Source organism: Coloeus monedula, assembly GCF_965178545.1.
Source record: "Coloeus monedula genome assembly, chromosome: 18".
Classification (NCBI taxonomy): domain Eukaryota; kingdom Metazoa; phylum Chordata; class Aves; order Passeriformes; family Corvidae; genus Coloeus; species Coloeus monedula.
In genome coordinates this window covers 5,632,890-5,696,782 of record NC_138798.1, presented here as the reverse complement: position 1 = coordinate 5,696,782, position 63,893 = coordinate 5,632,890, and the positions used below count along the sequence as shown (strand labels likewise).

The 63,893-nt window shown below is 50.3% G+C and overlaps 1 protein-coding gene across 1 annotated transcript; it reads left to right on the top strand.

The window, feature by feature from the left end:
- Positions 1–6,238: 6,238 nt before the first annotated feature.
- On the top strand, positions 6,239–40,409 carry MN1 (MN1 proto-oncogene, transcriptional regulator). Its single transcript, XM_082293491.1, has 2 exons — positions 6,239–9,792; positions 36,070–40,409. Exons 1-2 carry the CDS (start codon positions 6,363–6,365, stop codon positions 36,255–36,257), a joined length of 3,618 nt encoding a protein of 1,205 aa, XP_082149617.1. The 5' UTR covers positions 6,239–6,362; the 3' UTR covers positions 36,258–40,409.
- Positions 40,410–63,893: the final 23,484 nt, after the last annotated feature.

Sequence of the window (63,893 nt, the reverse complement as noted above, 5' to 3'; positions counted from 1 at the left end):
CCGAGGCTGCGAGTACAATGTGAGTCGTCTGCAACCCGGATTAAATCAGGCCCTTTGTACAGATGCTGAGGGGCCGTGATGGTGGAGGAGCGATGGTTATGGGCAGCAGGAGATCGTTAACCCTTTGTGCCTCTGGCGGGGAGATGGGAGGTTTGGGGGAGGCTGTCGGCGAGGGGCAGGGGCAGCTGTGGGGAGCAGGCAATAGTGCCAGAGTAATTCCTGCTGGAAAGCAAATAATTCCTTAAGTGGGGCAGGTGAATTTATGCTGCTGGACCTGGTGCTTGCTGCCTTGGCATGCCTCTTCACTACAGTGTGTGGGCAGGGGCACTTGATTTAAATTGGAAAAGTCAGGACTGTGAGCCAAGGTTCACCAGTGGCCTGGGAACACACGTCGTGCTGTTAAGCCTTATGAAGTAACATGATAAATAATAAACACAGGAGCAGCTTTACTTGCCTGGTGGCTTTGAGTTCTGGGCCCCACAGAGCATCCTTGTCACCCCAGGATGTGCAGTGTGTTCTGCAGCAGAGCCAGGAGATCAGGGGCTGTACACAGGGAACCAGAGTATCCCCCAGCCCTGGCGGCCGGAATGGGATGGATGGCAGCGGTCAGCAGGGGACAGTGGAACACGGGGGATGCTCGGACACACAGCCCTGGGGGAGGTTCTCCAGGAGAAGCCAACCTGGTGCCCAGTAGGTGACATCCTGTGAACCAGGGACCTCCAAACCCGCATCCAGTGGCCCCACTGTGCTCAGCACTGTCCTGACAGGGAGGCAAGGGGAGGACAGGACTGCGGCGTGTGGCATCCCAGGGGATGGCAGGATGAGAAGAAGCACCAGGGTGAGTGCTCCCGTGAAGCTAATGCTTAGGGGAAATTTAAGTCATCAGGACTTTATAAAACACCCTCTGGCTCTCTCCTTTCACAGTAATTCAATTTATAAGATGATGAAAAATGAATTAACTTTGGTGGTTTGCTGGCATCACCCACAGTGAGCCAGACTTTCCAGATGCTCAAAGATTGTTCCTGCTCCACCACGCTTACATAAATTCCCACCTGGTTCAAGTTTAGGAAAACAGCAGAACAAAGTTGGTCACACAAACTCCACCATAAAACACAGAGGAGAGTTAAACACCGATTAGCCATACAGAGAGGGGCCAGTTTTTATTTGTTTCACTGAGCTATTTTAGGAAACATAAAACTTTTACTGTTCCTGTAGCCAAACTAATTCACTACTTCTATTTCTGTTGTGCTGTGTGTATATATATATATATATATATATAATTTCTCTTTTTGTAATATCCCCTTCCCAATGGAATGTCTGATCCTACATGTGTGATTTAGAGATGGGAATTTGAAGGGGAAAAATAAAAGCCCAAGCAGTGGACTGTGCTATGGAGAGGAAAAATTGCTTTAGGATTCCTGTGCTTTTACTAATGTACACTCTCAGTGTTGTATGATTTTAGCAATATCTTGGTTTTTCATCATCCAAATTGTATGTTCAACCAAAATGTATTTTGGTGTTCATTATATGTACACCAAAGTGCCCCATGTTCTGCAAATGTTTTCACCTAAGTGGCATAAATGGGACCCAATATACTAAATTGGTGAAAAAAAGCTGTTTGCAGCAATGGAGAACTCTACCAATATTGTGAAAATATCATGATCCATACTGAGGTACCTGTAAACCCAAACAGGAAAAATACACAGCTTAAGGTTGCAGCCATGTAAAGGAACTAAACCAGCTGACCAACCTTGTAGAAGAACCCAACATGAAAATCCCTGTGAAGGGAAAAATTCTGAAATTGCTCTCGATCCCTATGGGAAACGACTGAGGTGGTTTTAGTCCTTTAACTCTGTTTATTCAGCTATGCATTTTTAAAAATGGGAAGCAGTAAAGTGTCTGAAGGAATTTGGTTCGGTCTTTCCAGAAACCACATTGTTGGTAAAACTAAGCATGAAATCTTTACACCAGCAAGGTGAACTTCCCAGAAACTGAATGCAAATCAGGTCTCACAGATGAAATTGTCTTTAATCTCAATTACTAACCATGTCACCTGCAGACACTCAAGCAGCGAAGGCCAAGGAGTGACAGAGGTTGGATCGCTCGAAGTCCCTACATGTTGCCTTTTAGCCGGTGCCTCCCAGCTCAGCAGCTGTGCTGGCAGCAAGTCCTGGGAGCCTGTGAGGCACCATGTGCCACAGCCTCTGCCCACAGCCTTCAGCCTGCTCTGGGCACAGCCCGAACCATGCTGGGCTCTGGGACCTGCCCAGAGCAGAGCCCTTCCACACCCAAAAGTCCTTCTGTTCTCGGGAGCTCAAGCAGATGCACACAGACTGACAGGATCCCCTGTGGAGCAACACCTTCCCTCGGGAGCTGGCTCTGTGTTCCCTGCACTCAGAAGCTCATCTAATGATTTTACACATTTGCCTCCTGCGTCCATTCCACCACCATGTTCGCTGTAGTTTGAGAGAGAGGAGATGCAATAGTTTCCCTAAACTGTTCCAGGCAGAAGTGCTGAAAACTTTCCTGAAAATGACAGCTGCCAGATTTGGAGACCTATTTTTCAAAATATTCCAATTCCTTTCACCAAATATCCCTGCTAGGAAGAGAAATCCCTGCCAAGAGAAACCCATCAGCTCTTTTGCAAAGTGGCTGTTGGGAGCCTCTGCTCCTGGGACAGGGCCCGTCACGGGGGCTGCTGTGTGACACGGAGCAGGCGCTGGTGGCACCACGGAGGACAGGGGGAGTGACTCCAACCGAGGTACCTGAGGCTGCACTAATGGCAGGGCACCTTTGGAGAGCTGGGAGTGCAAACACCGCAGAGAAGTGAGCTGAGGTTCCCTCCATGTCAGGGTTTAAGAGGCTCTTGCTAAGGGCTGGCTGAGCTAAAGTGTCTTGAGCATATGGGCTTATTTTGTGCAGTTTCTGTGGTGGTTTCTTCGTTAGATTTTCGGTGGTAATGAGCCCACACAGTAGATTGCTGCAGGGAGAAAAAATCATTCTGAATAGGTTTGCTGAATAATTATGAACTGAGCTGAACTCTTACATTTGCTTACTAATTGTATGGTCCATGATGTTTTATGTATGATGCATTCATTTTGTTAAAAAGGAATTTTTTTTTCTTTTTTTTTGCTGAGCAGCAACTTTTCTCAGTGCAAGTTAAACTGACACAGTGGAAAGAGCTGGATTTAAGTCTAATGAATTGATGTTGTTTGAATTATTTTTTTTTAAACATCAGTCCTACTATTTGGTTTTCAGAGCTTGCAATATGAAACCCAAAATTGTGCTATTGTCTGGAGAGTTGAAATAAATGAACCCCCTCAACTTTGGATTTGGCAGGCACAATTACCATTGTTAATTTAGAAAATAATCCCCAGCAGCTACAACTATTTAAATAATGCCTTTCCTTGCTTTCCCCATGATGACCAAAATCCCAAGACTGAAAGTAAAAATACGTTTTATAAAACACACTTTTCACTGCTTGGTCTGATTGAGGGAGGCTTCCTTCTCCTTGCCTGGGGGCTGCGACCCTTTGTGACGCAGGTGACCTGGCAGTGCTGGCCACAGCCCAGGGCCACGCTCCCACCAGCGCTCCCAGCCCCGTGCCGGACAGTGGGAGCTGTGGGAGCTGTGGGGGAGGTTGGCAGCCGTGGGTGAACTTAGCCCAGAGCACACCTCAGTTAGAAACAGGGGCTGAGCCACCTTCCACAAGCACACCACGGGCCGGCAGAACTCTGCAGCTGGTGTCCGACCTTGCCATTCCAAGCATCTCACTGTTCTTACTGTCAGAATACTTAGGCTGAGATTATTTCCATGTTTGCCATTGTCCACTTATAGACACCATCTGGCTCCCACCAAAGTCCACAGAAGGAGTGGTGCTGGGCGAGCTGGGCCAAGCCATGGGTGGGCATCTGATGTCCCTCTCCAGCTGCGAGGCTGCGGTGGCTCTGGAGGGAGCGGGGCTGAGCCCTGGTGCGGCGCACGGACACTCGAGACCCCGGGCGCAGCCCGGGGCGTGACATCGCCACTGGGCTCAGGGCCGTTCTGCGCCCACGGTGAAGAGCGGCCCGGGAGGGAGTGGCGGTATCCCGGTGCGGTGGGCTGCCCGCCCAGGGCCCCCAGAAAAGCGGCAGGACGGGCCGGGGAAGGGAGTGGCGGCGGTGCCGGTGCCCCAAGAGGAATCCGGGCAGCCGCTCCCGGCGACTCCGCCCGACGTCCCCCGCACCCGACCCTGTCCTCCCGCGCGGAGAATGCTCGGGGGTCTCGGCCCGCGCCGTCCGGCCGGACTGCCCGCAGCCGGGGCGGAACGGGGGCACGGACCGTGGGGCGGAGCGGGGGCTCTCCGACCGCCGCCCGGGCGGATCGGGGGCGGGGGCTCGGAGCGGGGCTCGGAGCGGGGCACGGAGCGAGGCTCGGAGCGCGGCTCGGAGCGGGGCAGGGAGCGGGGCACGGAGCGGGGCTCGGAGCGGGGCACGGAGCGGGGCTCACTGGCCGTCGGGGTCACGGAGCGGGGCTCGGAGCGGGGCACGGAGCGGGGCAGGGAGCGGGCACGGAGCGGGGCTCGGAGCGGGGCAGGGAGCGGGGTCACGGAGCGGGGCTCGGAGCGGGGCTCGGAGCGGGGCACGGAGCGGGGGTCGCTGGCAGTCGGGGTCACGGAGCGGGGCTCGGAGCGGGGGTCGCTGGCAGTCGGGGTCACGGAGCGGGGCTCGGAGCAGGGCAAGGAGCGGGGTCACGGAGCGGGGCTCGGAGCGGAGCTCGGAGCGGGGCTCGCTGGCCGGCGGAGGCGCGACAGGGGCGGGTGGGCGCCAGGGGGCGCTGTGTCCGTTCGGAAGAGCCGCTCCGACGGCGCGCACGCAGGCGCAGAGGGGCCGCGACGGCCGCGGCGCTGGGGGGAGCCTCGGGCGCGGGGCCGCCTCTGCCCCGGGGCCGCGGCGGGTGCGGGGCCGGGGTGCGGATCCCCGGTGCATGTCCCCCGTCGGTGCAGCCGTGGGTCCGGGCCGGCGCCCGTATGCAGGGACGCAGCGCTGAGGCCGGCGGCTCCGTCTCTCACTCAGTCCCTCCCTCCGTTGCCGCCGTTCCCGTAGCGAGGGGCGAGACATCCCCTTCGTTCCTTTGTGCCGCGGCCGCGCCGCGCGTGCTTCGTTTTCCACCCCGGTGCCCGCCCCGCAGCTCGAGCCCCGGGTCTCCCTCCTCCCCCCTTGTCACTTCGCTAAGTAATAATTTCCACGTCCAATTCCATTTCTTCGCCAGTTCTGAAATCTCCAGGCCATCAGCAAGGAGGATAGTTCACATGAAAACTAATTACACAAAATCAATATTTAATCACAGCGCAGCATCCTGATCCTGCAGAAAAAAATCCCGTTAAAACTCTCCTGCCATATACAAACAGTCCTCAGCCGCTTATTTATAGATCTCATTTTTTTTGGTGGGAGCAATATTCATTACTATTTCTTTAAACTATCGACATGTGCATCCGCGAGCACCTGAAGCACCGTGTCCCGCCGGCGGTCTGTGGGCCCCCGGGCCTGGTGGGTGTTTGTCCCTCCGGGGGAACGGGGTTGTGACTCCCCCCGCTGCCGCAGCGCCCGCTCCCCGCGCGGCTCCGTGCGGTGCCCGGCTCGGGGTGGGCCGGCGGGGCCGCTGCTGCTCCCGACTCGGGGTTGCCGGGCGGGTTTCGCCCCTGCGGGCAGTACGGCCGGTGGCTCCCCACACCCGCCACTTGGTCCCAGCTCCAGTGCCCCCAGCCCCACTCCTGGGCCCCGCTCCCGGACCCCGAGACTCCGCGCACCTCCCCGTCCGCCCGCGCTCCGTGCGCCGCGGGAGCAGCGGCGCCGCCGGGCACGGGGGGCGGTGCAGGGCGCGGTGCGGGCGGGGCGCGGGGCCGGCGGCGGAGCCACCTTAACGGCAGCCCCGCCCCGGACCGCGGCGCTCATTGGCGCAGCCCCGATGGCTGAAATTCATCGCTGAAATGCAAAACTTGTTGCTGCTCCGCCAGCGCTGGGTGAGAGCGCGGCAGCGCGCGGGGAGCGCGGCGCAGCCCTCGCAGCGCCCGCCCGGCCCCGCGCCCCGGCCCCGCCGCCGCCGGAGCGCTGCGAGCCGCGGGAGCGCACGGCTGGCCGGCGATGCGGCGCGCAGCTCCCGGGCGCCGGAGCCTGTGAGCGGCGGCGCGCCGCCCCGTCGGCTCTCGGGCAGCAGCGAGCGGCGAGCGGCGGGGTGAGCGCGGGCGAGCGGCCGGTGCCAGCGGCGCGGCAGGATGTGAGCGGGGGCGGCCGAGTGGCGCGGAGCGGAGCAGCGGGGAGCGGCGGGCAGCGGGACGGCGGAGAGGCGCGGAGCAGCCATGCCCTGCTGAGGAGCCGCGCAGGATGTTCGGGCTGGAGCAGTTCGAGCCGCAGAACAGCGGCCGGAGCGGCGGGCAGGCGGAGCGGGGCTTCGGCCAGCCCGGACTGAGCATGAGCGCGCACTTCAAGGCGCCGGCCTTCCCCGGCGGCGGCCCAGCGCCGGCGGACCCGGCCCTGGGAGCGCTGGGCGAGCCGCCCCTCCTGGGCATGAACATGAGCCTGGCCGGGGACGCCTACGGCTTCCCGGGCCGCGGCCCCGCCGAGCTGCACGGTGGCGGCATGCAGCCGCCGGTGCACGGCTTCTTCGGCGGACAGCAGCCGCACGGCGGCCCCGGCGGCGCCCCCCACCCGCACCAGCACCCCCCGCACTTCGGTGGCGGCTTCGGGCCCGACCCCGGTGCCTCCTGCGTGCACGGCGGGCGCCTTCTGGGCTACAGCGGCGCTCTGGGCGGGCAGACGGCGTTCGCCGACGGCTACGAGCACATGGCCGAGGGCCAGGGCGGCGAGGGCTTCGGGCAGCAGCGCCCCGGGACCTTGCCCGATTTCCAGCACCACGGCGCCGGCGCCGCCAGCCACGCCGTGCCGGCCCCCTGCCTGCCCCTCGACCAGTCCCCCAACCGCGCTGCCTCCTTCCACGGGCTGCCGGCGGCCGGCTCCTCCGAGCCCCACGGCCTGGAGCCGCGGCGGCTGCCGGCGCAGGGCGGCGTGGACTCGCTGGAATACAATTACCCTGGCGACGGCCCTGCCAGCCACTTCGAGCTGCCCGTCTTCTCCCCGTCGGAGCCTGAGGGGCAGCTGCCGCACTACGGCGGCGGGCGGCAGGTGCCGGCGGGCGGCAGCTTCGCGGGGGCGCCCGCCCTGCCCCGGGCGCCGGGCATGGCCGTGGCCAAGGCGCACCCGCCGCAGCAGCACGGCGTCTTCTTCGAGCGCTTCGGGGGGGCGCGGAAGATGTCGGCCAGTCTGGAGCCGGGGGCCAACGCCAGGCACCCGCTGATGCAGCAGCAGCAGCCGCCGCCACCACCACAACCACCGCAGCAGCCGCCGGGCTTGCTGGCCAGACAGAACTCCTGCCCGCCAGCCATCCCTAGGCAACAGCAAACAGAAGCCAACGCTCCCAACTCCAACCTGCAGGACAATGGGCCCATAATGCAGAACCAGCATGCACAGTTTGAATACCCTATTCACAGACTGGAGAACAGGAATATGCATCCCTACACCGACCCCGTGTTTAATATGCAGCACCCTCCTCCGCAACAGCCACCAAATCAAAGACTGCAGCACTTCGATGCCCCCTACGTGAGCGTCGCCAAGAGGCCGCGGTTTGACTTCCCCAGCACTCCTGGCGTCGAGCGCTGCGCCTCCTGGGGCGGCGGCATGCACGGCCCGGCCATGGAGAGTCACCTTTCCCCGACGGCCTACCCTGGCCTGCCGGGCGAGTTCACCCCGCCGGCACCTGAGGCCTTTGGGGGCCCGTTGCCACACGGCGGCCCTGAGCACCCGGCACTGGCGCAGCGCCAGAACGCGGCCCTGGTGATGAAGCAGATGGCCTCGCGAAGCCAGCAGCGCCTGCGGCCGCCCAGTCTGCAGCAGCTGGGGCATCATGGTGAGGTGGGCGCACCCGGTGGCCTGCCCCCGCCAGCCTTCGAGCGGGAGGCTGGTGGCGGCCGCAGCTTCGATCCACCGGCGCCGCACCTGGCCCCTGACAGTGCCTGGTTCGCAGGACCACCGCCACCTGGGGAGCTGCTGCCGAGGCGCTTGGCAGCGCCCGGGCTGCCGGCTGAGGCAGCCCCCCACGAGCTGGGCCTGCAACCGGGTGGCCCTGCCGTGCTCTTCCGGCCGGGCGGCACTGGGCTGGGGTTGCAGGAACCCTTGCGGATGGCAGGCGAGGGGCCAGCACAGGCCCTGCCATCTCCCGGCGTCCACCCGCCCTTCACACCCACAATGGGTGGCCTCTCGCAGCTGCAGTCACCAGGCAGCGGTGTGGCACTGCCCAGTGCCCCTGCTGAGCGCCGTGGCCCCGCCGACTTCGCTGCTCAGCCTGGCTTTCCCTTTGCGGCGGCAGCGCGGCAGCCGGCGGCCCACGGGGCTGCACCTGCCCTCAGCGCCTCGCCAGGGGCCTACCCACCACCCCCGTCCGAGTTCCCCCCGCCACCCCCACCACGGCCCACTGCCAGTAAGCTGGGTGCCCTCTCGCTGGGCTCCTTCAGCAAGGCGGCCAGCAAGGACAATGTATTCGGGCAGAGCTGCCTGGCTGCCCTCTCCACTGCCTGCCAAAACATGATCGCGAGCCTGGGTGCTCCCAACCTCAACGTCACCTTCAACAAGAAGAGCCCGGCCGAGGCCAAGCGCAAGCTCAGCCAGGCCGAGCCCGACCCGCCACCTGCTGCCCCGGACTACTTCCCAGCAGGGCCACCAGTAGGCGGGGGTGGCACTGGCAAAGCGGCGGGTACTGCCCCACTGCTGCCCGCGGAGAGCAGCCTCTCACCCGGCTATGCGCTGGAGCCAGTGGCCGGGGGTGAGGGGAAGGCGGGTGGCGGGCGGGGTCGGGGTCGCCGGAAACGGGACAGTGGGCACGTCAGCCCTGGCACGTTTTTTGAGAAGTTCTCAGCTGCGGAGGGTGGGGGAGCCGGTGTCAGCCCAGGGCAGCCGGCAGTGCCGGTGGCGGCGGGGGGCCCACCGGGGGCTGCGGGCGCTGAGCGCGGTGGAGGCACCCCTCATGACAAGCCCCTGACCTCACCGTCCTGGGGCAAGGGCAGTGAACTGTTGCTGGCGGAGCAGCCAGACCTGATGTCCTCCCTGGACAGCGGCATCCAGAGCGTGACCAAGTCAGATGGCAGCTCCCCGCACGTGGACTTTCCCGACGAGGTCAGCACCAGCTATGGCAACGAGGACGAGGTGTCCTCCAGCTCTGACAATGCCACCTCCAAGCCCACCCGTAGCCCGCTGCTGGGTGGTTCGCCCAAGCTGCCCCGTGGGGAGCACGCACTTCTCAACGGACAGAAGCCCCTGGCCCTTGGCCTTCTCAGTACGTCTACCTCGACCCCCGACAGCTATGGGCTCAGCACCACGGCGGGCGCTCACCCTGGCACGCCAAGCATGGAGCAGGTGCGGACCCCCACAAGCACCTCGGCCCAGGATGAGATCCACCCCCTGGAGATCCTGCAGGCACAGATCCAGCTCCAGCGGCAGCAGTTCAGCATCTCGGAAGACCAGCCCTTGGGGTTGAAGAGCAAGAAGGGGGAGTGTGCGGGGCAGAATGGGGACAGCGACCTGGGCAGCTGCTGCTCGGAGGGTGTCAAGGGCACCATGAGCACCATCGACCTGGACTCCCTGATGGCGGAGCACAACTCCACCTGGTACCTGCCTGGAGAGAAGGCCCTGATGGAGGGACAGGAGGAGGACAAGCCCATGGCGCCCTGGGAGAAGCCCAAGCCCCCGAACCCCAGCAAAGAAGGTATCAGTTGTCCCACATGGGTGCTGGCACAGGGGCAGGGGTGTTTGTGGGCTGCTCAGGGGAGGGGATGTGGTGGGGCTGCAGCCCTGGTACTCTGGGCACACACTGGCTCTGCTCCCACTCCACTCTTGGTGGGTGCCAGGTGCCTTCCCAGTCTGGGCTGGGGCTGCAGGATGCTGGGTGACTCTGCTGGGAGAACCAGTGTCAGGGACAAAGTGCCTGCTGCCTGACTGGTCTAGGTGACAACTGCCCCATGGCATCTCTGCTGCCAGCCCTGTCCCCATCATGCCTCCTAGGGAATGGGCAAGTAGGGATGCTGAGCAGAGGGGGCTCCAGTGAGCCCCAGCTGAGCTCCTGGGCCTGGGGTGCTGCAAAGGGGACTGGGGTGCTGAGGAGGGGGCTCCTGTGGAGTCCCACCAAGCACAGGGTGCTGAGGAAGGGGCTCCCACAGAGCCTGGTGTCAGCTGAACCTTCCAGCCACTTTCCCAAAACTGTGACTGAGGGTTTTCCTAAACCACAAAAATGTGAGGCTGGTGGTAGTGCTGCCCCTTCAGGTCCAGGTGCCCCCTGCTTGCATTTGGAGCCCACAGCAGCGTGATACTGAACTGAACGGCTTGTAACAAATTATTTCTCATTTAACTGAAAGGCAATTTAAAATAAGGCTCTGGGTCTGTTAGTGTAAAACTTGCTTAGTTGACAGATGTTTAATTTCGACATTAGTTGTCATTTTTGATCCTTCCTTGTGTCCAGAGGGCATCATAATTCCCCAGGCTCAGGAAAAAAAATATTTTAATGGAAAAACCTCTATTATAAAAGCTGTTTAAGATAAGGATGATTATAGATTCAGTTGGTTTCTATTTTATCTTATCAAATCCCTATTTTGCAACCTGCCTGGCTGTATGTGTGATTGTTACAATGGGTGCACATGCTGTACCTGCTATCTGAGGGCAGGCGGGCGGGTTTTGGTGTGCTAGAAATACATGCGTGCAGTTTACACAATATAAACTCATTATTTGTGCCTAGGAAAGGTAGTACTTTGGTACTGCAGTGTAGTTTGAAATTGTTTTCATTACCTCTGGTAGTACAGACTGACTTTTTACAGCCCTCCACATTTAGTAATTTTGCTAAGAAAGTTGTTGGTGAAATTAGAAGGGAGCTGGTTTGGAAACTGGGCTGTTTCCTAACCCGGTTCTGGTTGGCTTTGCAGCTTTGGCTTTCTGAAGCGTGAATCCTAGCCCCCACGGTTTGTCTCTTTGTTCATGTTTAATGCCCAGCGCAGGAGACTCTCATTTCGAGCAGAGTGTTTAGCATGCACGGCAGACCCGAGGAAGCCCATCAGCATTCTCCATGCTTCACCCAGGCAAGGACATAAATTGGTTTGTTTGGGGCCCTTCTTTTCCATTTTTAAATGGAGTTGCACACAGCATCCTTCCTAGCCCCTTCTCTTTTATTGTTTCTTGTACACAACATCTAGATCTGACTGGATCAATAGCTAGTTAGCACAAATCACAGTTCCTGTCACTTCTGCCTTGGCAGGCTCAAGCACATATATACGTTCTCTCACACCACACGCACCCCGTTACGTGTGCACTTTCACACACACACACACACACACACACACAGACACAGATCTCACACCGTGCTGTGTTTAGAAATCGATTTTAAAAGAATAACTTATTCTACAGATCTTGACTTCCTGGATGAAAAAAGAAATCTTGAGCAGTGATTTAATTCTGAACAGCACATTTATTAAAAATGTAATTTGGCTTAAAATGATCTATATTTTGTGTGTGTGTGTGATACGGAGCGATGTTTCTGCAGCGTCTTTTAACAGCACTCCTCCAGTCACTTTGATCACAGCTATTCTTAGTAACAGCTAGTGAAAGAAGTAATTGCTTTCTGGTCGCGATAACCACAATGTTGGTGTTAAAACAGTTCATCACTTGGAAGGAAAACCATTTAATCAGTGTTCCTATATAAGGATATGTTTTAGTATTTCAGAGGCTTAACATAAAATAGCAAACCAGTTCCACAACAATGCAGAGGTGCTCGGGTTGGTTCATGCTTTAGTCACTTGAGGGATTTGAATGAGCTGGTTCCTCAGATGAGGAAATTTATACAGACTCACAGAGAATTTACTTAAACTGTTGTTGGAGATGATAAAGATACAATAGGTGAGACTAAACAGGCTGTTCACCTCGCTCAGTAGAAATAATGTAACTTTACATTGCCATACTCCTGAGTGTGTGAAACTGTGTTTAAGAAAAGGCTTTCTTTAGACATGGGCTGAGATTTTAAACCTCCTCAGTCGGCTGGGATCTGCACTGTGGTGTTTGTTCCTGCAGTAACCCAGTGTCGGGGTGGATGCGCAGGCTCCAGACAGCGCTCCTCCGAATTCAGGCAGTTCCTCGGCGTGCGGAACGCCGTGCTGGAAGGTGGGCGCCGTTTTGGGGCTGGGCAGTGTCCATGAGAGCAGCATTAGACCCAGGGTCCTCCCCAGAGCAGTCATTGTTGGGGGCTTCTGATTTACACCTGCCGTGAGAGGGCAGGCGGTGGGGGATTTATTCCCATTGTGGCACTGCTGCGATTAGCACCGGCGGCTCCTCAGGTGCCAGGGAGGCGGAGGAAGGGGTGGTGGGTGTCGGGGGGCAGTTTCCCCTCGGTGCAGTGCTGGGCACTCTGTCCACTGCCTGCCACTCTCAGCCAGTGCAGCAGAGGGTCCGGCTTCAGTGCTGGCCATGAAGGAAAGAGCAGGCTCCCGAAAACACAGCAGGATCAGGAACTTCTCAAATACTCTGTTAATGCGCAGGTTATGGGGGAAACAGCTTGAGTTGTTTTAATGGCTGCTCAGATTCCTTGGAGCTCACCTTTTTTCCCATAACGGCATTAAAATGATTTGCTTATCTCTGGCAGTTGTGTGAGCTGTGGGTCTGGAGGTTGCTGAGAGCAGACATTGGTGCTGCCGGTGCCCCTGCGAGGTGTGACACCTCCGACGCTGGCCTGCCGCGAGCTCTGTGCGTGCGTTCACGTTTCGTTTCGGAATGTAGTATTAGTAACGCTGCCTGGATGTGGCTCTGCCCTGAAATGTGTTTTCTGTAAGGAGTTTTCTCTGATGCATCATTTCTTGTACCAACATGTTTTATGTGAAGTAGCTGGTAGGTTTGGGGTTTTTTTCCTCCGAAAGTGCTTTCTAGAATTTCATGTTTTCCTCTGCCTAGCAGCTTGAGCTGGGAGTAAGAGATAAATAACACTGAGTCTAGAGGGGTTGTCTTGACTTCCAACACCACAGCTCTAGCTGACAAAGAATAACCAGATCAAATTCACTTAAAAATATAGGGCTGGTTTAATGGGGTTTTGCTTTTCCTGGTTTGACTGAACCAGAACAACTTCCCCTTCAGTGAAATGTGTATTAGTATTCTTTAGAAACCCAGTAATTAAGTGCTGGTGGGGTTTTGGTTTTAGTTTTTAATTGAAATTTTGAAGGTCCCATACTGCAGATGTCAGGTGAAGACATCAGAACGTACCTAGAACTGTGCAGGTGTTGATTGGAAAGAATGGGAATATATTCCGCTGCTCGGTGGCTGTTGGGCTCGTCGGTCCGGGCTGACGGGCACGTGCCACACGGCACCATTAGCCTTCATCTGTGAGTTTTTGTTAATATTTCATCGCTACACCGAACCCGTCACTGGAATGAGCCCACAGGCCAACCCTCTTGCTGGAGCAGCGCGTAACATCTGTGAATTACTAGAAATACATTAACAAAGGTCAAATTTGGTCCAGATGCGGCCGAGAGCCTTTGTTTTCTTTCCCTTTCCAGTGCATTCTGCTGCATGCTTTATTTTAAATACTGCCTACTTCTTTTAGAGGCTTTACCAAGGCACTGGGTTTGTTTACTGGGACCGAGTTTGTCAGACCTCTCGTGAGGTTTTTCAGGCACTGAACCCTCACTGCAAGCAATGTGCTGTGAGCGGCTGTGTTGTAGCGAGCGCTGTGGAAACGAGTTCAGCGGCAAAGCTCAGCGCCCTTTGCAGCGAGGGGCCTGTGATTCCCGATGCTGCTTTGTTTGCCTCACTGGGATGCTGAAACTTACACAATTTTAACAATTCAGTGAAAAAAGAAGCTACTGCCTTTATCTTGAAGTTACACGATAAACTCCACGTACATCAAACGCACATCTTTATTAAATCATCTGAATTAGCAAGCAGAGCGATGAGGGAAGAACGCTCCCGCTGCTTATCCTGGGGGAGAGTTTGGTGTGCATTAGGTTTGGATTTAATATGATGCTTTAAACTTTTCTAACCTGTTAAAAAAAAATTAATTGGAAGGGTTGCCCCTGCTTGGCCTCATGTGAATGACAGAAATTCTCTATTGTTTACCTTGACTGCCTATAATTTTTAATACTTTCTACTAGAAAATGGTCCTGTTTAGAAATGTTTTCCTTTGTTTTATAAACATTCTGTAGCAGTGTGCTTGTTGACCTTTATGGCAAATATTAGAGAAAGCAAGGGACAAAATTTTCAGTAGTATTTCCTCTTGCTGTGATACACTAAAATATTAAGTGCAGGAAGTGTGTAAATTTATTGTCATTTCAGTAACAACTGTGGCCACTGTTTGCCTTTGCATCCACCGTCTGTCTGGCTATTAATTTTTGGTCTCTAGATTTACCTATTCTCATTTCAGTGGGCAATCTGGCTATGTTTGAATTAATGCAGATTACCTATCTGGTTTGCATCCCCGTGCTTCCTTGCCCCAAAGTCTGTTATTTTCTGATGGCCCGTTCAGTTGCAAGGTGAGTTTTAACGGGGTTGTTTTGCACACACTTGGTGCGAGGATGCGCGTGACAGACTTCGAGGGAGATGTTTCTTGAAATTGGTGTGTGAATGTGCTTCAGATCTTTCTGTATAATGTAAAAGGAAATGAATTACACTTAGTATTTATATATGAGCTTGGATGACAGCATAGATTTATTTTGATCGGTGATGTATTACACCGTGTCTGCTCTTAATTTTTAAGGTACAATACCTGTTTTTTTTACCAGTGACCTAGTGGAATGCTCGACCATAAAACTGCAAATAATATTTTGATAAAAAACGTTATTAATTAGCAATATCTTCAGATACAGTTTGTTGTTACTTGTGTAGAACAAAGAGTAAGGCATCAAACAAAAATCTAACCTAAAACGATATAGTCTGCTTTTATTTGAACCAGCTGACTCCCAGCCTCAGTAGTGTTCTATACCAGGGAGAAGTTTTGGTACAGTAAAATGCCTTTATGTGGCCATATAAAATTTTAGTACTAGACAAATTACTGTACATTTTCAGTCAGTGGTTTCTCATGTATTTCTGTTAAATCTGAGCATGAGGAGAGTCTCCCCAGAAAGTGCAGAGCCAGCTCTAAAATGAATCTTCAGGTGGCCTAACGTGTATGCTTTGTTAACGCTAAATTTACTGAAATACCAGAAAGAGTTTAGTGGCATAATTTCTCAAGCACATTGAGAATATTGAAAGAGGCCAGTCAAATTATAGGCAGAGGCTCATTCCCTGGTTTTTCTCTGGTAGGGAATAGATTGTCCTTTGCGTGTTTCGGACTGGAGCGTGTTGGATGCAGGCAGTGTGGGTGGTGGGCGTCAGGCGCTGGTACCCATCTCGCCATCGCGCCGTGGCACCGGCCGGCATCCGCCTCCCTGTCCAGCTGGTCCAGCTTTTCCATTGAAAAATCTACATCCTTGAGAAGAACAATGTTTGCACCTGTAAACACATGATTAAGGTTTGCAGGACGTGTTTAAGATTGGTGTGTTGTTTATTTTTAAATACGAAGTGATTCTTGTTTCATTTTTTTGAGGGGCGTTTTTAAACGAGAGCCTCTGTTAGTGAGGACTGTTAAGAACATGGCTGGCTGTGCACCAGATCTTGGGTAAGGGGCACGGGGAACCTCAAGGAAATTAAATAGGTGAAGCTGTGGAGTCACCCAGGAAATTCAAGGTCTACCCTCACCTTCCTGGTCTTGGTTAGATTTCTCAGCTTTTAAAATGTAATTCCGAATTTTTGCTGTTCTGTAGATAAACCCAGTTTACACACAGTGATTAGATGACTGGCTTATATAAAAATACTGCAGTTCTTTGTAGTTTGCTGCTTTTCCTTTGCCAGATGCTTTTGTGTTGATGCAGTTTAAAACATTCTGAGTTATTAGTGACCTTTTAATACAAGGGATTTGGGGTTTTTTTTACAAATTTAAATATATTTTATGGATTATGTGCCAATGTTCCAAAGTCAAATGCCTTCTAAATTTAAAGCTGAGAATTGAACAGCTGGAGGTCTAATCCATTAATTTTTACAAGCTGACTTTCTTAATACTTCAAAGAGAACATCTTAGATGATATTGCTTCGCTGTTCCCTTCCTCAGCACCCCTTCTTCTCCTGTCCCCTCCAGTGCCCTCTCCTCTAAGGCTTCATGTTCCGCTCATCTCCTGGCAAATGACAAAAGCATCTGGATGGGGGGGAATGCATTTTCCTTAGTTGATGTAATAAGTTTTAAGACTCAATGGTCTAGAAATGTGGCTTTCTTAGTGTTGCACCTTTTATCCATACTAATGCAAAAATACGTGGTCACCACTGTTCTGTGTTTCTTTCCTGTACGTGGGTTATTTTTTGCAGCAGCGCAGGCGTTGTCATAGGAGTATTTGTGCTCCGTGCTTGTGCCCTTTCAAGACACCTGACTCACACGTAGGGCACATCCCTCTCCGTAGGACTGGGTCTGATTCATGCTGGCCATTTGGAAGTAAGGTTTTTCCAAGTTTTGCCTTGCCCGTTTGGGCAGGAACTGCTCTGGCACCGCCGACGGTGCGGCTCCCTGGGATGCACGTGCGCATCCGTCACGGGCAGCTCCCGAGCAGGAGCCGAGCCTCGGCTGCAGGCTGAGGTGCTGCCTGGATGCTGCAGCAGGGCACTTCGTGTCTGTTTGTTTTCAATTCCAGCAAATCTATTTGTGCCTGCTCAGTGTTTTAACGTAACACCACCAAGCATGACGCTGGGCGGTCTACATTTTTTATTAGCTTTTAACATTTGTCTAAAAAAAGCTTTTTTTGGTTTGGTAAGCAGAAATCTGGTTACGTTTAAGTGCTGCTTTGATAGATTTTTTACATCAAAATAAATACAGTTTATTTGAGTTTAAACACAGACAACACGTGTGGGAGCTCAAAGGGCTCCACTAGCTCTGACTGTGAGCAGTGTGAGGGACGTGCCACAACCCTGCTCCCGCAGCCAGTTTGTGTGAACTTTGGGATATTTATCTTTTTTTATCCCCCCCTGTGTTTGGAGCATTTAAAATACAAAATGAGGAACTTCAGTTTTTTTTCCTTTTAGCTCTCCTACTTTCAGTTCTGACTGCTGGGGTTTTAGGACTTTAGGATCCCCTTGATCCCAGCAAAGCCTGTGATCGGTCAGTAGTTGGAAGACAGCAGGGTTTCTTTGTGGTAAAATATATGTTTTCAGAGTTAAGTCTGCATTTAATTAATTTTGTGAATTAGTATTCACAAAATACTCGAAAGCATTCTGTTGCTAATAGAAAGATCATCCTGAGGCTGGGGAAGCACAGTTAATTGAAAAAGCAGCCATTTGTAAAGTGAAGAAAATTTTAAAACATTTCATACCCTAATTAAGAATGTACTCCTGAGTTAAAATTGAGAATATTAATTTGATGTGTGAAGCAAATACCCTACAAAGCCCTGGAAAGAGTCATATCCTTCCTTCCTCCTTAATCCTCTCCCAAAATGCAGTTTAAGAAGAAAGGCATGACTTTTTTCTTTTTTTTTCACGTAGCCTGAAACCATTTTGCTAGAAAGATGTAAATTGATCTATTAACATAGGAAATGGAGGTTGGGCTGGGGTTATTATCTGGTCAGAATTTTAGGATCTCTTTCCTAGAAAAATTTTCCACTAATTTTTTTTTGGGGGGGAGGGTGTGGGTATAATATTCCTCTATAATGGCATTTAAAAGCCTTTTGGTCTCAGGTGAGAGCAGTCAGGAGAGGCAGAGGATGCTTTCGGTGGGGGTGTCTGAGGCACAGCTGCGCTTCACTGCGAGCAGTGCCGGTCCCCAGGGAATGGGGCTGAGCCTTCCCTCCCATGCACTGCTGGAGGTGAGGCTGCCAGTGGGCTGGCTGCTGGAAACGGGCAGGGAGCAAGTGTGTCTGCAGAGTGTTCTGCTCCTGGCTGGATGGCTCGGTCAGTCAAGGCATCACCATCATACTTACAGAGATTGGGGTCTACGTGTGATTTAGAGCGCAGCGGAGTCCATATTCAGGTCCCACTCTAGGATTATTTTTATTTAAGATCATATTTATTGCACCATAAATTGCCACGGCGCTTTAGAAACCTGGGACATGTTCCCACTGCTAAAGATTTACTGTCCAAATGAGATAAAACAGGCGTTGTTGGGCAAGGCAGCGGGCGGTTCCCCGCCAGAACACGGTGTGGTGCCACCAGGGCTTGGGCAGAGGATGCTGGAGAGGTGCACAGTGGAACTGGAGGGACCCTGGGGCACTTGGGGACCCAGCAGAGGCTGGCACGCCGGCGCTGAACGGTGCTGGGTTGGGCGTGCGGTGGTTCGGAAGTGTGCGTGGGCAGGGAATGAAGGGCTGAGAGATCTCATCCCACCTGGTGATCTCATTTCTGCGTGGATTCCTTCTTCGGTGGGGATGGCGCGGCTCTGCTGCCCTCTCTGGGGCAGCGTTTCTCCTCTGGTGGAAAAAAAACCCCACCAAACCCCAGTTATGGGCACTTCTGATTTGTGTGTGAGTGAATTTCTAAATAAGTTTGTCCGTCTTAGCAACAGGAAATGAGACCTAAATGTTGCAGAAGTAGTTTGATGCAAGGTGGGTTTTCACCACCTCCAGATGCCTGGGGTTGGAAGCATCAGCAAGGGTGGGCTTCTCCTCCCTGCTCCTCTGGGCAATGGGAGAGGAGGACCCAGACCTCAGGTCTGAGCTGCCCGGTAGGTCACAACCACCTGGTGTGACTTATTCCTGGAGTGCTACTGAGCTGATAATTAGAAAAAGGGTGTCTCTTAGACCTGCCAGGCAGCCAGTTAACTGTTTGCATCTAGTTTTACAGGTATTTTTGGTCTGACTCAATTGTTTTAATTTTTATTGGTGCCAAATACTAGGCTGAAAAATGTTTTTTGTCGAGTCTGAAGAGTAACACAAAATTTCAGACCAAATACAGTTTTAAAAGCAAGAAGATAATAAATGGGCCTATTGATTGTATTGTACAAAAGAAAAAAAAGGGAGTTCCCCAGTAATTGTAATAAAAGCTACCACAATCCATGAGACAATAATTCTGAAACCCTTTAAAAATAGTATTATTATTCGAAGTGCAAAGCAGCTGGTATTTTATGATGGAACAGATTTTATTGTTGCTGGATATAGGGTCAAGCGCTTGCAGCACATTTTTGATTTAAACAAACCAAAAACACAAATGCTTTTTTTGAAGATAAAATCAGTATGATTTATTTCTTTTTTTCCTGGATGCTATAGTTCCCTTCTCTACCTCTAAATATAGGCACGGGCTGTTCTTTCTGTGAAAGAACTGGGAGAAACCACATGCAGCCCAGCTCCCTGTGCTTTCCCTACCATGCCATGGTTCTGGAGGCAGAGGGAAAACAAGGGCTGTCCCAAGTACAATTCAAATCTTAAATGAATTACTTTGAAATAGGCAGATCACAAAAAAAGGAAGAATAGCAAAACATTCCTTCATTCTGGCTTATTATTATTATGATTATTATTATGATGATGGAAATTTCATCCCATCATTTGCCAATTCCTTGTGCTGTTGGCAGGGTGGGTGTGAGGGTGATGGCTGGAAAATGTGCAGGGGGACGGGGCAGTGTCAGGGAAAGCTCAAGGGCAGCCCCAGTGATTTGGGTGAGCTTTGCTTTTAAATTCTGTGCGTCAAAGTCGCGTTGTATGTTACATGACAAAGTGGTTTGTCCTGTGGATAAATCCAGTTCACGTACTATGTCCTGATGTTACTTATTTTAGCTGAGGTGTGAACGGGAAGGGCAGAAGGGAATTTGCTGCTTGCCAGTGCTCCGGGCCCCTCGGGCAGGCGACCACGGTCCTGGCTCTGCCAGGGCTCCTGCTGGTGCAGGGGCACAGGAGTCCAGCTACTGCGGACCAACAAACACCACTTTGGAAATGTGAGGTTTTAACAACACAGTGAAGTCTTACTCCAAATAAATTTCCAGATCCTCTAGTGTTTTGTGTAGTTTTCCTCGAGTGGCTGATGCCAATGGGGCCGCAATGTTTCTCTTATGGAAAAGAACAGATAAAAAATCTCTTCTTTGAGCCAGACACGTGTGAGCCTCAGAGCTGGGAACGTGCATTGGGAGATTGTGATACAATTACGGTTTATGTCTACCTATTAAGCATAATGAAGGGTTGGTTGCTGGCCTTAAATTTGGAAAGAGCTTACTGTAGAGCTTAAACCAGAAGTAGATTCCTGTAATTACTGCTTTGCCGTGCGGAGTGTGGTGAGGAAGAAGGAATAAAAACTGTTCATTGTCCAATTGTATTTCCATAACTGCTGCACTTTTAAATGTCTGTTTTGAAAGATAAAATTTTTTGTTATACTAATTTTCTGAAGTAAGCTAATAAAAGTCAATGCAGGGGGAAAAAAAAAAAAAGAGGTGAAGAATGTCAAATGAACAATGCTTAGAAAACACGGAGCTTCAGCTTCTTCAGTGAGCCCTGCTGCGGTGCTTGGAAAGTCAGTGGCTTTGTTTGTTAAACACAAGGCCGCTGTGCTGTTGCGGTTTGGGTTCGCTTGAATCTGAGATCCTTGATGATGAAATGAAGAATTTTAAAAACTTTGAATTTTATGTTTGCTTTTCTTTGTACTAGATTAGGCAAACGTGGTAAAACTCAAAGCAGTCGGTTCCGAATCTGCTTTTGCTTTTACTTGACTTTGTTCTTGCTGTGTGATGGCAGTATGTCAGGGAAACTTGGATCCCAGCATCAGTTGTTTGAAATTATTGTTTGGATTATATTCAGTTTCAAGTGGTATGAAACTGTAGTGAGAAATGAGCATTTGTTTATGCTGATAAAATGAGTCTTTCACAGCATACACTTGTTTTGGTTGTACATACTAGTACATGTTATAGCTCAGAATGTCCGGGTTTTCAGATTGATGACATGGCCAAATTCTGCTCTTTGTGTGCATTTGGGACTGGGAACTGGAGGTGTTTCTGCTTCCAGTGAGGAAGAAGAGAGGGAAGATCAAAACTCTTCTTGGCCCCTAGGGAAAAAAAAACCACCCTAAACCACATCCTTTTTCCTTTCCCCCTCAAAAGTTTGACTTACATCTTTGAGAGAGAGGTTTTTTTCCTTTTCTTTTCCGGCCATCCTTTAAGGTGTGCTCTTCTGGCCTTTTTCCAGTTTGTGGAGCTTCTCTTGGAATACTATTTAAGGGGTTATATTTGACATGTTCCTGAAGGCTGCCTTCCACAGTGCCTGAATAGAAATGTGCAAAGTTCCCGGTACTGAGCTGTAAAAGAATACTGGAAATGGGTTATGCAGAAAAAACCATTTAGATAAAAATGCAATTTTCCCTTCCACATACACTGCTAAGAATTAATAGCACATTCTTCCTAAATGGGTAGTTCTGTATTATATTTTCACCTTAATGAAATTCTTTCCAAAACAGGAGAGTTTCATTTAAAATTGTAGAACAAAATTGATCTGTCTTTATCTGCAGCGCTCCCAGCTTTAAAATATCACTGCCGTGGGCTGTCGGGGCACTCCATGGAAAACAGATGTTGGGTTCTAAGGTGGGTGTCCCAGTCTGACTCTGTCCCATCACAGGGTGTGCTCCTTACCCTGTTGTCACAGCTGGATTTGGGCTGTCACTGTGGTGGTGTGTCCTGCACACGCCAGTTGTGCTTTCACGGCTCCTCTACTTGGCCAGCGGCCACCACGCACTGGGGACATGAATGTGGCACTTACCAGGGCATTTCTACCAGAAATACCCCAAAAGGGAGAAGGGCCAAGCCCACTGTGGCCTTTGCCTGTGTTGGTTCATTATTGTACGTGGGGCACAGGTGGTGAGCCCAAGTATGGTGTGGCCTGGAACAACATCAGCAAAAACACACAGACTTTCTGTAGAAGATACATAAATGCCTAATGAAAGAAAGAAGGGTGAATCCTCGGTGGTAGCGGTGAAACTGAAGTGGAGATGCCCCCAGGAACGCTTGCCAGTTCCAGATAAGAGAAAACCAAACCATATATTCATGGTTTTTAATTGTTTCATTTTTTGGCAAAAGGTTTTTAATATAATGGTAAGAATAGAAGTGTGCGTAAGGAGTAGCGCTGATGGAGAGACTCTGCTTTGAACAGCTCTTCACTCCTGAGTTGCAGTGGAGAAAATGCTTTTATTAAATAAATTGTTTGGTGTTTTCATCATTTTAATAAAATGGTTCCCACATATAAGCAATGCTCATAGTGATGGAGACAGAGACAGGATTGATACAACTCAAAGTCTCCATGTTAAAAATACAAATTTTGGTGGTAGTGATGCTGCGCAGCTTTTGCATCGTTTTTGTGACAAGTTACCCTTTGGGGGGCTGTGCTTGGGCTTTCCCCTAAAAGGTGAAATACAGGAGAGGTGTGAGGCAGTCTGTCTGACTCTTACTCCCGACCAACACTGAGCTTAATCCAAATTCTGTTTTTGAAAGGGGTATTTTAAGTCATCTTCCGATAGTCTCCCAATCAAATATGATACTGCTCGTTAGGTGCGTTACAGAACAGCTGTTTTTTTAGTCACAAAACTTGCCTTTTGTGATTCATTTTCTGTGAATCATAGTAGTTCAGTGAAGAGTGCAGATCACGACTTTTACAGCCAAATATGCAATTTCCTGGAAGCAGATATCAAAAAATTTAAATATTTTAGTGTAGTGCCTTGTAACTTGCAAGTTTTGTATTAATGGGACATAGGCTCTTGAATTTTCCTGTAAAGCTTCACTCCCTGGGACAAGCATGCCCATCAGTAGGAGTGTTTGCTCCCTGGCATGAGTGGTTCACACTCAGAGTGTTGCCTGGTTCCACTTTAGGTAGGAATTTTGTAGGTGTCACAGTTTTATTTTTTCATGGTTTTTGCTGTTGGTGCTCAGTGTACCTGCAGGCATGCAGCCTGCTGAGTTGTGCATTTAAACATTGGCTGCTACAGTAAAAATCTTGATGGCCATTGTTTCAATCAAAAAAACCCTTCTCATCTTCAAAGTCACTGTTGTTACAATAATTTTCTCTTTGAACATGTCAGGATTCTGTCTTTGATTATAGACTGGATTGTCTCTTGTCATTGCATAATGATTTTTTTTTTTGGGTAGGCAGAGACATTTTTCAGTTCCTCACAGTTCATCCCCCATTCCAGTACTTCTTTTAAAAGAGATTATGTTGAAACCAGGTATTTAAGAATATAGATCCTCAAGAAAATAACTGGTTTTGACTTTTTATTTTCCTGGGAATTTTATAAAGCTGGTGTGAAATACAGATTTATTTTACAATCTGAACTTAGACTTTTAAAATTCCCCTTTCCCCCCACTCCTTCTTTTGCTTTTGATTGGACCAGAAGTCATTACTACAGAGATTTTCTTCTACTTTTTCATTTTCTCTTTTTGCAACTTACACCACACAAAAAGAATCAATCTCTCTAATTCTGCCGTTGGTTGGATGGTTGCTTGGATGGATGGTCGGGTGGATGGTGGTTAAGGTGGCTGTCTGACCTGGGGGCCTGAGCACTGCTGCCAGGCCCTCCCTGCCCTGCTGCCTGTTGAGGATTGGTGTAAAACCTTGATAAGTGCTTGCTGAGGCCTCTCCTGTTGGAAGCTGTTTTGTGGTTTGGTGGGCTATCCACTCTCTAGGGACCAGAGTTTCCTTTGCTGTTGCAACCCTCAGAGACCTTGCAGCTCTCTGAGCATGGTGGTGGGATGAAGGTGCCCTGGAAGCAGAGCTCCTCTCACACTGCTGCTGAGGTGTGAAGGGACTTAACAGCTTTGTGGCCCTTCATGGCTGATGGCTTTAACTGTGGTGCTCTGCACTAGTACAGTGTTCACCTTGGCTCAAAGGGCAGAGGACCTCCTGAAATGGGAAGTTCCTTGGAAGGTCCTCCCAAGCCTCCTCAAGCTAAGTGAAAGCCCAGAGGCAAGAGCGTTTGTGGTTGTCTTGCTTTATGTGTACGTGCAGTCTCTTCCATTGCTGGGTGATGTTGATGCCACCGTGGGAAAACTGGACAAAAATGTGGGACAGTAGAACTGCATCAAGCACTGAAAGAGATTTATCCCTCGAGGGGAAAGGGGTATCATGTAAGAACAGCAGGAGACCCCGAGTCCAGGTGAGATCCGCAGAGCTGTGCCTGGTTGTGATCATGTGTGTGCAGGCTTTCAGCCAGTCACTCTAAAGCTGTCATGTGATGGGTGTATTGCCTGAGAGGGTCTGGGATGACTAAATCCAAGATGCCCCCTCAGTGGGGGTTGCCTGCATGTGTCCATGCAATGGAAGCCTTTGTCACAGCATTAGTAAATCCTGACTATGGTTTTGCCCTTGTGTTTTGTAAGGAAAGAGCTAAAAAGGTTTCCCTGTGTCTTTAAACTTGGAGATCCTCAAAACCTCCCTGGAAGTAGAAGGGGGAAGGGATCCTTTCAGGATTAATTAAACAGAGATGTCTTGCTGTAGACTTCAGGGTTTACTGATAAATGCCAGCCCCTCACCCACGTCTGGTGGTGCTGCTGTTATTTAATCAGGGCCTTGACAAGGAATCTGAGCAATCTTCCTTTTCTCCTCCTCTCTTCCATTTATCTGTCCTCCCAACCTGTTTGTTTGTGTATGGTTAAGTTTTCCATGCCAGGGAGAAGCAGAGTGGAAATGTCAGGGGTCAGGCTGCAGGCAGGGCAGGCAGGAGCAGGCAGGGAGCAGAAAGCCCAGCTCTGCAGCCTTGGAGTTTCTGAGAAACCGGAGATAGGTTGTTCCAGGCGAGATTAACTCCTTCAGCACAGCTGCCTTCTGCTTAAGACCTGCAGGAAGGGAGGCAAGGCAGGTACTTTAAGACACTGAGCTCAGACTCCATCCCTCTATCCTTGTGGTCTTGTGGGTAATGGGTGCTCCTGATGCCGTTTTGCTCACCCCCTTATTGAAGCCTAGCTGGCCCATCTGCCTTGGCAGCTCTGCTGCTGGGAGATGAAACTGCACGGATCCAGACCTGAGACGGATGTCAGATAGCAGAACTCATTGCAGTACTGTTATGGATACCTGAGTTATTTGGCACGTTTCCCAGTGGACAAAATGTTCATCCATGGAGGGGAGGATGCTGCTGTTCAGAGACATGCCTTGGAGTAGACACGTAAGCTGGGTTTGTCACTCAGAAGTTACCTAAAGACCAGTCTGGGTGCCCTTGGCTTCAGAAAAACCAGTTCTGATGTTGTGCTGGTAGACTTGGTATCTCATAGGCTCTCAGCCATGTGCTCTGTGGTGGCTCACAGGTGCGTCAGCCCCAACTGATGCTGCTGTGATGGCTGGGGTTGGGTGAAGTTTTGGTTGTATGACTCAAGCTGTTGAACTTGCACTTCACCCCACCTGTGCAAAGGAAAAGCCTAATTCAGGGTGGGGTGGAGGATTTTGTTTGTTTGTTTGGTGATGCCTTTGCATTTGTGTTGTGGCAGCAAAGCAGGTGCTGCAGAGCTGAATCCTGCCCGGTTTGGCAGTGTTTGCATTGCAGGCAGTGCCCTGCCTGGGACAGTTGCAGGTAGAGATTTCAAGGTCCTTATGCCCTGCTAGTGGGATGTTCTGTAAACTAGACCAGGTTAACAGCAGTTGTCACAAACAGCCATAGTTGCAAATGGGACAGGAACTCATAGAAGAGAAGCAGAGAATTACTTGGGTTGGAAGGGTCATCTCATTCCAACTCTGGGCAGGGACACCTTTCACTAGACCAGGTTGCTCCAAGCTCCATCCAGCCTGGCCTTGAACACTTCCAGAGATGGGGCAGGCACAACTTCTCTGGGCAACTTGTTCTCTGGGCAATTTCTTCCCAGTATCCAATCTAACCCTGCGCTCTCTCAGAAGGAAGACATTTCCCCTTATCTTGTCACTCCAGGCCCTGGTTAGAAGTCCCTCTGCAGCTCTCTTGGAGCCCCTGTGGGCTGCTCCATGCAGTGAAGTCCTGGGGATGTGCTGTGCTCCCTGTGCCAGTGCTTGGGTGCTGCTCAGCCCCGTGCCCTCCCCTGCTCTTGACAGGGGCAGCTGGTGCTTCTGGCCCCCACTCCCAGGGGAGGTGCTGCAGGCCAGAGCCCACACAATCCCCAGCGTAGTGGGATGAACTGATTGTCTGCTGTTCTTTCATTTTCCAGGAGTATTGAAATTGTTGTGGGTCATAAATCACATGAGCATATGGCCGGAAGGAGAACACAGGCCCGTATATCAGCTTTGGGCTGGAAGATGAGACTGTTCGTCCTGTGTTGTACAGGCCCATTTTGTTGATTTACTGTCCTGTGAAACTTTGGAGTTAATTTTTTGTTGAAGCAAGGAAAGTCTGTCTACCTGTGACTTTCCTGCTTGAACAGCTGTTTGCTCCTGATTCGTTGCTATTCTGAGAATTTCATGAAGACTCTCCACAGTGATGTGACAATTGGAAGTAAAAGATGAGCTTGTATTTTTCTTATCCTAATAGTGGCACTTACAGCCGTACCTAAGAACGCCAGGTTTCTTTGCGTGGTTTTTTTTATGCTGAATTTCCCTCACTGCCATTCCTCCTCACATGGTCATGCATTTCTTCTGAGGATTTTTTTTTCTTTTCCTTCAGCTGGATTTAATTTTTAAACATGCTGTTCAATCAAACCCTGTTCCTCCATCAGATTTCTGGGCCCCAGCTCAATCACCACACCTTTTTGCTGCTTTAGGCGATGTTTCTGAATATGCCAAATCCATTATATGACAATGACATTTCTATCTCTTTCTGTAGTCAAAATTTGGGGTATACCAGAATTCGGGATTTTTCTGCATCAGAATAGATCTATCTAGCAAGAATTTGCCCAGGAAGTGCTGTATTGATAGTATCAGCTCTCAGTCTGATTTGCCAGCACATAAATGTTTTCCAGCAGAGATTTTGACCCTTTTATTTAAGAAGCTTAGGCCTCCTGACAATTCTGCTTTTTAAAGTTATTTCTTGCAGATTCTTTAGAATCTGCCTGTAAATTACTTGCAAGGGACTTGCAAACAGTGATTTGGAACCTCCTGTTTTTGAAGTGTCGAGTGTCAAGCAGTCAGTGCTGCTGAGCACAGAGCAGGTCAAGGAGTGCCGTAGCATCACAGAATGGTTTGGGCTGGGAGAGACCTTAAAACTCATCTCATTCCACGCCCCTGCTAGGGGCAGGGACACCTTCCACTAGACCAGGTGCTTAGAGCCCTATTCAACCTGTTCTGTCCATCTCTGAACTGTGTCTCTGCAGGTACCAGCTTTGACCTGGGGTCTCTGGTCTCACTTTTCTCTTATCTGTGAGTGGCAGAGTTGCTTGAGCACCTTTTGTTGTCATGAACACTGTTTCCCAAAGTCTCCTCATTTACCCCTGAAACGCCAAACTTCAGCTGTAGGTGTCCTAAAGAGAAATGGGATGTGTTTCAAGGTAGGCTATAAATAAATGGCATAAAAGAGCTAATGATCCTTGATGCTGGTTCTTCTCACTAATGTTAGCCTTTGGTAAACTCCCACTGTATTTTCAGGAATATCCTTGAACTTGTGTGGTTTAACCCCAAGCATTACTGCACATGATCACCGTTTCTTGGTGTGCAGGAGCCTCAGATGTGTGAGGCCCCTGGGAGAGATTGACTTTGCCTGTGGCAGTTTTGTGTTACTGTCTCTCGTAATTGTGAGTTATAGATGGGGCAGAGGCACCTCCGGGAACTGCGGGCAGAGCCAGCGAGGAGATGGAAGGACCAAGCAGATCCCTGGCCCTGGCAGCCAGGATGGATTCAGATCTGGCTTTGGGATGTGAGAACACAGGTCCTTGGGGGAGCTCTTGGGGAGCAAGGTGACAAAACACCTAAAAGTCTTTGGCCAGCTGTATCTGAGCCTCACAAGAGACTGATAATATTCCAGAGCTAATTCCCTTCTTATGCTTGTCTAACAAGTGCTCATTTAATTTGTGTCCTGAAACTAAATGACCACAAAGTTCTTTGAAGGGAATCTTCGTCTTTCATTCTGTTTTCACTTAAGGAAAATAGTTTTCCAGGTATAATCCGCAGGGCTTAAATATCCTACTTGTTACTGTAATATCTATTTTTCTCCCCACAATTGTGTCAAAAGCTCTTGCACAAATCTGATGAGGGAATGCTGGAATTTATGTGTTTCCTTTTGTGTTTGCTCTGTGCATAATCATGAGCTATTCACTGCCTTTACAAATCCATTGGTGCACCCCTTCCCTTGCTAGTGAAAGTGGGCATTTTATCTTGTGTTTGGAGGCCTGCTCTGTGTGAAATGTCCAGGTGGTGATTTAATGCAGAACGTTTAAGTAGCATTGTTTTTCAATATTGGCCTGTCCTGAAATAATCCTAGACAGTGTCCAGAACTGGTTTTATTTAAGTGGGGGCTTAGTGAACAATTTCATGTGACTTCTGTGCAATCAGAAAATTTGGATTTTATGGAAAACCTTTTGTTTGCTTGTGCATTCTGGCAGTCTGGAGATGGGTTTTGCATGGGCTGGAGCTGTGTGTAAAGCTGTCATGTGATAGTTTGCGTACATACGAAATAAATTTGAAAGCAAAACCCAGCATTTCCTTACTCATCACAGATGTGTCATTTGTCATTCTTAGTGAAAATAGGCTCAGAGCATTTAGTTAGTGCAAGCAGGTCATGTATGCCAGCAGCACAGAAAATACAGGATCAGTCAGCCAATATTCTTTCCTGCCATGGAGGTGGTCTTCTCACCTGGGGGCTGGATTCAGAGGCAGGGACATGTCCGGGCAGCCACAGCCCTTTGGAAGGAGGGGTTATGTGGGAGAAGCTGGTTGTAGCCTCTTCCCAGTGCTGGGTCTGAGTGTCAGTGTGATGGAGCTGGTGGGTGGGGCTTAGACAGTTCACTCCTTCCAGAGATGAGCAGAAGTGTTCAGATTTTTTGAGGGGGGAGAAGGACAGACCCTGGAAAATAACTTGGAGCTCCCCAGCTTCACTGGTTTTGGATGGCAGCATATGGATGTTGTAAATGTTGAGTTGGCTGTGCTGAAATGCGCTGCAGTTGCTGGACTCCCATTTATTTTCTCTTGGAATTGTCCAGACATTGTTTGACTATTGGTGGCGGTTGATTTGGTTTGATTTTTAAAGCTGGTTTTCCTTGCTTGGGCAGGGCCACAGTTCTCATACTGTGCAGAGCTGAGGAGAGCACAGTATTGGTGATGGCACCGAGAGCTGACCAGCAGTTCGGAGCCCAGCGGTTGGGTTAGGCCCTGGTTGGAAGCTCAGCTTTCCGTGTCTGTCACAGATGAGCAGTGGTTCACCTGCATGGGGTGGGCAGGACCACACTGGCAGACAGCAGCACTGCAGTTGGGCTGGGACCTGGTTTGCCAGAATGGTCTTTTGTTCTGTGAGAACCAAACCCCGACATCAGCCACTTCGCTGGGGGGTAGGCAGGACCCCCCTCTGTGGTTTGTGTTTTGCAGGGAAGCCAGCCTGAGAGTCAGTGTGTTAAACTGAAAAGAGGAACTGAAGGTAGCCAAAAGAGAGGAAGGATATGAGTTAGAAACAGTCCGTTGTCCCTGTGGCCATCTAGCAAGGTACAGGAGCTGTTGCTGTCCCAAGGGCCAGAGCTTCTGGCTTCTCCTGGGATGCAGAGCTTGCCTTTCTTCTTGGAGAGTCATAGAGCTGGAAAACAGTGATTTAACAGTAGCCTCCAGAGAAATAAATAGGTGTAGGCAGTTTCACACTTGCCTGTGAAGCCATGGTGGCGTGTTGCTCTCCTGCTGGGCAGTGGCAGCAAGGTGGGGAGCAGTGTGTTCCCCATCTCTTGTCTCCTCCTGGCACAGTAGAGGGAATGTGGTTTTTAGAACAGCAATGTCATTGTCCTCATCCACACATCCTTCATTCTGTGTCTTCAAGGTCATGCTACATGTAAGATAAGTGCCACCTTCTCCATTGATAGGGTTAGCATTTTTCCTACTTCACATTTTTTTCACCAGTTTCTTCGGTTTCTTTCTGTGAGCATGTGGCTCACAGTCTGACTGTAACCCTACAGCCTGACAGCAAACTCTTAACGCTGCTGTGGGTTTGGGCAGCCTCCCTGTCGTGGCTTGCACGTCCTTCCATTGCTCCTGGTGAAAACAGGAGCAGGAAAAGAGGTCAAGGGAGAAAAAAGAAAAATATGTATTTGCAGCAAGCACTGTGTGTCTCCTGTTATCTGAATTCTGTGCAAGCAGCGAGCTCTGATGAAGCCCCATGCCAGCTTGGAGACCACTGAAAACAAAATAAACATCTCTGCAGCATGGGCTGATACACGCTCCCTTTAGAGCCTCAGGCACCTCCAATTAATCAAGCTGTCTGTGGAGGAAGGGGCTGTGAGGACCAGAGGATGCTGTCAGAGCTGATGGGCTGATGAAAGGGTGGGCAGCAAGCAGCATTAAGGGTGAACAGACTGTTAGCCTGGGCGTGCCATGCCTTTGGGTGAGTGCCGTCCCGTCTGTATTGCAGCGAAGTCGGAGCTTTAATCCTGGTTTGTGGGATATATGAGTGCTGTGGGACGGTGCTCAGCACTGTGCACGCATGTTTGATGAAGAGCCTTCCCTCCTTTCGTGAGAAAGGCTCTCAGAGAGTGCTCAGCTGGCTGGGCCTTGACAATAAATTGAGGGGCTGACCAAGCCAAATGGCTTCTTGAAATGTCATCGAGTGAGATGTGGCCGATATCTGGGAGCTGGGGTGTCTCTGCAGAGCGCTTCTGGTCAGCAACGTGAGGAGTCACCTGTCCTCATTTCCGCTGAGCTCGTTGTGATGAGTCCTTGGCATCAGCTGTTCACCTTAACCACCAACACTGAATTCTGTGCATACAGAGCAGAGAGCAGCAGGGGAGAGCAGCACCTTTACATGTCCTACGGGCAGGGATTACACAGAATAAATGAAGAAGTAAAATCAAAGTAAGAGGAATGTTCTAGTAATGGTTAGTTAGGGCTTTTCCTCGAGTGTCAGCAGAGCTGGGTGCTGCCAGTCCAGGACCAGAGGCAGCCTGTGCCTTTCAAGCGTTGGGAACATAGAGACATCCAGCCCGAAGTGGGCACAGGTTGCCAGGGGTGAAGGCACCTGAAAGTGGTGCAAGTTTATGGTGTAAGCAGGTGGCAGATGCCATGTTTGTGTCTATGAACAAATGCAAGCCGTTGCCTCCTTTTATTCCAGGGTCAAGCAAATGCCTTTGTCTAGGACTTTGTCAGTGCTGCAGAGGTGAGGAAGGAGATTGTTTATCAACACAAATGAACTAGATGTGTTTAAAAGTAAAATTTTGGGAGTGTTTAAAAATACAATTTCAGGAATAAATTAATCTGTGGAGACTAGGTCCAGTGTCCAGGGAAACATGAAATGTTTTCAGACCTTATTTTTCTCAAAAACTGAAAAAAGATGCTTCTGTGCTGTGTACAAATGCAGAGCTATGTGCCTGAACCAATATGTCAAACTGTCATGTGGGAGATTTGGTGAAAAACATCTTGTCCTAAGGGAATAATTTTAAACACTATATGTAGGTTTGCTGCCTCATAAGGGATCATTACTCAAATCTATTCCCTCTTACGGTAGCTTGGCCTCTGCTTAACGGGCACAGAGTGAACGGAAGCTCATTAACGCGTCCTTTAAGAGTGGTTATCAGATGGTAGAGGGGAAACAGATCTCTGATCAGGGAATATAGTGTTATTGGCCAAATCCTCAGATTCAGCCTTAACAAGATCAGTAGCAATCCAGGGCCTTCACGCTTGGCTGACCATCGAGGGCGGCGGCGGGGCCGTGCTGTGCCGGGCAGCCGGACCCTGGGCAGCGCGGGCGGCTGAGGCTGTGTCAGAGCGGTGAAGAAGTGTAAGGGATGAGCCCTGGGGCAAGGAGCCATTCTAGGGATCTTCACCTCCTGTTTGTCACTTCAATCTCACAGGAACACTGAAATGTGGAGTGGAACCCACTCCCAACCAGACCCCTACCAGACTGTGTCTGTGCTCTCATTCCTATGTCTCTCTGCTTTCCGTCTTTTTGTTGGTGGTGATTTTGGCAAAAATGAGAAGGATGGCATAAGCAGCACCTGAAGAGCAGCATCAGCTCCCCGTGTAGCATCTGCAGTTGCCTTGGCTACACCAGCCCTCCCTCAATTAGCCTCCTCTCTGACGAGAAGATGCATGCAACGTGCGGTAGCCGTGGAGGTGAACTTGTTTTTAATGGGATTATGTTACTTAAAAATTGGGACACCTCTGAGTTTGCACGGTGCTCAATGGGGTTGTCACAGTTAAGAGAACACGTTTATTTTTTAATAATGCATAAGAAGATGCTACATGATGAAAGAGGCTTTATGGAGCAGCTTAACTGCTCAGTGAGGCTCACAAAAAAGGGAGAAGGAAGCTGGTGGAGGGACTGAAGGTGTGTACACACAGTGTCTGCAGAGCAAGGTGAGTGCCAGGGTCTAACCTCACTAGAGAAATGTGTTTTTCCTGAGCTGGTATGGAAAAGCAGTCTGTAGTGTGTGTATTGAATTTTTCTGTTGAGCAGAACTCCTGGTTCTCTTTCTGTGTCCCAGCTGCAGGCTCCAACGCTGCTGGCCAGGCTCCTGGGTTAGTCACCATGCTGCCATTAATGCTGTGTAAACAAACAAACAAACAGCAACCTTTTGTTTTCGAAGGCTGTGTGCCTTTGCAAAGTAGAGCAGAACGAAAGAGCAGCTTCCTAAATGTGCAAGGTCAGAGCAGAGGGTCGGGCCTGGAGGGAGGCTGGGGAGCCTGGCCGGACGCTCTCTTCTTGCTGTTTGTCTGGGGCTGAATGGCTGGAATGTGTTTGGCGGGGTAAAGCTTGGTCAGAAGCTCTTCCTAAAAGCAAACTGGCTCTTGGGACCACCACAGCATCACCAGCAGCGGTGGGGAAGGACACCATCATGGGTGAGCCGTTTCCAGAGTTCTTTTGGTCTTTGGTCACTTTACTGCTTTGAGTTTCATGCCTTTCATGTGAACATGACATGAGCTTACATCTGATGTTTGATTTCTTACCTCTGCTTCAGCATTTGCTGTTCCCAAGTGGCACGCGCTGTCCTTTGCGCAGGGGAGTTGTACTTCTCTCGGTCCCGGGTTCGTGTCGTGTCCTTTGGTTTGGAGGGGAAGTCTCCACCCAGACCATCTCAAGATCTTGGGTGTGGAGGATGGCCCTTATTAGAAGCGTTCTGCTTTTTTTAATAACACACATTTCTTGCAGTAGTTGCTAATAGAGGCAGCTGTGCAGTTTAAAGATAATTTGTTTGAAAATTCCGTGCTTTCAGTGAGGTACTTCATGACTGACAATGATTTATCTGGAACTTGGCAGCTGCGAGGCAAAGATGTGGTGACACCATCTTGCATTACCTGACTAATTCTAATGCTCCGAGTCATGTCCATCGCAGCTAACAGAACTGCTCTGGACCATGGGCACCGTGGCTGGGGAGTGCAGGGACACTGTGGCTGTGAGGGAGGGAGGGAGGAGGCAGAGAGGATGGCTGGTGAAACAGGTCTGCTGGGAGAGTGTTACTGTACTGGATAAGCATCAGGCAATATCTCATGCTTAAGAACATAATTCTCATCAGGTGGATCAGCACAACTTTTAATTTTTTGCTACAAAGGTTTTTTTCTGGAAAGTGTCATACCTTTGTCAAGACAGAAATACTGGAAAAAAGTAAATTGCACTGAAAATTACCATCCAGACTGGCTTTGAGAATTCTTGTGCCAGTGCAAGCTTTGCTGTGAGCCCTCTTTGTTTTGGATTTGAATACGTCATTTTCTGTGCTCGTTAACGATAGACAGGAGAGCTGGAGCTCCCACAGTGGTGTCCCATGGCGAGCAAGGCTCATGTGGACAGTGGCAGTCAGTATTGGCTTTGCAAACTGAGGCTCAGTTCCTGCTCACCTCTTTTACTTAAGTTTTCCTCTCAAGCCAATGAATCCTGTTCATCCCTGTGGGATAGATTTTGCTTTGATTTCTTTATCAGTAGTTTGCTTATGAATTTTATCCACGGCAAATGGCTTAGAAATAATTTGCTGATTTACAAGCAAATAAGCCTAATTTTTTCTTCTTCAGTTGCTTGTGGCACATGAACTTGTTCACGTAGTCGTTGCTGAGGACCTGCTCTGTTCAAGGTGTTGGGGTGCCTGCACAGCTGGTGCAGCAGAGCTCTGGCTCCGATCCCAGCCTCAGAGTGTGCCGCCTCTGCCTTGGCTGTTGGAGTCCTCAGCTGTGGGGGGTCTCCTGCAGCCCTTGCAGAAACACCACTGGGACCTCTGGGCCCCTTGTGGCAGCAGTTCAGCTGTGGGACTCTTTCCTCTTTCTCTGGAGGAGAGGAAGAGAGCTGCTGTCACAAGGACTAATCTCGAGGCGCTGGCTCTTCCTGTGCCGAGCCCAGCATGTCCTGTGCAGTCAGGGAGACCTAAGAATAAAAACAGTGGGTACTGTGTGTCTTGTGAACAGATACAATAAGGAAAATATTTCCTGTTCACAATTTTCTGCACAATCCCATCTGAGTTTTGAATATTTTATAAAAAAACAAAATTCAGAGGTATATTTGCATTTGGGACAGTAAGTTTAATTGAACACGTGATCAAATAGCAGTTATTCAGGGAGTCTGGGGTTTTTGCCCTGTGGTTTTCCCAAAGCAATGGGACTCAGGGGTGACAGGAAGGAAGAGTAGAAGCTCCATGTGCTGGGAAGGCATCTGTGCCAACACCTCTCTGCCTGCTGGAACTTCAGGTATAACACAGTGGCCTCTGCTCCATGCTTCTGCTCAGCCCCTCGGTGCTGCCTGTTTATCAAAACTGGCTGAAAACACCCAACACCAACTGCAGGGAGCTGGAATCCATCTGAGTGTAGACAGCGTGAGTACCTTTGCCCTGCTGCTGCTGGATTCTTGACTGGAGCAGCGCAGGAGGGTGTCTGGAGAAAAGCAAGTGCGGGGCCCGGCTGAGGTGTGCAGCAGAGCTGTGTGGATTTTGTGCATTTGCATTAACACAGAGCAGGGCTGAGCAGGCAGCAGCGCTGCTCTGGAGCCTGGTTCCTTCTCCCAGCATTTGTGGCATTACATCCCCAGGTTCTTGGTAGTTCTGTGTGGTGTTGTTATTCTGTTTTAGATATGAGCATCTCTTGACATCCTGTTATAATCAAGCATTAAAAGCCTTTTCCAGTTTAAACCAGGGATTTCCAGGCTAGTTTAGCATTATTTTTTAATATCATTGTGTAACAAGCTGTTCAGTTACGGTTTTGTATCTGGTATAGCAGGAGCTTCAGTGAAAGTAATATGCGTTGCCCCATGAAGTGTGGTACCCTCACTGCTTGGCTTTGTGGAACGGGAGAAAGGTGATGGGAGGAAAAGTCTGAGATGTTAAACATTCACAGCTGGTTTTTGGCATCTTTATCATGTTCCACCCATTTTAGCTACTCTTCACATTAACTGTAAAATCCAGAGGAAAATGGCCCAGAGACATTGTTTAGATTGTGTCAGTTAAAGTCTTGTATTTCTGTGGTTAACAGAAACTAATGATAGCTAAAGATCATACAAAGTCCTAAAATGAAAGAAATGTTAAGAAAAATATTATCACGGTGCTCCTTTAAAAGAGGGGAACAGGGAGACTGATGCTGGGACTGACCACGAGGGCATGGAGGGTTCGGGGCTTGCTTCCTGCTTGGAGGTGTTTCAGCATCTGTTTCCAGCAGCAGAGGGTGCGCGGGGGAGGAGAGCTCCTGATTCTGCTTCGGTCTTAGGACACACTCATCGGTCCCGGGTCCATCCCCGGCGTTCAGACATAGCCTGGTTTCTCTCAGGTGGTGTTCTTCTGGCCCGGTGAAAAACCAGGCACGGGATCTCCCTTCAGGATGGGGAGGGGGAGCCATACGGTGGTGGTGGTGGTGGTGACTCGGCATCTCCAGAGCGGAGCCGGGGGGTGCAGGAGAAGGGGTGTGGCAGGTGGGGAGAGAGGGTGTGGCAACACCACTGGAAGGCTGTGAGTTGACGGGGTTGCGTGTCACAGGTCTCCTAACCTTTCTCTGTGAACCCTTTCCAGCCCACGACCTTCCCCCGAGCAAGACCTCGGCGGCGGCGGCGCAGACGGGCACCCACCTGCAGTGCCTCTCGGTCCACTGCACGGACGACGTGGGCGAGGCGAAGGGCCGGACTGCGGTGCCGACGTGGAGGTCCCTGCACTCGGACATCTCCAACAGATTCGGGACTTTTGTGGCTGCCCTGACTTGAACAAAAGAAATTATTTTTTTTCTTTTTTTAATTTCAAAGGGCCGCTACTGCTAGGTGGACTATTTTTCTAGGTTGGTACCTGCTTAGTGGCATATGGACTGGAAAGGGTTAATTTAAAGTAAACCTCAACTTTTTTTTAATCTTCTGCCACAGTATGTTACCAGTGTTAACCCTTCTGCAGTTAGCACACTTTTGCTTAAGATTTTCCTGCTAGACCACTTTTTCCCATTATTCTGTAACCTTGGCATACATTTATAGATGAGGCCTTTTCCTTTTTCATCTCAGTGTGTGTCCAAGTCACGTATGTCATAATAAGACAAAGATTCTCCTCTTCCTCCTCCTCCTCCTTTTCTTCCTCATTTGCTTTTTCTTTTTCTTTTTTTTTTTTGTTTTTTTTTGTTTTGTTTTGTTTTGTTTTGTTTTGTTTTGCTTTGTTCAGTGCTTATTAGGATGGTGATCCTGAGGAGCAGCAGTTCAGGAATAAACACCAGTGAAAGCGAAATGGTCAGCATTAAATCATATGTTATAGTGACACCCAGCCTTTGCCAGTCACAAACCAAGCAGTTGATGCTCTGTTGAATGTTCAGGCATGGACCTGCCCTTTCCTGAGAGAATGAGGCTCTGCTATTAGAAAGGTTCAGCCTTGTTTTGCTCTGTGCCTCCTGGTGAGGCCAGGATGCTCCTTCCTCTGTGTACCTGGGCACAGCCCTGGGATGGAGCTCTGTCATGAATGGGCTGGTTCAGGCGCAGCAGGGAAGGTATGGAGAGGTTTTTCTAAAAAAAGTCTAGTAGTAAGTTTGCTTAATGGTCAAGACTCATTATCTCCTCCTCCAGAGGCCCAGGCTCCATCTTGCTTGCCTGGGCCTGGTGGTGCTCCTGCAGTTCCCAGTTTATTGATACTGGAGAAGAGAATCCCCTGCTCCCTGCCCATTTTTTGCCCATTTTAAGCTGCAAAGAGATTCTGTTGATTGGCAGCGGGTCCAGTGTCCCCTGCACTTGTCTGGGGGTTCCCCAGCCCCTGCCACAACAGGTCCCAGTGCAGTGGCAGGGGTCAGGGACAGCCCAGGTTGCAGGATGCAAGGGACTGTGTGCCCAGGGGCAGCATTTCCTAATCTGCCAGGGCAGGGAGACCTCATGTTGGAAGCCCCCAAACTCTCGTTCAAGGCCCCATTTCTGCCACGCACTGAAGAACAGCGTTGCTGGATGCACACAATAAAAGGAAAGCCATACTTTCCTGCTTGGGCTAGATAATGCTCATTCGAGATGAAAGTTGGAAGCAAACCAGATAAACCCACGACTGACACGATGGGCTGATTCTCCGGTAGTTTTATGTAACACTGTCCATTATTTGTTTGTCTCTGTGCCCAGGAGTGGCCCCGTCCTGCCCCGTGCCAGCAGCTCACCTCCCACAGCTCCTGGAGCTCAGGAACAGCACTGGAGGGTTTGGTTGTGGTTGTGGAATAAAGGTTGGCCTCTCTAGGGTTATTTATTCATGATTTCACAAATGTGTCCCTGCTGAAGGGACAGAGTTGAAGACTGCTTTATATTTTATCTTTGATGATTGTGCTGGGTCTTTAATTATTTTGACGTAATATTCTCAGTAGACACCAGTGGAGAGGAAATTCTGCCTAAAAAGCCAAGGGTGGTCTGGAATCCTCACTCTCGGTCGTATGTGGCTTCAGAGAGACTCACAGTGTTTGGAAATGTGATTTGAATGTGCTCTTATTAACCATGCATGGATTGATTTATGGGTCTGGTCAATGAATTGACTTTGGATAAATTTGGATAGTTTTTAATCTTGGTTTTCAATATTATTTTACTTTGTATTAAAGCTGGAGCTTCCACGAGGATGAGGATTTTTGCCCATCCTGAAGCAACTGGCTGTGGAGCTGCCTCACACCCACTTGGTTTGGATCAAAAAGCTGGGATGGTTTGTACCTCTGTCAGGGTGTGCAACCAGGAGCACAGAGCTCCTCCCACACCTGCAATAAAATGTCACCGTCCCCAGTAAAGTATCTCCTAGTAATCACTGCCAGCTCCCTTCTGGAAGGTGCCTCTTTGCCTGTGATTCCTGAAGTCCTGGCTTACCTAAGTACATGTTTGATTTTAAATCCTGTCAGCAGAGCACGGGTGTTCTGTGCCTGGCAGAGCAGGTGTGCTGCTGTGGAGGGCTCAGTCTGCAGCAGGGGGCCCTGGGGTGACGCTGGTACGGTACATACTGTGTTCCATCACTTACAGCTGGAAATTTCGGCCAAGTTCATAGTCTGGTGGCATTCCTGCTCAGAGTGCAGCCCCTTGCCTTGTGCTTTGTTTTTAGTTTTTCCTGCTGCACTGAAGAGAACAGGTTTTTCAGGCTTCCTGAGGTCAGGGATGCACACCCTGTGCCATGGGAAGGAACCTGTCAGGGAACACCGAGTTCAGATGCTTTTAAAGAGAAATCCCCATTTGAGTGGAACTGTGGTGGCTTGGTCTCACCACCCAGTTCTGCTGGCTCATTCTCAGCAGCTTGTGCTTCTCTCCTGGAGTGTTGTTCTCATCCACTTGAACTTGCTTTCTCACTTGCTTATGGAAATGCAGAGCGTAAGCAATTCCTTAAATATCAGTGGAATCCTGTGAAATGAGGAGGCCAGGGTGTCCTGGGGCCAGGGGCTGTGTCTGCAGGAGCTGTGGAGCCGTGGGAGCTGTGGCACCTGGCCACCGCTGTCTCTGCTGCGGGTGGTGGGTGCAGTGCGGGCTCGGGAAGGTCAGAGAGTGAGGAGTTAAGGCAGTGGCTGCCTGTGCTGGGCTTGCTGGCCGTGGAGTTGTACTGAATCATACAGTCACACACACTCCTCTTGCTAACCTCCTGTCCATTTGATCTAGATTGAAATAGCTCTGCTTGAGGCAGCTGTTGGCGATGCCAGGACCAACCAAACCTGTGTTTCTAGGGTTTTGTTGCTTTTTGCCAAAGATCAGAACAGAAACTCTACCTTCTGACCAGAACAGACATCATGTCGTGCTCATCACCTGGGGGTGTGGTACTGACAGCATATACAGAAGGCTCAAGCTTTGTCACAGAGTTGGTGGTACCTGCAGTAATTTAATTGTACCCATTTTCTCCATTAATTTTACACTGAATGCCCTGATCAGTTTTTTTAACACGCGTGAAGTGTCAGCATGGCCTGACATGGTAAGAATGGAAATGATGTCATTTTCTGAATAATAATATTCCAACTGAAACATGTTTGGGAGCTGTAGGTAAAAGCCAGTTGTGGAAGAGGTAAGTTGCACTCTTGTGAAGAGGGAAACTCGGGCACAGACAGCAGTGGGAGACTGAGGGAACAGTGGGAGGGCTGAGCTGCACTGAGGTCTGACCTCTGCTTGCTGCAGAGCCCTGTGCCCAAATCTCGCTTCTTTTGGGGGCTGAGTTGGGTGAACAGGGAGGGAATTTTATCAGATCCATGTTCCCCAAATGCCAGGGTGAAACCTCCCTCCCGCCTGTGTGTCCTACATGGCTTCCAGATGGGGGACAGTTGTACAAGAAGCCAAAGACCGGTGGTACGATGCACAATCTGCTTTGGATTGTGAACAACAGCTAAAATGTGGCTTTGCCTTTTGCCGTGGGGATTCTCCCTGGCCAGCCTGGCGCCGGAGGCTCCCACGCAGCCTCGGGGCTGGGTCGGGGGAGCCAGGACATCCCCCATCTCCTGGCCCTGTGCCCTGGCTCCCTCTGTGTTTCTTAAAAGAAACCCTGTGCTTAGTCTGCAAGTTACAATGTCGTAGCAAACTGAGCAAAATTTCTCTTGCATTTCAATTGGGAGCAGTGATAAAATACCTCTGCCAAAAAAGGACAGAATAGGCCTGATTTATTAAATACTCTTGTGCATTTTCTCTAGATCACATTCTCTTGGGGTTACCTGCTCTCTGCTGTTTGAGCATCAGTAAGGGGCCTTAGGCTTGTTATTTAAGGTTTTCACAGTGTGAGGGTGGAAGGGGATGAGCACCAGAATTCTGTCACCTGGATCACTTGGGGAGTTGTGCAGGTCCTCTGGTCTCCATGGTCACCCTGGGGCTGGCTGGCCCTTCGGAACCTGGGATTGGCACTGGACTTCCAGGCACCACCAATAAGGCAAAAAGTTCCAGTTTTGGGAGGTGGAAGAGATGAGGTGAGCACAGCGGTGGGATGGGCACTGGGAGGGTGGGGACAATAGAAACCAAACTGGTACATTTGACTTATTTTTGTTAAGCTGCAGTGTAAGGTTTTGTCAGCTACTGGATTCACAGTTGTTCAAGGGATGGTGTGTAAGAGCATAACCCATTTTTATAGAATTATTTCTTCTTTAATGCTTAAGGCTAATGGAGGAAATAGCCTAATTTTGTCTTAGAAATTCTCTATTAAAATTGTTGCTTTGAGTCCATCCGTTCATAGGTTCTGACTGATGAAACTGCAGGCTCTGATTTCCGGCAGTTATAACTTTATCACTATTCACTACCCAAGAATATTACAGCTTTAAAACAGCCTTAAGCAAAAGGATGTTATTTCTTTGTACTAAATTTGGTTCATGGAAAAGAAAAAAAAAACCTCAAAACACTGGTAATCCGTACTGCATTAGCAAACTCTTCTGAAAAATGTTATTGCACATGTAAAATATGAAAACTTGACTCTGCTGTGTGTTAGGCAATCCTGTAATCTTTTTTTTTTTCTTTTTTTTTCCTTTTTTTTTTTTATTCTTGTTAAATTCATTTCCTAAATGCTTGGTTGGAAGACTGTGACAATAGCTCATGAAATTGAGTGTTACTTTTCTTTCTTTTTTTTTTTTAATATGTAAAGTGCAGTCTTCTGTATTCCTGCATATTGTACATATCTGTATATGTTTTACTGAGCAACTAAATAACAATAAATATGATGTTAATGGTGGCTACTCTATATTTCATACCAGGTTTGTTGATTTTTGTAGTAAGTCCTTTTTCCCCAGGGATGTGAACTGATACTGTTCATCATATTCATGTAAGTCCTGAGCCTCGTGATGGTACAAATTTGCCCATGATCTGGGGAAACCCTCACGGACGTGTGGCTCCCTGGGGCTCCCGGGAGGTTTGGGGTGCACTTTGCTTTCCCATTTCCTCTCTGCCATCAATGGTGACCCTCCACCCAGCAGGAGTGGTGGTTTTTAAGTCTTACTTCTTTGTGATCCTGAGGGAGGAAGAAAGGCAGCGTTCGTGGCAGCTGTGCAGTCCCTGCTCTGCAGGGAAGCCCACAGAAGATAAGACCTTCCCCTCTGCCCAGGCAGTTCCCCCATGAGACTGAGGACTGGTTGGGCAGCAAAAGCTTCTGGTGTTCCTCATTCCTGCTGGCAGTCCTGATCACCCCCCAGCCTGTCCTCAGAGGCACTGCAGGGTGGTGGCCCTGTCTGTACCCTGAGGTTGTTGGTACCCTCTTTGCTACTGGGTGGTGGAGATGTCCATGCAGCTCTGCCCAGATGCTGCCAAGGGGATTCTTGGGGCTGTCCTGCTCTCTGTGTGCTGTCTCTCTGTGGCAGTGTCTCTCTTTCTCCTCTTGTCACTGGAGTTTGCCCAGAGGGGCTGGACCATGCCCGGAGCCGCTGGGCAGTGGGAGCAGCCCCCAGGGCAGCTCCCCAAGCCCCCAGCCCTGCTCAGCACTGCTCCTGCTTTGTCCTAGTTGTTCAGTAAAACTGACCACGAGCTCTGTTAATGGTTGGATTCACACGGCTCTTCCAGCACACGAGGCCGTTTCTTGGCTCCCAGATCTCCCACTGTGCAAAGGCTCCTTGCTTCTGCCAGCAGCTGGAGCAGCCCCTCCTGCTCCAGCAACGCTCCGCCCCAAGCTCCTGCTTCCAAAAGGCAGCAGGAGCTCACTGTTCGCTGCACATCACATTAACAGATGAAAATCAACGGACTGGTCTTTGATTTCTGCTCTTGACGCTGGCTTTACTTGTCACCTGGTAATGTGACCTCTGCTGATGCTGGCATGGTGCCTGCCTATCCCAAACACTCGCCTTCATCTCGGGGCACTGTGCTCAGAGGCTCACCTGGTCTGTGTCAGTGTTAAGCGTGGATTATAGTTTATTAAGTAAAGAAAAACAAGCTGTTGGTCCTGGAGCTTTTACAGTTCTTGCTCTCCTATCATTTCCTGCAGCCTGTGACTGTGCCGAGAGTTGGAATCTGTCTGTAGCTGCGTCTTTGCCCAAGCCATTTAACTGATTTAATTACGTCCTTTGAGTTACTTTCTGGATGAGGCTTTGGAATTCCTGTCACGGAGGAGACTCTGTAAATATGTATTGTATGTTCAGCAGTCAGGAATCCATCGCAGTGCAGCTGGATCCCATGTGCTGAGATCTGCTCAGCCGCTCCGTGGCCGCCGCGAAGCCGTGTGGCGGTGGGGAAGCTCTGCCCTTGCAGTGCCAGCCAACATTCCTGCCGTGCTGTTTGGGGGCTCCTGTGTGTCACTCCAGAGTCGTTTAAACCCCCTTTTCCTGGGCTGTTTGGGTGAGCTGCTTGCAGATTGCTGCTGGTGCTATGAGAGTATGACAGAAGGCATCTCTCTCCATAAAAACCAAGGTAAATAAACACAGGAATGAAAGTTTGGGTCAATGACATCCTTTTGTCTGAGAAAGTTGCTAGAAACTAGAATTATGATGGGTTTCTTTTAATATTAATTATTTCCAAAAGTCCCTAGGTCATTTGCCTGAAATGGTTACTCTCCTGCCTGGGGACCAGTTTGTAGCCCCCCCAGCAGTTTTAGTGTTATGGCCAATAACATCACATATATTTTGCCTGTAAAATGTTTGAAAACTCTGCTCAGGTGAGCTCTGTAAGGCTGTGCCTAGAGGACAGAGGTGTGGATGAGGGTAATGTCTGTTCTAAGCTCTCCTTTCTGAGCTGTTTCGAGAGCTCATTAATGACAGTGAAGCAAGTGGAAGTGACAAGACCTGAAGAAAATCATGTAGGTTTTCTTTGGTTCGTTAGTGCAGGATTGTGCCCTGTTCTCTAACACCCAGAGCTCTGACCAGCACAACCAAAATAGACAGAGTAGTGGGGGGCCTTAACCTCTTAGTGAAAAAGAATAAAAGCAACCAACCAAACATCCCTTTCCTCCAGCTGTGGAGTGGTGATGACATTCGAGGTGATGGAGCACTGGCAGGTAGGGTCAGTTTGGGCCCTTGCCAAGCCTGGGTGGGAGGTGCCAGGGATGCTCTGACAGGACCCTCGGGGTCCCTGGTCTTGGGGGACAGCACGTGGCCCATGGGTGGGATGTGGGAGGTGGGATCAGTGGCTCCTTTGCATTCTCACTTGGCCTTGGACACGTGTCACCGTGTCACCATTGCTGAGCCTCGTTATTTCCTTTTAGATGGAGCTTGTGTCACACCTGTGAAACAAGGAACAGAGGAGGAGCCCTGGTGAATGGTTGCTGTGTCCTCTTAGGGGCTTCTGTTAGCAGTCCACAGACAAAGGAGCTGTTGAAGTGTCACCCTAAATGTGATGTTGAAACATTCATTTCAGCCTCCATCTCGAAGGAGGCTGAGAAGTGTGATGCTATGAGGGCTCATGTTCTGCCAAAACATCCTCCTGCTTCGGGGTTAACTGATGGAGAATATTCAGCGCTGAGCTTCAGGAGGTGGGAACTTTTCTCAATTTCCTTTTATCCTCTGCAAAATGCCCCTGTCTCCCTTCCCCCTTTCTTCCCCCCCCCCTTTTCTCTTTATAAAGCTGGAATTCTTCCAGACTCTGCTCTGGGCTTGCAAGAAAACTTTACTGTGTAAATTTGCTCTTTGTGTTGGGAGTCCTTTGTTTAAACAGCATTGTGAGCTTGCTGGGGAGGGATGGAAAGAGGGGGAGCTGGGAGGAAGAATTTGAAAAGCCCTGACCCCTGATGAATAAAATCCAGCACATTAACACATTCTTCAATAAATTCATGATTGCAGATAAGGTGGGAGTCCCCAGGGCCGGGCTTTTCATTAACCCCCTGCTGACTAACCCAAACAGACGGAGTGTTTTGTCAGCGCTAGGACAAGCAGAGCCCTTTTGTGGTGGAGGGGCCGGGTGAGCAAGGGGAGCGCTCCTCCAGGAAGCCAGGTTACAAAATGGGACTCTATTTCAGAACAAACTCCTTTTTGGTTAGTTTGATGAGATTACAGAAAGGAAAAGGCTTTAACAAGGGGCTTATTGAAGCTAAGTAACTGTTCTGAATACAGTGAGGACCAGGGCAGAAAACATATGATTCCCAAGTAAACAGGCGCCTCAACAGTATGGCTGAAACAACAAAGCTGGACATGGTCCGTGCGGTTCTCCTGTGGCATGAGGGAATGCTCAGAGACACGAAGCTGTGTGGGAGCCCTGCAATAACCTGTGCACAGCACCCAGCACAGTGGGACACCACCAGCCAGGGCTGCCCTGCCCCATGCACTGGGTGCTGGGCTGGAGAGAGACCTTGGGGAGACACGTTGCACCATGCCTGTGGTGTGAGGTGTGCCTTGTCCAAGGTTTCAGCCTTTGAAACCTTACTTGTTCCTCTGCCTGCTCAGGAAATATTTTGCTTCTGTGGAAACCTATCCCCAGAATGCTCCCCTCCCATATTCGGGAGGTGTTTTGGGTTGTTTATTAAATTACCTACATTTTTAAATGATCTGAATTCTGTGCCTTGTGCTCCCAAGTTTTGGTTAGCCAAGCAACTCTGAGTATCACTTAGCCCAAAGAAAAGTGGTTTGGGATGAAATACAGAAAACTCCTGAGTTTGTCTTAGGTTCCTGCTGGCTGCCAGTGATGATGCTGTGCTTTTCGCATTCTGCCCACTCCCTCAGGAGGTAACATCTGGTGGTGGACTCCAAGCCTTTCACAGAGCAGCTCATGCCCAGGTGAAGTGAATCCTGTCCTTTGGGAATAAACCAGGTACTCCTGCACAGGACCCTGCACACCTGCACCCAGAAGCAGGCACACCCCTCCTGCAGACATCCCACTGGAAAGCACCTTCAGGTGAGGGCTGCAGGCAGCATCAGCCCTGCCAGCTCCCACCTGAACTCTGCAGGCCCAGCCTTCTTCCACTACTGTGTTTTTGGTGTGCACTTTCATTTACCTGCAAGATACAATTTTAAATTGTTTCCCATTGCTGCTAACAGAAGCTTTTTGTTAATTTCCACGGAAAATAATTCCTCTCTTTTAGGGGAACTGAAGTGTTCCAGGTGACTGTGCTCCTGGCCCCATCAGCATTGTGTCTCCTCTCCTAAATGCAAGGGTAGGTGCTGGGTTTGATGCCTTGGAATGTGCCTGGTGCAGCTTCCACTCCGTGCTGAGCTCCTGGCCTGCTCTGCTGGCAGCTCTGTGGTGATATTGGGGAAGTGGTTGACAATTTAAGCCTGCAATCCCTTGTAAACAAACACCGTGTCTGCTGCGGCCTTCTCTCCCAGCAGCAAACATGGCAGGGGCTCCTTTGCAGTCTGTATTGAACTATTTACATTTCTGATGTTATAAAGATAGAGAGAGAAATATTGTGTTTGTATTAAAATCAAATTAGCTCAATTCATGGACCTTCAATGTCCCTTATTCTTGATGCAGCAAAATTAAACACTGTCAGTTTCCCTAATTAATGGCCCACACCCTCATCTCTGAGAACTCCCTGTGTCTGACTCAATGCTGTGCATGGATTTTGGCCTGAAATAACCCCAGTGGAATAACCCCTAACCCATGTGTGAACAACCTCTGAAATTTGCTGGCCTTACAAGCCTGATACTCCTTATCAGGGCACTTGTGTAGGAGCCCAGGTGAAGGCAGCCTCTTGTGTGAGAGATTACTGCTGCATTAATGCAATTTTGTATTTTACTGTCACTTTATATAATTGACAAGAAGTACCTGGAAGAGAAAAACCTCATTGTTTGGGTACATACAAATGATGGGTTCAGGCTTTGGCCATGGATCTCTATGGCCTGTCTGTCTTGTGCCAGCCTAAGGAGCATTTCCCTCTGAATATCCCTGCTCAAAGCCCTCTCTCCTCTCACTGCTGGCAGAGCAAAGGCAGCAGTTTAATGGTTTGAACACATGGCTCTGCTGGGCTGACATGTTCAACTGGAAGGAGCAGTCACAGCTCCTTCCCATGGAAAATCCATCTGTTCCCCTGCATTCCCTGGTGTGTGGGGTCTCGGTGCCGGGGCAGGGGGGACAGTGGAGTGGGTATTATTTGCTGTGCACCCTGCTCAGCTGAGTGACGCTGTGCATGCTGGAGGTGGTGCAGAGGGGTTGCTCAGGCACGTTCCCTCCCCTTCCTTTCCCTTCATTTACTGTTTGAGACTTTGCTTTGTAAGAAAAGGCTGGTTTTCATGTTGGGGCTGTTATTTATTCCCCTCAGCTGTGCTCATACTTGCAGAGGGCTGTGGAGCCCCTTGGAAGAGCTCCACAGGCAGCCTGTGCCGGAGAGCCAGGGCCCAGATGCTGGGGCTGGGTTTGGCAGTGGGGGCTGCAGAAGGGGTTTGTTCTGGGTGGAGGTCTGGGGATTAATCTGAGGACAAGGTTTTGTGTTTCTTTTCCCCCTGGAATAATTTAAGTTTGGCTCTTTCCAGGCACTGGAAACCCTCCAGCAAAACTGGGAGGGATGGCTGTGGGGCAGAGGGAGCACGCTCACCATGCCCCAGCCAGGCCCAGGACCCCCAGTCCCACTGAGCTCCAGGACTGGGGTTGTGTGAGTAGTGGCCATGCTTGGCTGAGGTCTGACCATCCCGGCAGGATTTCTGTTTCGGGTTGGCCTCCCTCAAGCACTGGCAGCACGTGCCCATGGTGTGGGCTGGGATGTTTTCTCTCCATCCTGAGCAGGCTGTTGTTGGACAGTCATTAGCTGATCATACCTGGCCCAGTTGCTGGCCTGGTTGGATGGGGGGACAGCCTGGATGCTGCATCCTGGCTTGCTGCTCTGTCCACTGTGGCTGCAGCAGATCTGCTGTCCGCGTGGCTGGGGCATCCCGGGGCTGCTCAGCAGTGACACACAGCCAGGGAATGGCACAGGTAGCTCCTGGCCTGAAAACGAAGGCATTTCATCTTAATTTGAGCTGTTAAGAAGTATCTCTTTTCCTGTGATTTATGGAGCAAGATCAGGCCGGGGGGCCCAGGTGGGTCCTGCACAGCCCACGGGGCGTGACCCGGGTCGGAGCCCGGTGGGGCCGGTACGGGCTGTGATGGGGTTGGCTCAGCCTCCCAGCACTTTGAAGGCTGTTTGTGTTTGATGGGCTGATGCGTGTCAAATGCAATCCAGCTTCCCACTGTCTGCTCTGGCAGCCCCCTGAGGTTGGCCTTTGACAGATAAAGCACCCCCTCCCCGAATTTCTGATTTCACACTGATGCACAAACATTCTTTGGCAATTTGAGCCCATTGTATTAAAGTAGTTAAATTCCTTAAGCATGTGCCTCTGAGATGACAGTGGTGATATTCATTACAGAAATACCGGGGTGGTGGCAGCGCTGGCTCTCTGGCTATGCCAGATCTGTAGCAGTGGTGGCCCCACCGGACCCTGAGCCATGGGAACCCTCTGCAGGCTGAGGATGAGCCTCGGCTCCACGGAGCTGTGGACACTGTGGCACACACTGACACACAGGACATCCATGCTGTCTGCAGAGCTGCTGCAGCATGCACATCCCTGCTCTCCCACAGGGGCCTCATCCTTTCTGTGCTGGAGGAGCCACGCTGGTGTGGCCCAAGGAGTCTGAGCTGCACACTGGCCATGGGAGCAGGGGCTCTGTGTGTGTGTGTGTGAATGAGGAAGTGTTAAAACATGAATCTTTCTTGTATAGTGCCTTTGTCTTTGTGCTGGACCTCAGAGAAATCACTCTGCCTGTCCTCATGTCAGTGTATTGTGGGAATTGGCTATTGGAACTGGTCTGGAAGCCTCCTTTTCCAGCCAGGAGTGCCCACTGGGTCCAGGAATAGCCTGGAAATCAGGACAAAAGGTGTCAGAAAGGGAAGCACCTTTGGCAGATGCAAGAATTGAATTGTTCTTTGCTAAGTGGAAGAGCTGGAGGGGGCACCATTGCTGGGATGTGTTACAGTCCTGCGTCTGCTCTGCGAGCTCTTGCCTCAGAAACTGCCCCATGTGATGGAGTCACTTGTGAGTTAAGATTTTGTTTCAAATGTCTTAAGTTATTATTGATGCTTGAAAAGGTTACATCTGCAACTCATTTTCTATGTAATTGACGTTCTTTTCTGACAAATAATTTCAAAAATATGCAGCAAAATGTTTTGGCCCACAACCGCTGCAGCTCACCAAGTGTGCAGACCAAATCTTTACACATTTTGCAAGAAAAAGCTTAACTCCTCATGTTCTCTCACAGCTCTGCCTGCACAGCCAGGCACAAGGAGGACACAAAGTGCTTGCTGCTGGGCAGACCTTGCTGCTTATGCAGTGCCGAGGTGGGTGACAGGAGGCACAGTGGGCACAGGGTGTGGGCACAGAAGTGCTGCCCCCTTCCTGCTCTCTGCCATGGGTTGGGCTGTGAAGGGCTGACCATGTCCCTCTCTGCTGTGCTCAGTGCAGGGTGGAAACACAAGGGAAGGAAGCTGGTAGGTCACCTGTTGTAGTAACAGCCACGTCTTCAGTCCCAGAGAAACACAGATTGGGAAGGGAATACTTGGTGGCGGTGCCAATCCTTTACAGTTTTGTTGTTGCCCAGGATTTGATGTGCAGGTGTTGCATGGTCTCAAGACCTGGAAGAGCTTCAGACAACAAACCTGAAAGGGAGAATTCAATCATTTTGCTGGAGTAGTTAGACACTGTTTGCCACTGCTCCCCACCACAGTGCCAGTGACTGCAGCCAGGCACGCTGCTCCTGGGCTCACAGGAGTCCCAGACTGCTCCATGCACAGGGCCAGGCTCCTTGGCTTCCCGGCTGCTGTCACAGCGTGGTGATGATTTCAGGGAGACATGATCCAGATCGTTCGAATGAGAAAGCAGTAAGTGTCCTTGACTGTGTGGTTAATGCCCAGGTGTGTGAAGGTGAAATGTGAGGCTTGACTCCTAGGAATCATCATCAAAGCCAAGCATCATTCATGTGGTTTGCTTTGGAAGGTGGAACTTGTCTTTTTATTTACCAAGCACTGCCAGTGTCCAACATAGCATTTGTAACAGATGGGAACTTATACAGTGCTGCTCAGACAGAGCTGTGACCTCCTTCTGGTCTCATTAAATGTTCTCTTCAGTTATCTGAATTTCCAGCCTGGCTGAGAAAGGTGCTGCTGCAGTGAGCTGGGTGAGGTTAGATGTCATCTGAGTGTCTCTGCTTGATGTGCCTTTGCAGGCAGAGCTCAGCGGGAACTGTGCTATTGGGATGAAAGCCGGAGCTTAACCTATGGGCGGTTTGAAATAACTTCATTGTGGAGTGGTATCCAGAGTGAAGATGGGACTCCACAGGAACGCTTCCCTTTCCCCAGCTTGCCTTTGTTGTTGCTGCTTTGGTGAATATTAAGAGGGGTTGCTGACCCTTGCAAGCCCTCGACCTTTGTATCTAAAGGCTGGTGGAGAAGAGCCTTCTCAAACTCGCCAAGCCAGTCTTTCCCCAGTGCTCTCCTTTCTTTGCCAGTGTGACCCTATGGAAATGTGAGCTATGGAAATGCACCTTCAGAGCTGCCACCCTGGGAGCAGACTCCGTGCACTTCCACCGTGTGTGGCTGACTGCTCTGCTTTGCATCCGTCCGGCAGGGTCATGTCTTCCCTGGGATGGGAATCTGCAGGTGGTCTGGCTCACATCCTGCAAGACAGACCCGGCTGAACAGGGTGATAAGAATGGCCGAAAACTGCAGAAGAAACTTATCTGGGGGAATGTAGGAGGCACATGGCTAAAGGCTGCACCTAGACCTAAGGAAACAGCACAGGAATGGCTGTGATGGCTCTCAGGGGTGGCTGGTCTGTGCACAGCACTGCTGCTTTCCATTTGGAATGCAGGACCATGCAGGCATTGAGAGAGAGACTGTCTCTGAGCTGAACAGCGCCTTCAGGAACAGGGGGGATCAGAGCTGGACGTTTCCCAGAGCGGGACACGTGTCTTCTATAAAGCCGGACTGTCCTGCAAATGGCATGGGAAAGGCGAAGAGCAGTGGAGCAAATCTTTTGCCCCTTCACCCCCCTGTTTTTGCCACCAATGAAGCGGTGAGGTGTGAGTGTGATGTACCTTGTCATCAGTGGCCATCAAAATCTAAGATATTTACTGAAAGCCTTTGTGGCAGACTGGGAGCTGAGAGCTCTGGCTCCGAACCCCATGCTTTAGCAGCTAATTATTTCTTTTTGTGTTTTATGAGAAGGTGCCTAGTGAAGCAAGACAATAACTTTAAAAACTGGATTCCTTTGGTTAACACAGCTGTTTTGAGCCCTCCAAGTCTTTTTCATGGCTCTGAGGAAGCACAACATAAAGGTAGATTGTGACATAACAATAGCAGTAACATAAAGACAGCAGACTGTTTCTTTCGTCTGTATTTTGAATGCTTTTCTTAATGACAGTAAATATTTGTCCTTCAGCTAACAGGAGTTTATTTTCTTAAAAATTTCTAGCTTACTGTAACTGAGTTCACCTATTTGTATTTTACACTTGTATTTTTTTCTATCTTACTTTTCTTCTTGTTCTGCAGTGCTGAGAGTTTGACATCGTACTATCTTCTTTTCATGTGGAATCATGTCTGCAAGTGGAAATGTAGCTCCTGCTCTTGCAGCTCAAGCTGTGAGAGCTCTTTGCAGAGGAAGGCATGTCATGCACAGCCTTTCGCAATGTCCCAGCCCCATCAGGTCTTGAGATTCTTTGAACTTCTCTCCCTTTGGGGATCTGTGCTTTGCTGCCTAAGAACTGTCAGAGGATGTTACTGTTTTCCTCTGGTTGGTGAGGATGTTCCCTGTGTTCCCATTAATCCAGCTGCATTAGGAAGCGCAGTGCAAGGCTCACACTGCTGAAGTGAATCTGGTCCCAGTACCAGAGCCCCTGTGATGGACAGTAATGAGATGCTGAGTGGATTTGCAGTGAAAACCCAACTGGCTGTGCATGCAGGGCAACAGGACAGCGGCTGCTGTCACCTCTCCTTTTGCAAACACTAGCAGCTATGAGGATTTTTTAAAGTTTCATGATATTTAAGGAGGTTTTGTTTCTAAAATCTGGTAAAACATCTCCCAGGCTCCCTCCTGTACAGTGTTTGTCAGCCTTTTGGGATCAGTCAATATTAATTTGAGAGCCTTGGGAATTTGTTTGGATGTTATGGTGCTGAACACAGTTTGTGTGTCCAGACAGACAGACTCACTGCGTATGTTCTCCTGCGTGGAATCACGGGTGTTTCTGTCTGCCCTGTCTGTCTGCTCAGAGTGTTGTTCAATGGATGCCCATGAGACAGATGTGCCAATGAAGGAGTAGGATTTTTTGAGGGAAGTAGTAGAGATGAATTCCTCTTCCAGGCTGTTGAAAGAAAGGACAAAAGTTATATTCTGTCTGGAACATTCTCATTCTGGTTGCTAGAAGCTTCCTGCTGATCTCTAGCCTGGGTTTATTCCTGGCCTGCTTCTTCCTCTGTGTTCCCATGACAGCTTCCCATCCCTTCATTTTCCATAAGGCTTCTCTTTCCCAGTGGTTTTCTTTCTCTGTACTGTCAGTGAAGCATCCAAACACACTTTTTTCTGAGCCTGAGCAATACTAGCACATCTCATGGGGTTGGCTCTGCAGTGCTTTGTCGGTCCTGGTTGCCTTGCCCCTGTTCTGGTTGGCCTCATTTTCCCCAAGCCTGGGTGAGTGGTGTCAGGAGGTTTGCAGGTTTGGTTACTTGCAGCTGTAAGGAGATGAGGAAATATTAAAAACAATAAAAACATGAAAATAGTGGAGTGAAATTTCTGTGCAGTCTAGTAAAGACTAGAAGGGATCCTCCATAGGTGTTCTTCAGGGCGACATGCTCTGCCCCTGGCATGTGAGCACGCAGCACTTCCTTGCAGGAGTGTGTCTCCTCTCCAGTCTGCACTCAAGTGTTTTAGAGGAGGGGAATTAATTAAAACGGCTTGATAGATTTCTTGCTTGGGTGTAATATGAACCGTATCCTCAGAGTAAGAGGATTTGTGATCTGCTGGTGGGCAGAATCACCATTTATTTCCCCTTGTTGTTGAAGGGTCTAATTGAGCTTTCTGACTGTAAAGAGATCGATGTGCACAAGCTTTGATGGAGCTCATCTCAAAGAATGCCTCTTCCTGCTAGAGCAAACCACATGAAAATGAGTGTCAGGTTTTAGGGCTGAGCTCAGCTCCTGGCAGGTGCAGGTGAGAGCCAGGTTTGCAGCCCTGGTGCTGCATGGAGCCACAACTGCTGGGAAGCAGAGCAAGGGCAGTGCTGACTTCAGTGGCGCATCTGCCTGCCCCAGGGGTGCTGCTGCATCCCCAAGGGTCACATGGGAATCGCAGTAGGGATTTGCCCAGTTGAGGAATGAGGAAACTTCTCAGTTTCAAATGAGACTTCTACTCTTTTTTCAACAACTAACTATAGTTTCCCTGGTATTCCTAGGCTGCCTTCCTGCACCATGCACTTATAACCATGTTTTCTGTGGTATTTTTTCTCAATGAGATAATGTAAAATGCTGCTGCTGCCTCAGGTTAGCTTTGCACTTGTGGGAAGATCATTAATTCCAAGCTATAACCGCAGCTAAAAAATATATTGCTCCTTAGACCTCTGGTTCATTGCCCTCCACAAAAAATGACAACACGCAGATCTTCTTCCAGGAAGACTTACATCAGGGGAGTGCAGTGCTGAGGTGCAGCTCTCCTCTCTCTTGGGGGGAGGCTCCCACTCAGATGTTGCGTTTTTAATTCTGGTCATTTCTTTGTAATTTGCAGAGTAGGGGCAAGATCAATAGAGTTGCTTTGTAAATTGGTGATAGGAAACATAATTAACGGTGTTAAGGATTTAGCTAACAGTGTTGGTTAGGAATCCTAAATGACCTGATTTGTGACATGGCTTTTGGCTGGGGAGTTGGCTGACATAATCAGGTGTCAAGCAAGGCACCTGTCACTCGTTCATGGGTGGGAATATGGATTAATCTGAAAAAAGCAAACACCTGTGAAGGGTGTGTGAGCTGCTGGTGGTCCGGGGAGGGGCTCTGAGACTTTGGTCACTTCCAGAGCCTTCAGGTTAAAAACCTGCGTGGCAGAAGGCAGAATGTGGGGGTATTTTGTGTGAGCTGCTGCTGATTTATTGATGTAATGATGGTCCATGGCAACAAGTTGTATGTCGAGGTCTGTCAGGAGGGTGAGCAAGAAGGGTCCTAGCTGGCACTGGGGCAAAGTGGAGGGCTGTGATGACGTGCAGGGAGGGGAGTTTGCTTTCCCTGTTGTGGGGTGCTGGGCTGTTGCAGGGAGCAGAGCCACTAGTGTGGGGTTGGGGACAGCAGCACATGCACATGTCTCCTGCACTGCCCCTGCCTGGCACTTGTGTCAGACATCTGTGGGTGAGCCTAGAGCTTCTGGAAGGGCCTTCAGGAGCACTGTACAGCTCATAGCTGAGGAGAACCAGCTGCCCAGCATCCCTGGACCTGGAAAATGTCTGCAGTTGGGTGTCCCTGTTGTACGACAAGTCACTTAATCTGCATTTTCACATGTGTGAAAGCAGAGCAAGGGAGGGTTCTGCTGCATCTCTAGGCTGGGAGTGTTTGAGCTCCCCATCCCTGCTGTGGGGCTGATGTTCTGGAGGATCTCCTTGGCCCCTACAGCGCTGTGGTGCCTGGCAGGGGCTGGCTGGGTGCTGTGCTCAGAGCAGGGCTGGTGTTAGTCTGCTCCTGTGACATGCCACAGCCCGCTCGGTGCTTCCCTGGGGTGTGCTGTGTGTCTGTGGTGAGAGCAGGGAAGGCCAGAGCTGGTTAGCTCTGAGCCTGGGGGAGGCCTTTCCTTGCGTGGGGCTGATGGCCAGGGAGAAGGTGCTGCTTTGGACCTGGCTGAGCCCCACTCAGGGCTGAGACTGGCCACGCTGGACCTCCCTGTCCACCCCGCCTGCTCGGGCAGAGGCTCGGTGCCCGGCCCCGTGGCTGTCTGCTGTCATGCCCACAGTTTTATTGGTGCTGTGGCCCCTCCGCGGAGGGTGGGCAGCGCCGTGGTGGGGCTGTGCCCATCTCGCCCATTCTTTGGAGGCACGGTGGGGGATGGCACTGGTTGCTTCCATGCTGCTGCCTGCTGGGCCTGGATGTGACATTTGGCTGGCGCTGCCAGGCCACCAGGACTGTGGAGCTCTTTCTCTGCAGCTTGTTCTCCTGGGGCACGAATTGCATCTCTTAAAGCACTTAATAAACTAACAATGGCTTGAAAGGAGGCAGTGAACAGAGGGACATCCTAGGGAGGCAGTGAAGAGCTGGAGGAGGAGAACCTGTGAGGAGGGTGGGCACAGAGCTGCTCACAGAGAGGTGCTGGCTGCTCCTCTGGGTGAGAGTTCCAGTGCCACCGTGCCCTGTGACCTCACCCACTCCGAGCTGGTGATGTGTTGTGATCCCACTGTACGTCGGGAGGCGGAACCTGAGCCTGAGATTTAATTGTGTGCTGCAGAGCAGAGGGAGGGAATGTACTCGACCTAAGGCATCACCTCGGACTGATGTGGGATGGGGACTTTGGGCAATAAATAATGTGATGACACCGGGACTTAGGTGCTTGTTGAGCTGCATTGATTTCATTCAAAGGGCCTGGCGGTTGTATTGATCTGGGTCTTTCTGTGCCTGCAGAGCCTGGGGAGGGGGCAGGCCGGTCCCAAGCACACGTGGGCGTGTGTGTGATGTTTTACCAACGCCTTTTGGCGCTTTGCACGCCGTTGCTCAACAGCTCTGGGGTGTTTGCTCAGGTGCCTGTGTAGGGGAAGAGTCTCCCCAAAGGGTCATGCAGTTAATCATTGCTAGCTGCCCATAATGGATGGGAGAGTGAGAACCTCTGTATCTGTTTATAGACTTTAATTACTCCACTGTAATTGAGCCAATGCACAGGCTAACCTAACAAAACTAACAGGGGTAAAATACCCTGAAAACCTCCATCCCCACCCCAGACCAGGCTGTTTTTTCCAGACATTTGTCCCAGGCCAGAAGCACTTGCTACTGTAATAAGGGAAGCAGCAGTCTTCAGGGTCACTTACCCTCCCTGGCTGTGCCAGGCCTTGTTCCCCCCTTGACCCTCCTGGCTAACCTCCTCATTCTTAATGGGGGGCTCTGCTCTTGTCTCTCAAGGGCTAAACTTGTTAAAATGAATCACATTTGGCATATCTCCCTGTGGTGCCTCTCCAGATAAAAGTGGTCCCAGCTCGCATGCTCTATTTTTGTTTTGTTTCTGTATGTGGCAATTTTCTCTATACAAAACCCTCTTTTGTCAGTTTGTAGAAGAGATTATGGGGAGACAAGAGCCCGCCTTTTTTATATCCATCTTGCACTTTCTCATGGCTCCACGGATGGTATTGTTCATGGCCAAGGAACAATGACATTTTTCTGTTCCCATATCTGATGTGATTAAAGGAGCTGCAGAGCAGAAGTTACACTGAAGATTATAATGAACAGAGGAGCCCTCGCTACTGGACATGAGATGCAGGGGAAGATTTTAGCCTTGGATTTGCTTCCTGTAAAAGAAAAAAACCAACGCCCTTTTTTTCTAATCTGCAGAAAATGTCTGAAATTATGCCCTTGGTGAGACTGGTAAGTGGACAAAGTGCATCCTGCCCGTGCTCTCCTGGCCGTGGCGTGCCTTCCCGTTGGGCTCAGCGTGTGAGCGGCCACCCTCGCTCCCCAGGGAGCTGTTTTGCCATGTCTGGGAGAGTGCATTTGGACCAAAGAGCACAAGGAGGAAGCTTTCCAGCAAGCTCTTAGGCCAGGGGCTGCAGCCCTTTTAGAAAGACCAGAGAAGACCCTGCCCTTAAAAATTTTTATCTGAAAGGACCAGAACATTTGTGAAAGAGCAGGAGCTGGGAAAGCTGGTTCTGCATGGCTGAGCTCCTTCCCGTGAAGTCCTTAACAGCCAGGAGGGACCTCCTGGGGGGCTTTGGAAAGGGGCTGGAAACTGCTGAGGGTTTTTTAACCTCTTTTTCTGGGGAAATATCGGTACTGGGTGTGCTGGCTGTTCTCTGCCTGCAAGAGCAGGAGCCTTGTTGCAGGCTGATGTGTGAAGGAAGAGGGGCTGCTGAGTTAATGTGAAGAACAGTGACAGGCCTGTTCCTGTGGAGAAGGGGTACACAGGAGCACCTGGGTCCGCAGGCACCAGCTTTGCAAGAAAGACAGTCTCACACTTTTATTTTGGTTTTCAGAGTTGTGGAAGAAGGGCAACTGAGGTCTTTCAGTGACTGGCATCCTTGCACAGAATTAGTCATCCCAGAGCTGGCATGGGAAGGGAAGGACATGCTTTGTATTGCAGTTGTGTTCTCCACATACTGTTTGCTGTACACATTTGCTTTTCCTCTTGATAACTTCTCTGTGGACTCTTGCAGCAGAAGCTGTATTTACCGATGCATATTCGATCTGCTGTGTGATGCTGGGATGCACAGCTGGAATACTAAACTGTCTCGATCACGAACAGAGAGAGACCATGGCAGGCTCTTGTAGGAGGCCCAGTTTCAGAGCAGCATGAGCACTGCTGCTGCAGAGCCTGTGAAATCTGTTCCCAAATGCTTTGAGGTATGACCACCCATCCCGTGGCTGTGGGAGGCCTTGGGGGTCTCTTGTGGAGTGGCTGAGGTTCCCTCTGGTCTCCATCCTCTCCCCAGGAGATGGAGTTGGTGGGTGTACAGAAGGGGAGTGTCCAGCAGCGATGCCAGTCCATGCCCACACTGCTGCCTGCGTCCTGCCTGGCATTGCCACCAGGCTTGGGAACCCTTTGCAAAGGGATTTAGGTGCTCACATCAGCCTGATTTTGTTCTTGGCCCTTTGGAATTTGCTTTTACTTGGCGTTTTCCTTTGAGGTCACGTAGGCAACTCAAATGACTGTCTCTGTGTAAAAAGGAAAAGGTTTATTACAAAAAATTGAGTTTCTGGTGGCAGCTGCTGTTGCTGTGCTCAGTGTTGTATGGCCAGAACAGAGGGCATCTCTGTCCTGAGGTCCATCTGCTCCTACTAGGCAAAAAGTGAGGTGCTGGGCAGGTAGGGCTGTGACAGGGGAGACACTGTGGTAGTGGGGCACTCTCCAGCTGTGCTCACCTCTGCATTTCCTCAGACATGCAACTGACTGCATTGGTTATGGGAAATGTGTTTGTGCTCTCCCCTGAAAGGAAAGAAACCCCACACTTATTGTCTAAAAAACAAATCCTTGGCAGGCTTCCAGAATACATGTGGTCCTGTGTTAGCAGGGGAGGGTTGATCCTGGCTTGAGGGGCAGAGGCTGGTGTCAGCCAAGCAGCACAGTACACAACATGTTAAAGTTCTATAAGGAGGGAGAAAAGCTTTTCTACCTACAAGGTTAGGCAGGGATCAATGAATCAAAGACATAGGTATTTCATAAAGCAGGTGGCAGGAGGCAGCCCTTGGATTACTAGAAATAATGTGATATATTAGCCCTTGATTTGGCAGAGTCTACCTTATACTAAAGAGGAGGAGAGTGTAAATTGTGGTGATTTGTGTAGAGTTTCTGACATTATCTTGGCATAAAAAGGGCAATCTATATAGATAAATGCACTTGATTGAAACCGTGCATGAGAATTTTTATATGCACTTTTTTTATGATTAGAGAGGTCTGGGATGGACATGAAGAGATCTGTGTAAAATGAGGGTTTGTAACTTTCTTTGAGGAAATTGTTTTGCCAATACCAAAACCCTCAGGATTGTAATAAAGCATCTCAGGCTTTCTTTTTTGTTGATGGACATTTTTTCTGCATTAGTTGATTAATACTTGTTCCATATACAAATGCACTTTGCTCTTTGTGCATTAGAAATCCTGGCTGCACATAAGCTGTTAAAGCCATCACTCCAAAATGAGCTTGCTTGAGACTTAGGTTTTCCAGTCAAAGGGCTTTTTGTTTCCAGTTTGCAGCATTGCAGGGCTCCAGGTTTTGTCTTTTCTATGTCAGAGTGGGCTGCTGGGATCTGAAGTCTTGGACCAAGTGTGTCTAGGCTGGCAGGAATTCAAGTTCATTGCTCTGACTTTGAAGGGTAGTCTTCACAAGTACCTGTGTGAAAGTCAGGTCAGTGCTGGGTTCAGATCATGTTGGATTTGAGGCCCTTGGTGCTGTGCTGAGTGTCCCTGAGCTTCTGTCTGTGACTCTACAGACCAGCAAACTCTGTATGTACATGGACACAAAAGTCTTACCACAGCATTTGCCCTGGGGGCTGCTGGATTCAGAAATGGAAGGATTCTTTCATGCCAGTGCAAGTGCCTGAAGGAGTTCCGTAACTCTTTGCTGGGGACAGATACTCCTCCAGGTCTTCTGACAGCAGAGATCCTGGCCATGGGGAGCAGGGAGAGGACCAGCTGCAGCTCCCAGCTCACATGATCCCAGGAGCCCAGCGCTGCTAGGGGCAGGCAGCCCTCGGCTGGGGATGGGCAGGTGGGCTCTGTGCAGGGTGCTTTGAACAACTAATGTAACTTCCCTGGCCATAATTCTTTCTCCTCCATTATTTCATTGGCTCTAAGTGTTCCTGCTTCACATAACCCTGCAAAATCAACAGTTGAATTTAATATGACTGAGTAATTCATATGGCACAGGTACCGACGGTGGTAATTCAGCCCTAAATTATGATCATAAATTTCCACGGCATGGCACTGCTGAGGGGGGTGATGATTTTATTGGGCAGAGCAGAGTCACTCAACTAATTAAAGAGGGAAGGAGCCTTCAGCTGCTGGGGGAGCAGCACAGCCTGCACAGTGAACGTGGGGCTGGCTCGCAGCAGCACCAGGGTGTGCCATCGTTGTGCCAGCTCGCTCAGGCCTTTGGACAAAGCTGCTGCACTCGCTGTGCTCCTCTGCAGAGGTGATAGTGGTGGCTTTGCCTGGGCCTCTGCCTGGGCCAGAGAGAGCAGCTGGCCGGCCTCAGGAGAGGGCAGGAGGCTGGAAGGGGAACCAAGGGCAGATGTGCCTCCTGCTTCATCTGCAGTGATGCCCGGCCGTGCTGACCATTAGCTCTGGAGCCAGTCTCCAGTGCTCCTGTTTACAGGGCTGACAGTTTCTGTCTCAGATGAGTTGGGTTGCTTAGTGCTCCTAAGCAGTGTAATAAAAAGGTCATTTAACAGCTTATAATTTGGAATTGAGACTAAAACATACCACTTGCTTCCTGTTTCTGTATTAGGAAAGACCAGCTTCAGCCATTGTATTGTCTACTGAGCTCAGCTGTGGCCTTATGTAGATAAAGAAATAATGGAAGCAGTGGGCATCCCAAGCTGTCAGCATCGGCCTAGGAAACATGATGTGTCTTAGTGCCTGGCATGGGAAGTGAAATGACAGGGAGTGTAGAAGCAGTGCAGGCTGCATTCATGGGAGACAGTATCTGGCTTCTTGGATGTGGTGACGGCATTCAAGCTCGTGGAGACCCTGAGCCTCCTCATCCAGAGCTGGCTCTGCTGTGGATGCAGCTGGCTGACCCTGTCGTGGGCACTGCCAGGGGTTTGAGCTGAGGGATCTATGTGTGACCCAAGGAGTGGGAAATGAGGGGGTACCCTGAGCACAGGCTTTGTGGTGTCCCCAGGACTCACCAGGCAAGCAGGAACTGCAGGGCACTGCTGTGCTCCCCCCTGCTCAGCCTGAGCTGTATGTGCCAGAGTGGGGCCAGCTCTTGCCAGTGTGCAGAGGCCCCTGCTTGCTGGCTGTGGCACCAGTGCCACTGTGCTGCTGCTGTGCAGCAGCCACCGTGCCGGGGCCCCCTCCTTCCCTGAAAAGTACAGGTAGGCTCTAAGTTACTGAACCGTGGGAGGGGTTTATGAGCCAGACATGCAAGAATGGTCCAAAGTTAGAGAAAATGTATTTATTACAACACTTTTCATGGGCAAGTTATCATTTTGTCAAACTTTATTAGAGAAAGTAATTAATGGGCTGTAAAAGGTGCTAGTGCGTAGCCAGTAAAAGAGCTAGTCCTGTGCAAATTGGCAGTTCATAGATTGATGGTTCCTTCTTTCCCCATTTATTAATATGGAGAATGCACATGAAGTGTGTTATATGTGTGGGCTGGTGAGCCCTGTATCTGTGCACTGGGCCCATGCTCCTGGGGCCTGGCCATGGCTGCTGGGGTGCAACAGCTCCCAAATCCCTGCTCCCCTCCAGGTTCTGGTGGCTCTGCACAGTGAGCAGCACTGGGGATAAGTAGGATTAAGTCCATCATGCCTGCTGTGGGTGGGCTGTGGCCCCTGCCCGGCAGTGAGGGCCAGTGTGGCATGGCCCAGACGCTTGGGCAGCAGCCATTCGCCTCTGTGCTCGGGCAGGGTCTGGCCTGGGGGATCGAGTTGGGCTGCAGCAGCTGCCACACGGGTGAGCCAGCCGGGTGGTCTCAGTGCCAGCCCTGCCCAAGGCTGTGGTGGCTGTGGCGCAGGGCTGGGGAGGTGATTTCTATTCTCTGCTCTTGGCTGAACCAGAGCGCCTGCCTGGCCTTGCAGCTCGGGGACCTCTCTGTCCCCTCTGGCTGACTGCTGTCCCAAAGGTCCCTTTCTCCTTGGCCCGATCTGCCCCGATCCCAGCGCTGTGTGCGGTGTCTTGTTTTCTCCTGGGGATTACGTTAATACCATCGATTGGTTTGTTTTAAATAGCGTTGGCTGCTAGGTCATTATTACTAGATGCTGATGCATAATTTATTGATAGAAATATCGGCTGCCTGGTAGAGGGGCATTGGCTTCCACCTGTTAACCCTTCACCTGCCCACACAACCTCTCATCGCTTCTGTGGTCTCATAACATGCAGCTTTTTCCAGGCTGTTGAGAGTGATTTTATTTTCCACAAGCTCCCTTCTCTTTCTCTCTCCCCTTTGGAAGGGGAAACAAGCAGGTTTGCTGTTGGCTGCCTTACAGCCAGGGAAAAAACAGTGTGGTTAAGTGGCTGGGCTGACAGCAGAGCATGTGTCAGTGGCAGCTGGCACTGGTTTATACTGGTCTTGCACCATGCCATTGCAGACTGCTCCCTGTGCCTCTGCTGCCTTGGTTTGGGGCACTCATGGGTTTGCCTGCAGAGACAGGCTGGGAAAAGTGCCTTGGAGTCGTGAGCCTTGGCTGGAGGCAAGGGGAATGGTGCTGCTCTCCTCTGGGGAGGGAGCTCAGCTGCTCCTGCTGCTGGGGGTTGCTGCCAGCCCATATGCAGTGGGGCTGGAGCTCCGTCTCCAGCCTGGAGCTGGCAGTTTGGAGGAAACCCATTGGCACAGGTCAGGCTGCTGGCAGAGCAGACTGCTGCGTTAGGGAGCTGTTGGCCAGGCTTGGGGAGTGCCTGATGTTTAAAAGATCAGAAACATGAAACCAGAACTAGCCAGTGAAAACAAGGGATTTTTGCTCAGGCTCCACAATTGCTGCCTGCTGCTCTGCTTCTGCTATTATAGCACTTCCTACAGTGCCAGGAGCTAATCCAGGCTTCCCTCTGTGCTGGGCTCTCAGCTGCATGGAGCTGCTGAGCCTATAGCCAGCGTGTCACTTGCTGGCTGGGCCCTTGCCCTGAGAACCCAGGACAAACTGCTGGGTCACATCGGTGGACAGACACACACCAGGCAGTGCCTCCATCACTGCCCTGCACCGGTGGGGAGAGCTGTGCCCCGAGCATGGCACAGCTCAGGGCCAGGCTTCTGCCTGTGCCATCACAGCCCTAGTCTCAGTGGCTCTGCAGTCATGGGCCTCTGCAGGTGTGGCAAGTGAGAGCCAGGTTGCTGTGCATCTGCCTGAGCTCCTCAGCAGGGAACTGTGGGGCCGGCATGTTCCTGAAACCTCTCGGGGACTTGGTGTCTCTCGCCAACATCTCACAGCCCCCCAACCTCTCTCTGAGTTATGCCTTGGCTCTCAAATCAGACAAGCTGACACTATGGAGTTACTTTATATGAATTATTTGTAGAAAAACCCAGAATCAAGGTTTTTTTATTTTCTAAAAGCCTTTTTTTCCAGAGGCACAGCAGTGCGTGCACTCTTGCTGTCTGCCTATCCGAAGGAACACCTACCAAACACCCCTAAGAGGAGGGACACAGAACCACAGAATCAATTCAGCTGGAAAAGACCTGAGACTATTGAGTTCAACCTTTGACCAAACACCACCTTGTCAACTAGACCATGGCACTCAGTGCCACATTCAGTTGTTTCTTGAACATACCTGGAACTTGAACCCCTTCAAAGCAAGGAGTGAGTGCCCTGGCTGCTCCTCCATTCCTGGATGAAAGAGTGGTGTCCTCACCTCCCTTGCATAATGGGAGTCTCACGTGGTGAACATCCCTCAGAAGCAGGACTGTGTCTCTGCTTTGCACAGACAGTGTTCTTGTGGGACTTCTGTGGAAGAGATTTCCTGAACCCTTCCAAGACCAAGCACAGGTTGTGGGGTGCTGGGCTGCTGACTCCTGCTTCTTGGTCCTGCATTGCCACTGAAACTGGCTGTGAGCCTGAGTGGCATCCTCTGATGTGGTTAAAGCCCTCGGAGCAGATGCCCATGTCCTGGCAGGCACCAGGAAGAGTTGTACAGCGTGGTGCTGTGATTCCAGCTCCAGTCGGTGGAGGCGAGGAAATGAGCGGCCACTTTCTCTGCAGGCCATGGTCAAGTCTTTCATCCTGGTTTTGTTTGCAGTGCTGACATTCACACAGATTCTAATTTCTGCTGCCAGCGTGGCAAAAGTCTTGCAGGCACCTCTCCAAGCACGTCCTTGGTCTTGCCTCATCTTATGTCGATCAATAGGCTGCTCGGGGTGTGCTGCTCGCTGTAGCCTTGCTGCTGTCAGTGGGGACCCACCCATGCCCACCCTCTGCAGTGGAAGGAAGGCAACCAGATGTTCCTCATGGGCTCAGGAGACAGGAACATGGAAACAAAGCTTGGCCATTGTTCACGTCTCATACTGCTGGTGTGCTCTGCTGGGCCAAGGAATGCTGCTAAAGCACAGCGTGATTGAGGGCCTCGCAGCACTATTGTGCTGGGACTTCACTAACCAGGCCCAGAGCGATCCTGCTGTGGGCTCAGCGGGAAATGGACGGACATCCTCAGCACCAGACGTTAGCTCTTGACTGCGATGTGCACGTCGATGAGATGCAAGGGTATCACAGCCCGGGTCTGAATGTTTTCAGAGTTTCCTCTGAAGACCCTTAGCACCCTGGCGTGCCAAGAAAAGGCTTCAAGGAAGGCTGTTTGTATCGTATCTGGTGCTCCCAGGAGAATATAAAGAGGATATGAAAATGAGTAATTATCTTTAAAACTTATCCAGATGCACTTGATGACCTTTCTTTTGTGTACCCTGAATGGGTTTCCACCTTCCTCGCTGTAGGTTCTCAAAATCTTGGAGAAAATGTATTTTCAAAGGATGAGGGAAGGAGAAAGCAGTGAAGTCAGATGCTAATTTCACAACATGGGAAATGTCTTGTTTAACTGACAGAGCAGCAGCCAGCCTGCTCCTCTTGGTGTTTCTGCCTATGGTGATGAAGCTTTTCAGGGCAGCAATGGGGAGCAGCCAGTGGGGCAAAGATGGGCATTAGCCTGTTCCCAGCCACTGTTCCTGGCTGCAGCATGCTGAGATCCTGGCTCCACCGCCTGTTTATGAAAGAAAGAGGTTTGGTTTGTTTTT

Coding starts and splice junctions, on each gene's coding strand:
- MN1 (XM_082293491.1), top strand. CDS start 6,363: ATGTTCGGGCTGGAGCAGTTCGAGCCGCAGAACAGCGGCCGGAGCGGC. Junction 9,793..36,069: donor CCCGAACCCCAGCAAAGAAG/GTATCAGTTGTC, acceptor AACCCTTTCCAG/CCCACGACCTTCCCCCGAGC.